Below are 70,669 nucleotides of genomic sequence, written 5' to 3' on the forward strand. Positions count from 1 at the left end.
CAAAGCCCCAAAAACCGAGCCAGAGACCGACTCATCTGAAGAGGAGCGGATCGAGAGAGCTGAAATGGAGAGAACCTTCCACAACGGCGCCAAAGAAGAAATGAGCAACGCGCATGTGCAAAACTACGTAGACGGCCCCGAAAGACTTGAACTGGCCAGAGAACCGCGCAGACTCGTTACAAGCATCCCAATGCCGTTCTGTAATTTCCTGCACTTGAGAGACCACGGACTGCCTCAGGTTGTAAGTAATGGACAAAATAATGTGGGGAACTTACCCAGTGACTTCCCAAAACTTAGAGTTGATGGCATTAATTTACAAGAGTGGTACCAACAGCTTCAGGTTATTTTTATGAAAGAAAATTTACTATTCTTTATAACTAGTCCTCCAAGAAGACCTTGGACTTTAAAAATAGATTGTTTACATCATAGAGCATTTTTCATAATAATTTCTAGCGTGTCTCCTGCAATGTATCATAGTATCAAACCAAACCTAACTGTATCAGAAATAATTCAATGCATGTTTAATCTATTTCACAGCGATAGCGTAGCCACAACCACAAGAATGTCTAAGGATTTCTTTTCTTCTAGAGTGAAACCAGGGGTTTCTATAAGTGAGCATTTGATAAATCTAAACAAAATAAGAGCTGAGCTGCAATTGAGGGGGGAAGTGATTTCAGATCAAACAATGAAAAGTGTTATTATCAATTCACTTGATCCATCATGGGATAGCTTTATGTCACACTTAGATACCATTAATTTGGGATATTTATCAATAGAAAGTCTATCTAACAAATTGATAGCAGAAGACAATTCAAGAAAAAATCGTTTCAGTAACCAAACAGAACACAAATCTTTTAGGAAAGTAGTCTTTCAAGATAAATATAATGAGGCCTTTAGATGCCACAATTGTGGATCCAGGGAACACAGTAGAAGAGACTGTCCCAAAGTCCCAAGGGAGAGACATAGGCCAGAATATAGGAGCAAATACAATTACAGACAATCTTCCACAGATAGACACAAATATAGAAGTCCACCAAATTACAGAGAAAGTAGAGGGGGTAGAGAAAATTCAAAAGAGAGAAAATCTGGGTCACTAAATGGGCTAAATAAACAAGACAGCACCAGAACACAACAAGATGAGAACAATAATTGGCTTATTGATTCTGGTGCAACAAATCACACCACTAACAACAAAAGTATATTATCTTCATTTACAGAAGATAAGTTTGTGATAAAGGTAGCTAATCAAGAAAAGGTTCAAGTATTAGGCAGAGGAAATGTGACCTTGCCTGGTTTAGGGAAAATAGAGGGGGTATTATTAATCCCAGAAATACCTCACAACATACTAAGTGCTATAAAACTAAGCAGAGAATCTGACATCAATATAGTTTTCTCAAAGGGGAAAGCAACTATAGAAAAGAACAAAACAAATGTAGGCACTGTGATGATAAAAGGGGGTCTACCCTATCTGATAACCAAAGAAAGATGGTTACATAACATTGATTCAAATATGGAAGATTGTATTGAAGCAGATGATGAAAATGTCAGTAACAGTGACAATGATGAATGTAAAATAACTCATGATAACAAAAATACACACAATGAGAAGAAACCAAAAATAGGTAAACCAATTCATGATGAGTGTGCTCACATCTTACATAGGAAGTTAGGACATGCAAGCTTTCCTGTAGTACAAAAAATGACTGAACACGCAGAAGGTGTAAAAATAAAAAATTGTGAAAATTATTTGGAATGCTCAGTATGTAAATCCACCAAACTAAAAACCAGTCCCAGACCAAAAAAATCTAACAGATCAACTAACAATATTTTTGATTTGGTACATATGGACTTAGTTGGTCCATTAACTCCATCAATTACCTATAGAAAACGTTACTTCCTAACAATAGTGGATGATTACAGTCGCTATGGTTTTGTTTACACATTAAAGCACAAGGATGAAACCTTTCAGAAATTTAAGGAATTCTACAAACGCATAGAAACACAACATAATATCAGAATAAAACAAATTATGACAGATAGGGGATGTGAATTCATGTCTAAAGAATTCTCCCAATGGTTAAAGGATAGAGGGATGCTACATTTCACGTCCAATCCATTTTCTGCATTTCAAAATGGGATTGCAGAGAGAAAGAATTCCACACTACAAACCATGATTAGATGCACATTAGAGGATGCTGGTTTAGGCAAACAATTTTGGTCAGAAGCCTTACATTATTCAAATTACACTCAAAATAGAACATGGTCCAGTATTGTGAATAAGACACCATATGAGGTGATGTACAATAGAAAACCCAAATTAGCACACATGCACATATTTGGAGTTACTGCAGACGTACACATACCTAAACAATTGAGGAGAAAGGGAGAAAACGTATCCAGGAGATTAAGATTCATGGGATACGAAACTGGAACCAAAGGGTACAGATTCATTGATAATAATAACAAATTTATAGTATCCAGAACAGCTGTGTTCCATGAGCAGGCCAATTGGTCTAAATTGCACCTTAATGAAATATTTCCTAATAAAAGCAAAGATAATATATCTTGCGAGGAAGGAACAACAGAAAATCAAAATATTAACAAAAGTAAGAACAAAACCAAAACTTGGACAAATAGTCAGCATAAAATAAAGACAGACACATTAACAAAAAAGGAAGCCAGATATTTGCATGACAACCATAGCAAACCTGAAAGAAATATTAGAAACAATAGAAACCAAATACCAAATAAATACAAAGATTACATAATGCATATGGATGGAGAACAAATAACACCTAATACATATGAGGAAGTATTGAAACTTCCCCGTGAAGAAAGAGAAAAATGGGAACTAGCTATGGAAAAAGAGATGGAAAGTTTACAAGGATTAAATGTATTCACACCTGCGATCGCACCTAAGGATAAAACAATTATAGGTACCAGGTGGATTTATAAAATTAAGAATTTAGAAGGAGGTAATACCTTATACAAGGCCAGACTAGTTGCACAAGGTTATGCACAAAAATATCCAGAAGACTATACTGACACTTATTCACCAACAGTGAGAACAGAGAGTGTCAAAACAGCTCTTGTAGTAGCATCTGCACTCAATCTGGACGTGTTTCAATATGACATACAGACTGCATACTTACACGCAAAATTAGATAAGGAAATATATGTAAGAGCACCACACAGTCAATACACTAATAAGAACGAAATTTGGTTATTAAATAAGAGTCTGTACGGATTGAAGCAATCTGGCAAAAGATGGTACGATTGTTTGGTAAAAGTACTTAAGACCATGGATTTCAACGCCACCACTGCTGATAACTGTTTCTTTGTAAAAAAGAGTAATGATCATATTGAATTTGTATTAATTTATGTGGATGATATTTTATATATTGGAAAGCATAAAGAGAGCAGGGAAATCTTTGTAAATAAGTTAAACGAACACTTCTCATTGAAATCACTAGGTAGAGTGAATAAATACCTTGGTGTACAAATTAACAAAACTAAAAGGGGATTCAAACTTACTCAGAAAGATAAAATCATTGAACTCCTAAACAAATGTAACTTAAATAATGCCAAAACATGTGACACACCTATGCAAACTGATTTTCTTAGAAACAATGATGAATCTTCCCCTGAGTTTAAAGACAACACATTTTACAGATCAGTTATAGGTTCACTCCTTTATATATCTAATTGGACTAGGCCAGATATTGCATTACCTCTCAATTTATTGTCAAGATATGTTAGCAAACCAACCTTGTATCATTGGGAAGCTGTCAAAAGAATTTTAAGATATCTGAAAAGTACATTAGATTTTTGTTTAATATTGGAACCCAATAATGACAAAGAACCAAAAATTATTTGTTATGCTGATGCAGATTGGGCTGGTGATACATCATGCAGAAAGAGTACCTCTGGTTATGTTTTTCTATTGAACGATTGTCCAGTTTACTGGTATACTGGTAAACAAGAACTGGTAGCCACTTCTACCACAGAAGCGGAATATGTTTGCTTGTCTAAAGCTGCAAATAACCTTGTATGGTTCAATGATTTGATCACAGATGTTTGGAAGAAACCTACTTTACCATTTATTATGCATGAAGACAATAAAGCGGCCATTGAAATATCTAGATCCGATGCAATTGGACAAAGGTCCAGGCATATTGATATAAAATTTAAGCACGTGAGACAACTATCTCAAGACGGATTCATCAAAGCAATACATTGTGATACTTCTGAACAATTAGCTGACATATTAACAAAACCCTTACCTTCTAAACAACACAAATATTTAACTTCTAAATTATATGTATTATATTGTCCTGAATCTGAATGTAACTGGTGTTGTATAACGAACCGGCATTTAGAGGGGGATTTGTCAGATGTAAATGCCTTATTCTCTAATGTGTAAATAATGTATATATGGAACATCAGGGGTTAATTTATTCTTTGGACTTTAATGTATTCATAATTTACCACCCCCATTCCTGGCTCCACCCCTTGTATATATAAGGAGCCATCCTCCCCATTTTCCTTGCTTCTATCTTGAATATTCAGCGAATATAGAATGCCTATTATGATTAAAGAGAAATATATTTAAATCTCTAACTTCTATTATCTTTATTGAGTCTGATCCTGAAAATATTGCAACATGAATGGATCTGCATTTCTAAAAGCTGGCCTCCTCAGTTTCTGCTTAGGGCAGGGAGACTGGGGCTGGTTTTTGTCTCCCTTAAGATTTCCCCCCCCCCATTTCTCCTTTAGGGGAAATATTCTATCCTGCCTTTTTAATATTCCCCACAATATTTCATTATCTAGGAAGATGCATGGGTACTAACTTTCTACATAGCTTGATCATAGCCTGGTTAGACTTGGATGGAGACAGTTAGAACAATTAATCAGTGGAGCAACTTGTCTCCAGAAGTTGTGAATGCTCTAATGGATGATTTTAAAAAGGGATTGGACAGCTATTTGTCTGAAATGGTATAGGGTTTCCTGAGCTATGGAAGAGTAGGTTGCCTGAGCAGGGGATTTCCTGAGCAGGGAGTTGGACTAGAAGACCTCCAAGGTCCCTTCCAACTCTGTTATTCTGCTGGGCATCAGGAAATCCCAGCAGTAAAAGTTAATCTCTGTGTATGTGCCTTCAAGATTTTGATTCCTGGAAACTGCCTACACCAATCCCTGCAGTTTTCTTCACAATATTTTGGTAGTGTTTTCCCTTCCTTCCTTCTTCCTAGGGCTTATATCTAAGGCAAGACTAGAACTCACTGTCTCCTTGTTTCTAGCCTGGTGCGTTAAACCACTACATCAAACTGAGTTTCTCTAGGCTAGTTGAGAAAGTGTAAAATCATCCAAAAAGAAGGCAGTGTTAAATCACGAACCATTTCTATGAACTAAGAAACCAGAACCAAGAAAAATTCTGTCTATGGAAGTGATCTTGGGGGCAACTGTTTTCAGTGGTTTTGCCCCAAACCAGGGGTGAAATCTAAAATTTTTTGCTACCGGTTCTGTGGGCGTGGCTTAATTAGTGGGCGAGGCTTGGTGGTAAGGTGACTGGGATGGTGTGGCTTGTTGGTCGGGTGGGCGTGGCCAAGTTAATGTCACTTTTTTACCCTTTTTTAACCTACAAAACACAGCACAACACAACTGGCTCACCCACAATATAAAAGCAGCTGTGCTAGACCCAAAATGGCCCCTGCAACAAGCAGGAACCTCACACAGCCACAAAAAGCCCAAAAAACCAACTTTCACACTTTACACACACAAAATTCCACATACAGCTTTGTGAGATTTTGTGTGTTTGTGTAGTTAGAGTGAAACACTACAGAAACGCAGTAAATCGCAGAAAGCTGCACAAATATTATTTTATTTTATTTTTATTTTTATATAAAAGCAGCTAAATTTAAAACTTCCTAAAATTTAAATGGCTAGGTCTAAAAAAAGAACAACTAAAAAAACTCCAAGTAACTATTTTTTTAAAGCTCCCAAAGGGGGAAAAACTTACCCAATAGAACAGGAGTCTCCAACCTTGGCAACTTTAAGACTTGTAGACTTCAACTCCCAGAATTCCTCAGCCAGCTATCCTTTGCTGAGGAATTCTGGGAGTTGAAGTCCATAACTCCCTGCCTGCTTGATTGCAGGCAGGGAGATTCAGTTGCATGCTGATGCAATGGATTTGCAGGGATTACAGCAAGGCGTTGCAACCAGAAGCTAAGGTAAGCAAGCTGAGAGGGGGAGGGGGAGGGATTTTTGCTGCCAATTAGCAGGCTGAGATCGTCAGAGCTTGGGGAAAAAAAAACTTTTTTTCTTTTAAATGGGTTTAAGACCAGAGCTTGGCTGGTCAGAGCCATTTAAAAGAAAAAAAAGGCTCTGATGATCGCGCGGCTCAGCTGACATGGGGGGCGGGGGCAGGGATTTTTGCTACCAGTTCTTCGAACTGCCCACCGCCATCGCTACCTACTCGCCCAAGCCAGTCAAAACCGGGAGCATTTCACCCCTGCCCCAAACCCAGTGTTGACATGGGAAATCTCTAAGCTGATTGCTGAAACATCTCCTATTAACATCTCTACCCCATGTTCTGATCCCCATTGAGAAAGTGGGTTCCTGCACTTTCTTACAGTGCACTCAAAGAGCTTAAGGTAAAGTGGACTGTTTGGGTCTGTTGCAATATTTTCAGGATCAGACTCAATAAATTTAGTAAGAGTTAAAGGTTTAAATATTTCTCCTTTTATTTACATTAGGCATTCTATATTCACTGAATATTCACAGATAGAAGCAAGGAAAATGGGTGCATACAGCTCCTTATATATACAATGGGTGGAGCTAGATATGGGAGTGGTGAATTATGAATACATTAAGAAGTGAAGAATAAATTAACCCCTGATACCCCGTTCATATACTATTTACACATTAGAGAATAAGGCATTTACATCTGACAAATCCCCCTCTAAATGCCGATTCGTTATGCTACACCAATTACATTCAGATTCAGGACAGTACAAAACATATAACTTAGAAGTCAAGTATTTATGCTGCTTGGAAGGTAAAGGCTTTGTCAATATGTCAGCTAATTGTTCTGAAGTTTCACAATGCACTGCTTTAATAAATCCATCCTGAGATAATTGTCTCACATGTTTAAATTTTATATCTATGTGTCTGGACCTTTGCCCAATGGCGTCAGATCTAGATATTTCAATAGCTGCTTTATTGTCTTCATGCATAACAAAAGGTAAAGCAGGTTTTTTCCAAACATCTGAAATTAAATCATTAAACCATACAAGGTTATTTGCAGCTTTAGATAAACAAACATATTCTGCTTCTGTCGTTGAAGTGGCCACTAATTCTTGTTTACCAGTGTACCAGTAAACTGGACAGTCATTTAAGAGGAATATATAACCAGATGTACTTTTTCTACATGAGGTGTCTCCAGCCCAATCCGCATCTGCGTAACATGTGAGCTTTGGTTCTTTATTATTGTTAGGTTCTAACATTAAACAAAAGTCTAATGTATTTTTCAGATATCTTAATATTCTTTTTCTTTACGAGGAAGTTTTAACACTTCCTCATATGTATTAGGTGTAGTTGACTCACCATCCATATGCATTATGTAATCTTTGTATTTATTTGGCATCTGATTTCTGGTGTTTCTAATTGTTTTTTCAGGTTTACTATTATTATCATGCAAATATCTTGCTTCCTTTTTTGTTAGTGTATCTGTCTTTATTTTGTGTTGGCTATTTGTCCATGTTTTGGTTTTGTTTCTATGTTTGTTGATATTTTGCTTTTCTATAGTCCCTTTCTCTTGAGATTTTGTATCTTTGTTGTTACTTGGAAATATTTCATTAAGATGTATTTTAGACCAGTTGGCCTGCTCATGGAACACAGCTGTTCTGGAAACTATAAATTTGTTATTATTATCAATGAATCTGTACCCTTTAGTGCCTGTCTCATATCCCATAAATCTGAGTCTTCTGGACACGTTTTCTCCCTTTCTTCTTAATTGCTTAGGTATGTGTACGTCTGCAGTGACTCCAAATATGTGCATGTGTGCCAATTTTGGTTTCCTATTATACATCACTTCATATGGTGTCCTATTTACAATGCTGGACCAGGTTCTATTCTGTGTGTAATTGGAATAATGTAGGGCTTCTGACCAGAATTGTTTGCTTAAGCCAGCATCTTCCAATGTGCATCTAATCATGGTTTGTAATGTTGAGTTCTTCCTCTCTGCAATTCCATTCTGAAACGCAGAAAATGGACTAGATGTGTAATGTAACATTCCTTTGTCCTTCAACCATTGGGAGAATTCTTTAGACATGAATTCACATCCCCTATCTGTCATGATTTGTTTTATTTTGATATTGTGTTGTGTTTCTATGCGTTTATAAAATTCTTTAAATTTCTGAAAGGTTTCATCTTTGTGTTTTAATGTATAAACAAATCCATAGCGACTATAATCGTCCACTATAGTCAAGAAGTAACGTTTTCTATAAGTGATTGATGGAGTCAGTGGACCAACTAAGTCCATGTGTACTAAATCAAAAATTTTGTTGGTTGACCTAGTAGATTTTCTTGGCCTGGGGCTAGTTTTTAGTTTTGTAGATTTACATACTGAGCATTCCAAATAGTTTTCACAATTTTTTATTTTAACACCTTCTGCGTGTTCAGTCATTTTTTGTACTACAGGAAAACTGGCATGTCCTAACTTCCTATGTAAGATGTGAGCACACTCATCATGAATTGGCTTACCTATTTTTGGTTTTTTTTCATTATGTGCATCTTTGTGATCATGAGATATTTTACATTCATCATTGTCACTGTTGCTAATGTTTTCATCATCTACTTCAATACAATCTTCCATATTTGAATCAATGTTGTGCAACCATTTTTCCTTTGTTATTAGATAAGGTAGGCCTCCTTTAATCATCACAGTGCCTATATCTATTTTATTTTTCTCCAAAGTCGCTTTTCCTTTAGAAAAAACAATGTTAATATCAGAATCCCTGCTTAGTTTTATGGCACTTAGTATGTTATGAGGTATTTCAGGTATTAGTAATACCCCCTCTATTTTTCCTAGGCCAGGTAAGGTTACATTCCCTTTACCTAATACTTGAACCTTTTCTTGGTTAGCTACCTTTATTACAAATTTATCTTCTATAAATGAAGATAATATATTTTTGTTATTAGTGGTGTGATTAGTTGCTCCAGAATCAATAAGCCAATTATTGTTCTCATTCTGCTGTATGTTAATGTTGTCTTGTTTATTTAACCCATTCAGTGAACCAGATTTTCTATCCTTTGAATTATCTCTGCCCCCTCTATTCTCTTTGTAATTTGGTGGGCTTCTATATCTATGTCTATCCATGGAAGGTTGTCTATAATTGTATTTGTTTCTATATTCTGACCTATGTCTTTCTTTTGAAATTTTGGGGCAATCTCTTCTATTGTGTTCCCTGGATCCGCAGTTGTGACATCTAAAAGTCTCATTATATTTATCTTGAAAAGCTACTTTTCTATATGGTTTGTGTTCTATGTGATTGTTAGAACGATTCCTTCTTGAATTGTCTTCTGCTATTAACTTATTGGATAGACTTTCTATGGATAAGTATCCTAGATTGATTGTGTCTAAGTGTGACATATAATTATCCCATGATGGGTCAAGTGAGTTGATGATAACACTTTTCATTGTTTGGTCTGAAATCACCTCCCCCCTTAAATGCAGTTCAGCTCTTATTTTGTTTAAAGATATTAAGTGCTCACTTATGGAAACCCCTGGTTTTATCCTAGATGAAAAGAAATCTTTAGACATCCTTGTGGTGGTAGCTACACTGTCACTGTGAAACAAATTGAACATGCATTGAATAATTTCTGAAACAGTCAGATTTTGCTTAATGCTGTGATACATTGCAGGAGATACACTAGAAATTAATAAGAAAAATGCTCTATGGTGTAAACAGTCTAATTTTAGAGTCCAAGGTCTTTTTGGGGGACTAGTGATAAAAAACAGTAAGTTTTCTTTCATAAAGACAACCTGGAGCTGCTGATACCATTCTTGTAAATTAATGCCATCTATCCTCAGCTTTGGGAAGTCACTGGGTAAATTTCCGACATTATTAGGTCCATTACTTACAACCTGAGGTAGTCCGTGGTCTCGTAAATGCTGAAAGTTACAAAACGGCGTGGGGATGCTCGCAACGAGCCTGCACGGTCTTCTCAGCAATTCATGTCTTCCCGGACCGTCTGCGTAGTCTTGCGCATGCGCGTTGTCCATTTCGTCCCTGGAGTCGTCGTGAGAGGTTCTCGCCGTTGCGGCTCGCTCGTTCTGCTCCTCCTCAGACGAATCGGTCTCTGGCTCGATCTTGGGAGTCCTGACGATGGTGGCTGCTCTTCCTCTTCTTTTGAGAGCGTTGGTGCTTGCTTCGGTCTGTGGCGTGGGGCGGTATCGGCAGGGCTCTCTGGGTTCGGGCGTCGGCGCTCTTGTAGTCAGGATGGGAGTGGGTAGGTCTTGAGGCACTGGCTTGCTCGCTCGCTTCTTAGTTAACTTTTTGTTAATTTTTAGTTTTGGCCCAAATGCAGCAAAAAGTGTTTTCATTGCTGATTTTATCTGATTATTTGTTGAATCACCTTCACTTTCCGATTCTGATTCTTCTGAGGTGTTTGAATCTTCTTTTTCATTTTCGTTGTCTGATAATGTTTTTCGCGCCAGAAATTTTGAATTGAGTTTTCTGATTGGCTCTGCTTCGCTCACCCTGGAGGTCTGTTGAAACCAAGATGGCTGCCATTCAAAATTTCGCGCGGGATCACCGTTTTTCTTCTTCACAGTATTTTTTTCTGCAGTCATATCACTCACTATTTTTGGGTCTTTTGGTTTTTCATTAGTGATGTGCTTCTCTCTCGCTGCTCCGCTGTTCTTCAGCATATCTTGGAGGTTCGCGATGAGGCTTTCATCATTCTTCTGGCTCTTTAATAGTTTTAATATCTCTGACCTGAGTTCGTTGTTTTCTATTTTGATTTCCTCCCGATCATCATTTTCATCTATTATTTCTTCGTCTTCAGTGGTATATTCTTCGGATTCTCTCGAAATCGCGTTTGTGGATTCGTCGATTATTTCTTGGTCCGTTTCCATTTCTTTGCTGTATGCCCTGGTGTTGGGCCTATCTCTCTTAGACATTTTTAAATTTTTTATTGAGTCAATTAACCATCCTCTGCTACCAGATTGTTGCAATATTTTCAGGATCAGACTCAATAAATTTAGTAAGAGTTAAAGGTTTAAATATTTCTCCTTTTATTTACATTAGGCATTCTATATTCACTGAATATTCACAGATAGAAGCAAGGAAAATGGGTGCATACAGCTCCTTATATATACAATGGGTGGAGCTAGATATGGGAGTGGTGAATTATGAATACATTAAGAAGTGAAGAATAAATTAACCCCTGATACCCCGTTCATATACTATTTACACATTAGAGAATAAGGCATTTACATCTGACAGGGTCAATATTAAAGGAGGGTGGAATGACATTGCCATAGGTCTATACTATAGGCCACCCAACCAAACAGAGGAAATAAATGAACTTTTTGCTAGTCAGCTAACTAAGGTATGTAGGAAGCACATCACAATAGTAATGGACTTTAAGAGAGCTAATTTCAATAAATTTAGAGAGAGCTTGGGAAGGATTCCATGGATGAGAATCCTCAAGGGGAAAACAACTCAAGAAGCTTGGGAAATTTTGAAAAGTGTGATTATAAAAGCCCAGTCTAGCACAATACCAATGAAGAAGAAAAATAACAGCTCTTAAAAGAAACCAGCATGGCTGCATAAAGAACTCTCTGACAAATTGAAAGACAAAACAGACAAGTATAAAAAGTGAAAAGAGAGACACATAACTAATGCAGAATATCAGCAAATAGCCCGAGCCTGCAAAGATGAAGTGAGGAAAGCTAAGGCTCACAATGAACAAAGGCTTGTGACAAAAGTAAAAAATAACAACAACAAAAAAAGCTTCTTCCAACATGTTAAAAACAAGAAAAAATTCAAGGAAACAATTGGTCCATTGTTGGGAGAAAGAAAGAAGCAACAGGGAGAAAGCAGAACTACTTAACTCATTTTTTGCATCTGTCTTTACACAAAGGGAGAAAATGGTCCAACCTATCAAAAACAGCACCACAAAAAACAAATTAGGAACACAAGTTAAAATAGGGAAGAAAATGGTAAGTGAGCACCTGTCTACCATAGACGAGTTCAAATCACCAGGACCAGATGGATTACACCCCAAGGTTCTGAAGGAACTGGCAGACGAGATCTCAGAACCACTGAACTATATCTTTCAAAGATCCTGGATCACAGAGGAAGTGCCAGACTGGAAATGAACTGACGTAGTTCTCATCTTCAAAAAAGGAAAAAAAAAATAGACCCAGGAAACTACAGACCTATCAGCCTGACCTCAATACCAGGGAAGATTCTGGAAAAGATAATCAAGCAACAAATCAGCCAACACCTAGAAGCAAACAAAGTAATAACCAAAAGCCAACATGGGTTTGTCAAAAACAGATCATGCCAGACTAATCTTATTGAATTTTTTGACAAAATGACAAAATTAGTGCACCAGAGGAATGCTGTCGATATAGTTCACTTGGACTTCAGTAAGGCATTTGATAGACCATAACCTACTACTAGATAAAGTAGAAAAATGTGGGTTAGACAACATCACCAAACACACTCAATGTGTAGTCCTCGGTGGAGCTGCATCTACATGGAGGGAAGTATGCAGTGGGGTACCCCCAAAGCTCGGTTTTGGGCCTAGTACTCTTCAACATCTTCATCAATGATTTGGATGTGGGGATAGATGGGGAACTCATCAAATTTGCAGGTGACAACAAGCTGGCAGGAATAGCCAACATCCCAGAAGATATTCTCAAGATACAGAAGGTTCTTGACAGACTTGAACATTGGGAGCTATCTAACAAAATGAAATTCAACAGTGAAAAAAGTAAGGTTCTACATTTAGGCAAGAAAAACAAAATGCACAGGTATAGTATATGTGGTACCTTGCTCAATAGTAGTAACTGTGAGAGGGATCTTGGAGTCCTGGTGGACAACCATTTAAATATGAGCCAGCAGTGTGCAGCAGCTGCCAAAAAAGCCAACACAGTTCAAGGCTGCATAAACAGAGGGATAGAATCAAGATCACGGGAAGTGTTAATACCACTTCACATGATCTTGGTAAGGCCACACTTGGAATACTGCATCCAGTTTTGGTTGCCATGATGTAAAAAAGATGTGGAGACTCTAGAAAGAGTGCAGAGAAGAGCAACAAAGATGATTAGCGGACTGGAGGCTAAAACAGGAACTGGGTATATCTAGTTTAATGAAAAGAAGGACTAGGGGAGACATGATAGCAGTGTTCCAATATCTCAGGGGCTGCCACAAAGAAGAGGGACTCAAGATATTCTCCAAAGCACCTGAGGATAGGACAAGAAGCAATGGGTGGAAACTAATCAAGCAACTTAGAATCAAGGAGAAATTCCCTGACAACATAATTAATCAGTGGATGTTGTGAATGCTCCAACACTGGAAGTTTTAAAGAAGAGATTAGATAATCATTTGTCTGAAGTGGTGTAGGGTTTCTTGCCTAAGCAGGGGGTTGGACTAGAAGACCTCCAAAGTCCCTTCCAACTCTGTTATTCTGTATAGGAATAGGAATATTCTTTATTAGCCAAGTCTGATTGAACACACAAGGAATTTGTCTCTGGTACACAAGTGTTCAGTGTACATACAACAAAGTGGTAAGCCATCGATCATAAATCATAAGCTACAAACAACAAGTGATAAATCATAAGATACCATTGGAGAAGAGAGCAGGAAAGATGAGAAGATGAGAAAGACAAGATGAGAAAGATGAGAAGATGAGAAAGATGAAAAGATGAGACGTTGAGAAGGATAATAGCAACAAAGCCCTACTACAAGGGTGTTATGCTACATGGGTATATATCATTCTGATAGCCCTACTTGAAATAGAACAAATGTTGAATCCAAACCTACTCAAAGGTTAAAGGAAGAGTAATTTTGCAAGAAAATCCATTCATGCAAAATAGATTGGGAACCCTTATTTTATATTTGAACTTGGAGGCCACTTGCTACCTACATTTTCCTAGGAAATTCTACAAAGCAGTTTGCTCTATGACACCAATAATAACAAGGTCAAATGTATAGATCAGTGATGGCTAACCTTTTTGCCATTGCGTGCCAGGAAGGGGGGGCAGGGGAGATTTGTGCGTACGTGTGCCCACACCCATAATTCTATGTGCCCCGCCACATGCATGTGAGCGTGACCCCCTTTCCCCCCCCCAGCATGCGATGGCCTGGTAGGCCCGTTTTACTTTCTCATCTGGCTCCAGATCCTCTCTATGCATCTTGGGAGGGCGAAAACAGCCTTCCCCACCCCCTCGGAGGCCAGAAGTTGGGAAATGGGCTGTTTCGGGCATCCGAGGGGGTGGGGAAGGCTATTTTTGCCCTTCCCAGATGCATAGAGAGGATCTGGAGCCAGGGAGAAAGAAAAACGGGACTTCCCCCCCCCCCCACAGACCCTCTTCTGGTGGGCCCAAAAGGGCCGAAAATCAGCTGACGGAGCTGAGGTGGCGTGCCAGGCAACATGGCTCTGTATGCCACCTGTGGCACGCATGCCATAGGTTTGCCATTACGGGTATAGACCTTTTCTGGCTGAATTAGGAACAGCTATCTACAAATTAGAGAGGACTTTCTCACCCTCTCCTGTTTGTCATTGGGATTTTTGCATGTCTTGTTTGCATATAGTTTACTGGTGAAGCAAGTGCTGTTGTCAGAAAGGTATAGAAGTGGGGCTCTCAAGAGCCAAGAAAATCCTTCCTTCGTGTTTCCTGAATGTTGATGACAAGTCCGGGAAAATTTATAAAACCTGAATCATATTTCTTTAACCATGTTACACTTCTGTCTTTGTGGTTTATTATGTCATTCTTGTCTGGGAGAATTACTTCTTAATTCAAGGGCACAGTATTCTCCCATTTCACAATGCCCTATTCACTGTTATGCAAAGAGACTATGTGGTATTAATCCATTGATTCTCAACCATGGTGACTTTGAGATGTCTGGATCAGAGGTGGGATTCAGCCGGTTCGCACCAGTTCACCCGAACTGGTAGCGGAAATCGTGGGTGGGCCCACCCCCGCCCACCTGTCCTCCTGCCCACCTGTCCTCCCCACCTGTCCTCCCACCCACCTGTCCTCCCGCCCTGGCTGTATGCCATCCTATTTAGGCACATTTTTGGGGTGGGTGCATACGTGGAATGGGCGTGTGGGAGCAAAGCGCATGCGCAGAAGGCAGGTGCATGCATGAACCAGGCATGCGCACAAACCAGGCGTGCGTACGAATTGAGCGTGGGTACACGCTGCGAACTGGTAGTAACATAATGTGAAATCCACCGCTGGTCTTTATTCAACTCCCAGAATTCCCCAGCCAGCATGCTGGACTGGGGAATTCTGGAACTTGAAGTCTAGACACCTTAAAATTGTCGAAGTTGAGAAACATTGATGTAGTCATTGTGGTAGACTCTGTTAAGTCTACCCTCAGCCATAGAGATTTAGTGACTTCAGTCTCTTTCACCCTAACCATTTTCAGGGTTTTTTTTTTAATGTGTATGTGCGGGAAAATAATCATAAAATTGGAAGGAATCTTGGTGATCTAATTCAACCCCATGCACAGGGCAAGAATCTTCATAACATCGCTAGACCAGTGGTGGATTGCTACCGGTTTTCCCCGGTTCTTGCGAACCAGTAGTGGAAATTTTGAGTAGTTTGGAGAACCGATAAATACCACCTCTTCCTGGCCCCGCCCCCAATCTATTCGCTGCCTCCCGAGTCCCAGCTGATCGGCTAGAAGGAAAAAATCAGGGCTCACTTGACAAAGAAGAGAGAGAGAAAAAAAGACACCGTAGCTTTAAATTGAGAAGACAAGAAGCCTCCCAACTGATCGGCTAGAACCGATCCGCTCCTTGTAAACCGCTTGGTGGTGGTAGATTGGCAATTGAGGCCAAGCTGCCTGAAAGCGGTTTCCGATGCTCTCGGAGGTGGCAGAGCGGCAAAAAACTGTTTAAACTCTTGCTGCGGTGCTTCAAAGGGCTGCCCTACAGCTGATCAGCGTTAAAAGCAGTGTTGGGATTCAGCCAGTTCGCACCACTTCGGGAGAACCGGTTGTTAACTTTCTGAGCAGTTTGGCAAACTGGTTGTTGGAAGAAATCATTAAGGCAGAGAACCGATTGTTAAATTACTTGAATCCCACCACTGGTTAAAAGGCAGTGTGGTGGTAGACCAGTGTGCTCCAAAACAAATAGGTAGACTGGTATGCTCCAAAAACAAATGGTACGGCTGGTACGGCTCTGCAAGCAGTTAAAAGCCTGGTAGACCAGTCCCTCTGCTAAATCCTAAATAATTGTTTGTCCCAGGACCATCAAACCACGCCCACAAAATAAGCCACGCCCACAGAACCGGTAGTAAAAAAATTTAGAACCCATCTCTGCCCTAGACAAATTCAGGTGCCGCCATTGCTTGAAACCCACCCGTAGTACATACAATTCGAAGAGACAGCCCCCTCCCTTGCTTAATAGTATTCATAGTCAAGAAATTCCTCCTTATTCTAAGTTTAGATCTTTCTGTGAAGATCTTATCTGTGACCTTCTGTGAAAGTTCTAAACTCCTAAACTGGTTGTGCTCCTACCTTCAGGAGTTATGGAAAATAAATCTACACCTTCTTCCTTGTGATAGCCTTTCAAATTAATTAAACAATTAATCAGTGGAGCAACTTGCCTCCATAAGTTGTAAATGCTCCAACACTGGAAGTTTTTAAGAAGAGATTGGATAACCATTTGTCCGCAATATAGGGTTTCCTGCCTAAGCAGGGGATTGGACTAGAAGACCTCCAAGGTCCCTTCCAACTTCTATTCTGTTCTATTATATTATATTATAATGCCTTGGTAAGGCCACACTTGGAATATTGCATTCAGTTTTGGTCGCCACGATGTAAAAAAGATGTGGAGACTCTAGAAAGAGTGCAGAGAAGAGCAACAAAGATGATTAGGGGACTGGAGGCTAAAACATATGAAGAACGGTTGCAGGAACTGGGCATGGCTAGTTTAATGAAGAGAAGGACCAGGGGAGACATGATAGCAGTGTTCCAATATCTCAGGGGTTGCCACAAAGAAGAGGGAGTCAAACTATTCTTCAAAGCACCTGAGGGTAGAATAAGAAGCAATGGGTGGAAACTAATCAAGGAGAGAAGCAATTTAGAACTAAGGAGAAATTTCCTGACAGTTAGAACAATTCATAAGGGAAACAACTTGCCTGTAGAAGTTGTGAATGCCCCAACACTGGAAATTTTTAAGAAGATGTTGGATAACTATTTGTCTGAAGTGGTGTAGGGTTTCCTGCCTGGGCAGGAGGTTGGACTAGAAGACCTCCAAGGTCCCTTCCAACTTTGTTATTATTCTATTCTATTCTATTCTATTCTATTCTATTCTATTCTATTCTATTCTGTTCTGTTCTGTTCTGTTCTGTTCTGTTCTGTTCTGTTCTGTTCTGTTCTGTTCCATTCCATTCCATTCCATTCCACTCCACTCCACTCCACTCCACTCCACTCCACTCCACTCCACTCCACTCCATTCCATTCTAGTCCACTCCACTCCACTCCACTCCACTCCATTCCATTCCATTCTAGTCCACTCCAGTCCACTCCAGTCCAGTCCACTCCACTTCACTCCATTCCATTCCATTCTAGTCCACTCCACTCCACTCCATTCCATTCCATTCTAGTCCACTCCATTCCAGCCCAGTCCACTCCATTCCATTCCATTCTAGTCCACTCCAGTCCACTCCACTCCACTCCACTCCACTCCATTCCATTCCATTCTAGTCCACTCCAGTCCACTCCACTCCATTCCATTCCATTCTAGTCCACTCCACTCCATTCCATTCCATTCCATTCCATTCCATTCCATTCCGTTCTATCTTTCTATATATTTATTTATTTATTTATGTAATTTATATGCCGCCCTTCTCCCGTAGGACTCAGGGCGGCTTACAAAACAAAACAAAGAATTACATAAACAGATTAAAATCAATTTAAAATTAAATTAAAATCAATTAAAAATTATTTAAAAATTATTTGAAGTCACCCCTACGGATTCAGCCCATTGAGAGACCAAGTCTGCCTAAAGCCTTCTCTTCTTTCATACATTTTGTTTCATTCTTAGCATTTCCCTAAGAGGAGGGAAAAGTTAAGGCTTGAGCTCCTCCAGGAAAAACTGGACCTACAGTAAATCTGACAACGTCAGCCAACGTATGAGGCAGCTGCAACCATCTGAATTGGCTCCACGTGGAACAGATACTGTTATGGATAGTAAACATGAACCTTAATAAACTGGTAGCCTCCTCACTAGAATTCCCCTAAATTTTACCAAAGCATTCAGCAAAGTCATCCATGAGGACTAATAGGGAAGATGGCAAAATGTGAGTTGGCTATTATGCGATCATAGATGAATCAAGCATGGAACATCCTCTCCTCAGAGGTTCAACCTAAACCTGGAAGGAAGTTCAGAATATCAAATAGCTCTGGCTAATTTCTGTGGTGTTCAACAGTTATTGAGTCGTGCCCCATTTTACAACCCTTTTGCCACGGCAGTTCAGCAAATCACTGAAGGTGTTAAGTGAATCATGCGGTTGTTAAGCAAATCTGGCTTCCCCCATTGACTTTGCTTGTCAGAAGCTTCCTAAGAAGTTTGCAAATGACAAACCCCTGAGCTCCAGGATGCTGCAACTATTATCAATGTTATAAATTTGTTTGCCAAGCATACCAAATTGTGGGGGTGCTGCTGCAGTCGTAACTTTGGAAGCCGTTAAACGAATGGTTGTAAATTGAGAATTGCCCATAATTCCTTCTAGCTGTCCCTTGTGTAGGGGCCCCATCAAATTATAGCTCAGGATTTGAAACAGGGATGGGTTCTAATTTTTTTTACTACCGGTTCTGTGGGCGTGGCTTATTTTGTGGGTGTGGCTTGGAGGTCATATGACTAGGTGGGCGTGGCTAGCTGGTCAGAGTCATTTCTGGAAGGTCCCCGCACTTACGACCAGTCCTTGCACTTACGACCCAACTCATTTGTTTGCTTTTAACACTGATCAGCTGTAGGACGGCCCTTTGAAGCCCCGCGGCAAGAGTTTAAATAGTTTTTTTTCCCTCTAGTCCTCAGCTGGGACTCAGGAAGCAGCAATAGATTGGGGGTGGGACCAAATAAAAGGTAAGAATAACGTACGTGGGGGGTTGGGGGGGTGGGAGGGCGGGGGGGGAGAACCGGTTTGGTGATGTCATATCGTCACCGCTACCGACTCGGCCGAACCGGACCAAACCGGGAGGAACCCACCACTGGTTTTAAATGATCAAATGGCTTCTCACACTTCACCTTTATGATACTTAAATTAATCAGCTAAACGCAATCCCAAAGGTCAACGTAGTTGGGATTTCCCTCCACACAAACTGCCAGTTTAGACTTTAGAAGACTTTAGACTTTAGAATAACTTTATTGTCACTTTAAATGTACACTAATCAGTATACGTTAAAATGAAATTTCGTTGCATACAGATCTCAAAAGGTCACCACCTCCAATATACACTACATAAACATGACTAAATAAATAAATAAATACAAAATTATGTACATACCCACATATATTATATGACACAGAGAAACAACACCGTCTTGTCTGGATGTATACATGTACATGGCGAGAAAAACTGAATCTTGCGAGTTTACCAGACAGATGGCATAGGAAACAAAGCTGTTACAGAATCTTGGTAGTCCTGCTAGAAATACTTCGAAACCTCCTCCCAGAGGGCAGCAACAGAAACAGACCATAAAATGAGTGTGTGGGGTCTCTAACAGTGCTTTGAGCTCTAAACACATAGCGCTTATAAGTAGCATCCTGAATAACGGGAAGTGAGCTTCCTATAATCTTCTCGGCTGTCCTCACCACTCTCTGTATGGACTTTCTATCTGAGGCACTGCTGCCACTGAATCAAACAGGGATGCAGTTTGTTAAAACCCTCTCAACCGTGCCTCTGTAAAAAGTGGCCAGGACAGAAGGAGAAAGATGTGCTCTCCTCATCTGATGCAGGAAATGCAGATGCTGGTTTGCAAGCTTCACTAAGGATGAGGTGTGGAGAGGCCAATTCAGATTGTTAGTTATCTGCATCCACAGATACTTAATACCGTTGACCACCTCTACAGCTGCACCCTTGGTATTGAGTGGAGTATGACCATGCCGGCTCTACTAAAATCTAAAATGATCTCCTTGGTTTTATTAACATTTAGAAGCAGGTTACTTTTATTGCACCAATTCACCAGAGCGTTTACCTCATCCCTATAAGCTGGGGTGGGCTTCAAAAATTTTAGCAAGGGGTTCTCTGCACGGTTGCTGGGTGGGTGTGGCCATGGTGGGTGTGGCCTAGTCGGCCTCCAGCACCATGGCAGGGGGGGCACATTTTTCCCCTCCCTGGGCTCCAGAGGCTTCCTTGAGCCTCTGCGAGGGCGAAAACAGCCGCCCCAGGCTCCGGAGGCCCTCTGGAGGCTGGAAACAGGCCCATTTCCAGCCTTCACGAACTTCCGGTAGGCCCGTTTTTTGCTCTCCCCGAGCCTCCACATGCGCCCTTCACTTACCTCCATCCAAAATGGGCTGCATGGGGACTTCTGGGAGGGTTGGGGTGGGGTGGGCGGGGCCAACCAGGAGTGGGATTTGGGGGTTCTCTGAACTGCACAGAACCTTAGCTAGAAGTTCTCCCGAATCCCTGCGAACCCCCAGCAGCCCACCCCTGCCTATAAGCATCTTCATGGTCGTCCCAGATAAGACCCATCACTGCCGTGTCATCCGCATACTTCCCAACATGATTCGTAGCAGATTTGGCACAGCAGTCAATGGTCATCAAAGTGAACAGTAGCGGATTAAAAACACAGCGCTGTGGGGAACCCGTACTCAAGGAAATGGTGTTGGAAACTTTTCTTCCATCTCGCACAAACTGGGGCCTGACAAGAAGGAAATCGAGTATCCAATTACATAAAAGCTTTGTGTGAAGGGATTGTGAGGGAAATGTCAGAATTTTTTCCCCCTCTCTCAACGTAGAGAGAAAAATAATGCCTGACATCTCCCCCGCAATCCCGCCTTCTGAGGGCCTTATACTGTAAGTGCTTGGCCACGATAGTGCACATGAATCCGGAAGGCGAAATGGCTTTGCTAAAAGCTTTCCTGGAATTTGAACTCTTGGTTAGAAGCAACATTAAAGAGATAAACACTTCCATCATGTTTTCTTGTTCTCGAAAGGATGAGTCCAGTCAGCAGTTTCCTTCCTTCCGGAAGGCCCCATGAGAGATCAATATCATTTCTCGGAGGATTGTGAAATGGAGGAATTACTTATGGCTTGCAATCAGAGAATTTTTTTTTTTTAGATTCCAGAGATACTACAACTTGCCGCAGTCCTAGAGAATGTCAGCTATTTGACAGTTTCCACCAGCATCCCTAGTAATCCCTCCACCCCCCCCCTTTGAATCGTAACCAGAGTGGACAATTGCTCTTTTGCATTCAATCGTCTCCTCTGTGGTTTTCTCCAGATATCTATGGAGATTCTCAGTCATTCAGGCCATGGTTGTCCCAAAGGTGTTTTTTTCAAAAGGCAACTGGACTTTCTTGCTTTTTCTAGAAGATGTTTTGCTTCTCATCCAAGAAGCTTCTTCGGTTCTGACAGAATGGTGGTGAATGGAAGAATTTATATCCCTTGCAGTCCTGTGGTCGTTAGCCCTCTTTCTGAGAGTTGTTGAGGTCAGTTGTTGGTTTACCAGTGCCCTCAGCGTCACCTGAATTCAGCTGTTTTTCTCCAGATGTTCTGAACCAGTGTTTCTTCAATTTTGGCAACTTGAAGATGCGGGAACTTCAACTCCCAGAATTCTGGAAGTTGAGGTCCACATACCTTCAAGTTCCCAAGGTTGAGAAATACTGTTGTGGACAAGACTCCTGTCAATCTGCTCACTATGTACGTGTGAGTGAGTGGCGGAGGACAACTTTCTTGGCCAACCCCAACAAAAGATCATCATGAGAAGTTGCCACCAATTAAGTTGAACCTCTTGATCTCTCCAGCAGGAGAATTCTTGGGCTTTTAACCTATCCAGGACGTTTCCCTTTAGCTCACATCCAGGAGGAGGATGGGCTTAATCATCCAATCATCCAAAAGCCAAAATCCAGAACTCGACATATGAACACCATGTTTGGAGCAACCCTCTGAAGAAGGAAATATTTACATCTGCTGAATACCAAGTGTTTCTTTAAATGTGCTGCATGGAAAATTTTAAGAGGAATATGTATGTAGCATGGCTTAGAGCAGTGTTTCTCAACCTGGGCACGTTTAAGATGTCTGGACTTGAACTCCAAGAATTCCCCAGCCAGCTATGCCCAGGTTGAGAAACATTGACTTAGAGAAAGGGGGACGATTGACTTACTATATATGGTAAAAAAAAATATAAGCTGTAAAAATAGTAGTACACATCAGCATGCAAAGTATATAAAAACATCCCAAACTCTTTGATGCAAAGAGTTCTAATTTGGAACCATGCCCATTCAGCTGATTGTAATAAAACTCCTGTTGGAAAGTGATCCTGACTCCAAGTGCTATTCCCAAAAAGAAATCCAGAGCAAATTTCTGTCCAACTCCAGAATAACCTTGTCAATCGATTCCAGCAAAATGAGACCCACTGAACCTGAAGGAAATATTTCACCTGCATCTACATACGGTCCTACATACATATGGCTTGCTACGGGCCAGTTTTGCTAAAAACTGGATGGAAATGTCAGGTTTGGGCAAAAACATGGTAAAGTGAGCAGAACTGGGTCATAAATACTGCCAGGGAAATCCATTATAATTTCAACCGGTCAGTTAAGTGATTGGTCATAGGTTGAGGACTACCTGTGGATTCTCAAAGAAGCACGGTGGATATCAAAGTCCCCGTGCAGGAAAATATTGCTTTAGGGAATAACCCCAGTACCGTCAAAAACCTGTTGGTTAATTTTTATTTTTTTTTAAATTTTGATTTATATGCCGCCCTTCTCCGGAGACTCAGGGCGGCTTACAATGCGCTAAGCAATAGCCTTCATTCTTTTGTATATTTATACAAAGTCAGCTTATAGCCCCCACAACTGGGCCCTCAATTTACCTACCTTAGAAAGGATGGAAGGCTGAGTCAACCTTGAGCCTTGGCGAGATTCGAACCTGCAGAAATTGCAGGCAGCTGTTCTTAATAACAGGGTGCTTTAGACCACTGTACTACCAAGGCTACCAATGTCCAGCAATCTTAGCCTATGGATCAACATCTGAACGTCTCCAAACACATGTAACAATTTTAGGCAACTGTTGGTTTCTTTCCATTGGGAGCAATGTCTCTCCAATGGTCAGTCATATAATTTCCCAACCAGCTGCCAAGTGGTTGTGCGGATGGCTGGGTTGTTAACCCTTATGGATTTCAAACTGAGCCGAAGCTGATGGACAGGAGGCTCAGAACAAGGATTTTGCTTCACATGCTCTGGAAGGCTGAAGTTAAAACTCCATAAAGCCTTAGTAAGACCACACCTAGAGTACTGCATCCAGTTTTGGTCACCACATTATAAAAAAAAGATGTTGAGACTCTAAAAAGAGTGCAGAGAAGAGCAACAAAGATGATTAGGGAGGCTAAAACACATGGAGAATGGTTGCAAGAACTGGGCATGGCTAGTCTAGTGAAGAGAAGGACCAGGGGTTACATGAAAGCAGTCTTCCAATATTTGAGGGGCTGCCACAGAGAGGAGGGGGTCAAGCTATTCTCCAAAGCACGTGAAGGCCAGACAAGGCACAATGGATGGAAACTGATCAAGGAGAGATTTCAACCTAGAAATAAGGAGGGATTTTCTGATAATGAGAACAATCAACCCATGGTAGAGCCTGCCTTCAGAAGTTGTGGGTGCTTCATCACTAGAAGCTTTCAAGAAGAGACTTCACAGCCACTTGTCAGAAATGAATAGGGTCTCCTGCTTGAGTAGGGGGTTGGACCAGAATCACTAGATGATCTACAAGGTTATTCTATTATTATTGTCTATAAAACACCGATTCCTTTTTTTTTTTTGGCTTGGGATATCTGTTTTATAATTTTCCCCACCTCAAAAGCAAATACCGGTAACCGTTTGGATTTAATGACTGGAACACTGCCACTTGGAATCTCCCGATTGCAAAAAGATTCTTAAGAAGTTGGGAGGTGATTTCCTTTTGTGTGTGTGTGTGTGTGTGTGTGTGTGTGTGTGTGTGTGTGTGACCTCCTCTCAGAGGTTTCCTTCCTTGGACCTGCAGCAGAAATGTTACTCTGTGTGTTACTTGTGCTGCCCTGACAAAGTCTGTGGTGGGCGCATCTTGACATCTTCTTCACGCAAAGCTAGAACATAGATGAAAAGGTGATTATTCTACCACTCCTACAACAGGAGAAAGTTTTGTAGCGGTGACAATTGACATTCTTTTTTCATCTAACACCTTTGAGATCAAAAATGTTCGAAACAGACCCTCATCTGACCAAAAGTCACAAAGGCATGGATTTCGCCCCCCCCGCCCCCCGCCAAAACAGAGGTGGGTTTCAGCAGGTTCTGACCAGTTCTGGAGAACTGGTAGCAGAAATTTTGAGTAGTTCGGAGAACCAGTAGTAAAAATTCTGACTGGCCCGGCCCCCATCTATTCTCTGCCTCCCAAGTCCCAGCAGATTGGGAGGAAATGGGGATTTTGCAGCAACCTTCCCCTGGATTGGGGAGGGAATGGAGATTTTACAGTATCCTTCCCCTGCCATGCCCACCAAACCACACCCACCAAGCCATACCACGCCCACCAAGCCACACCCACAGAACTGGTAGTAAAAAATTTTTGAAACCCACCACTGCCCCAAAGCCTTGAAGTTCCTACTGCTTATTATTTTTGCAATTAATCCAAAGTGAATTCTGATTCTGGTTTCATCAAGACCAACGTGTTTTCTTGTGAATCCTGTGAATCTACTCTATTTCTGAACACTTTTTCAAATCCCTCATATCAGTGGTGGGTTTCCAAATTTTTAACTACCGGTTCTGTGGGCATGGCTTGGTGGGCGTGGCTTGGTAGGCGTCGCAGGGGAAGGATACTGCAAAATCCCCATTTCCTCCTGATCAGTTGGAACTCAGGAGGCAGAGAATAGATGGGGGCGGAGCCGGTGTTATTTATCGGTTCTCCGAACTACTCAAAATTTCCGCTACTAGTTCTCCAGAACTGGTCAGATGTTGTAAATCAGAGGTCCAGGCTTTTGCTCTGATCAAAGATGTCTCTCCCGCTCTTGCAGAGCTTTATTTTTTATACAGTTTTTACAGGCAGACAAAAAGGCAGGACAGTAACAGCGTTCTAATTGGTAGAAATTATTCACCCCCCTCTCAAGATGCCATCCTCTCTGAAGGTGAGATAATACAGATCAAAGCCAAAATGAGATCATAGGCATGAGCTAAGGCAGTGTGCTGCTCTTAGCCTGGCATTACGACCTTTGACCTACCTCTACAGTCAGAACCTGCTGAAACCCACCTCTGCTTCATATGATAACAATGTGCTGCATTCCAAGGGCTTTTTTCTATAAAGTATAGCTAGTCCTCGACTTACAACAGTTTGCTTAGTGACCGTTCAGAGTCAACAATGGCATTGAAAAAAGTGACTTATGACCATTTTTCACACTTAATGACTGTTGCAGCATCCCCATGGTCATGGGATCAAAATTTGGACGCTTGGCAATTGCCTCACATTTATGACGGTTGCAGTGTCCCAGGGGTCGTGTGATCCCCTTTTGCGACCTTCTGACAAGCAAAGTCAATGGGGAAGCCAGATTCACTTAACAGCCGTGTTACTACCTTAACAACTGCAGCGATTCACTTAACAATGGTGGCAAGAAAGGTCATAAAATGGGGCAAAACTCACTTAACAAATGTTTCACTGAGCCACAGAAATTTTGGGCTCAAATGTGGTCGTAAGTTGACAAATATAGTCCATACTCCTATTAATTCTAATGAAGATGCAGCCCATTGCCTAATTAACCAGCTGAATGATTTTTTAAAGTCTGGAAATATCCAGGTAATGTTCAGAAGTGGCTCAGATACCTCCTTAACAGGGGTGAAATTCAACAACTTCTGATAGGTTCTGGAGAACCGGTAGAGGAAATTTTAAGCAGTTCGGAGAACTGGCAAATACCACCTCTTGTTGGCCCCAGTGAGGTGGGAATGGAGATTTTGCAATATTCTTCCCCTGGAGTGGGGTGGGAATGGAAATTTTGCAGTATCCTTTCCCTGCCATGCCCACTAAGCCGCACCCACAGAACCGGTAGTAAAAAAAAAAATCGAATTTCACCACTGCTCCTTAATTCTCTGATATAAGAATTCTGTTATTACAGGTAGTCCTTAACATATGGCGAGTTATACGTTGAGGACTCTCTTGTACTTGTAGATTCGGATGAACGATATGAAAAATATATATGTGTGTGTCAGGGGTGGGTTCTAAATATTTTTACTACGGGTTCTGTGGGCGTGGCTTATTTTGTGGGTGTTGCTAGGAGGTCATGTGACTAGGTGGGTGTGGCTAGCTGGTCAGTCATTTCTGGAAGGTCCTCGCACTTACGACCGGACTCATTTGTTTGCTTTTAACACTGATCAGCTGTAGGACGGCCCTTTGAAGCCCTGCGGCAAGAGTTTAAACAGTTTTTTTCTCTCTAGTCATCAGCTGGGACTCAGGAGGCAGCAATAGATTGGGGGTGGGACCAAATAAAAGGTCAGAATAACGTGGGGGGGGGGGTGGGAGGGCGAGGGGGGGGAGAACCGGTTCGGTGACGTCATATCGTCACCGCTACCGGCTCGGCTGAACCGGACTGAACCGGGAGGAACCCACCACTGGTGAGTGTATAAAATTGAAAAGGTACCTGGGCTTTACAACTGACATCTCCCTCCATTGTTGGCTATCTGGAGGTTCTTCCAGGAAATGTACCCTTTCTTTACTCTCTCTCGCATCCTTCTTCATTCTCTTTTCTTTCTCTTTTTTCTCTCTCTCCCCCACTTCCTTCATCTTTATTCTCTTTTCTGTCACTGGATTCCTGGGCAGAATTCTGCTATTTTCAGATTCTATTCAAAAGTTGGACCACAACATGCATCCATTTCTTGCTTCCTTCATTGCTATTTCCTATCCCTCATTAAAGCCAATAGAAATAACAATGACCCCAAATTAGTAACAGCCGGAAACTCTTCCTGAATTTCAGTTTTCCAAAAGCTCCTTCTGAGAACTTGCTTTTAATCATTTTTTCCCCCTTTGGATTTTCTTGGGGAAATTCTTCAAAGCATGTCTCATCTTTCGTCAACCAATTGTTCCCAAACTTCCTCTTCTTCTAAGAATTCTCAGTAAACGATATTTATGGACTGTTATCATTTAGGCTGAATCTTCAAATACTTCTACGATGCTGAGAATTATATGCCCTTCTATTTACTGAGGACTTTTGAGTTTTAGGGTGAGATTTTATGCCTGCACAGAGCTTCAGCTGCTGTACTGATTTGTACTGCGCCTGTATACACAAAATGTCCTAACTGTGATGTAAGCAGTGAAGAAGTAAAGAGTTCTCCAGAGGAGGCATATTTTCTCAAGAAGGCACGGTTTGACCTCTTCACTGTACAGTTCAAAGCAGTTTCCTTTTTCCTCATCTGGAAATATTCTTCGCTGACTCATGAAGGATGGTTAAATGCCATTGACTGTCACAAAGAAATTGGCTACTATATAGGAGGGCCGTAAAAATTCAGGGAAAATAATCTAATTACCCCACATTCGGATATGAAAAATATCCTTCCATCTTTTTGTTCAAAATGGCATTTAACTTATGGTTATGCTGCAAAATCACACCCACAGTGAACCACTGGTTCAATTAACAACTGCAGTTTTGCTTAAAGACCATCCTGATTTGTTTAACCACTGCCTCAAAAAAAGGTGGTAAAACTGGGCCACCAACCAGTTTCACAACCATCACGAGTTACAACTGTGGTAGGCAGGCTCCATTATGATCATAACTCGAGAACTATCTGGATAGCCAGTTGGGACAAATGAAGTTTTAGCCTGGTTTCCTGGCCTGGACTAATCAATTGGGGCTCTCATCGAGTGAGGAAACTGAACTATTGGACTTTAAATTCTAATCTCTAACTCAGATCTCTCATGGAAGATAAGGAACTTGGCAAGTGTGGTTTGTAAGATCAAATGACAACACAGCTAGTGGGCATCATATTTTCACTGGCTGAGGTTCAAATCAAGATATCGATGTGGAGAAGACTGGGGCAGGCCATATTTTTAAAATGATTTTTTAACAAAGCCATATTGATCTGGCTTACATATGAAACTCAACCACGGGGTATGCATGTGTTCACACATAATTGCCCTCAAGAAAGAATCTCTTTTTAAAAAATCTACTGAAGTTACTCAGTCTGCCCTAAGACATTCAAAAGCAAGAGTTTATAGTTTTGTTTATAGTTTTGTTTTATAAACAGGGCAAGAAAACAGGACATCTTCTCTCTGTTCAAGTATCCTAACACATTTCAGTCATGCAGACCAGTGTTTCTCAGCCTAAGATGTGTGAACTTCAACTCCCAGAATCCCCCAGCTGACATGCCGAATGGAATTCTGGGAGTTGAAGTCCACACATCTTGAAGTACCGGAGGCCGAGAAATACTGATGTCGACAAGCAGCAAGGTTTATTTGGCTGCTTCAGCTAAGCGGTTGAAAGCTTGGGACAACGCTGTGACAGTGTCCAAGATCTGACGGCGATCCTGTTCAGCCAAACGTGTGCCGCAACGTTGTGCAAACTTATCCGGATGCCACAAAGCCTGCTGACGCCGAAGGAAGCGCCGATAAGCGCTTTTGTCTGAAGGATCTACGCCACGAAGGGCTGCGGCGGCCATTTCCTCAGGAGTCCCAGTCGAGCTTGGCCAGGGAATGTCCTTGTAACACAATGGACGTGAACTGTCTGAGGAGAAGACATGGCTGCAGCCTTCCTCGTAACGTCTTCTCTTGGCTGCTTGAACCTCTTCCTCCTTGGCTTGGGCACGTTTTAGGTACTCCAGATGCTCTTGTTCCAGGAAGCGCTGGAGTTGAACGGAAGACTTTGGAGGTTCTTTTTTAGGCCTCCGGTGACGCTGTTCCTCTTCTCGCCTACGTTTTTGCCCATATTCTCGGTGTATGCGATCAGTCCATTCCTCGAACGTTTCTGAGTTGGGACCAGTGGAGAAATCTTCTGTGAAAGAACGAGGAAATAAGTCAGGGGGTGCATCATGCTCCATGAAGGTCCCTTTCAAATCTAGTTGATGTCACAAAACTCTTACTTTCTAAGATGGTAGAACAAGGGAACTTCCAAAGCCCCAAATGCTGCAAATTGCTTAAATAACAGTAAAAAGGTGCTTCAGAAAATGAAAACAAGACAGAATCTCTGGTCAAACTGATTGAGGGAATTGTTTAATTTTTGTTGTGGCCCGTCAGTGGTCTGTGCAGCTAGTAGCTGATTCAGACAGCGAGGAGGCTGGTGTGCTGCTGCGCCAGCAGCCTGGGCAGCTGGCACTCGAGTCAGACAATGAGGAGGCTGTAGAAGATGTGGTGCCAGAGGTAGGGATTCAGCCAGGGCCTTCAGAACCTCCAGAAGCTCCCTTAAGTGAAGAGGATGAGCCTCTTCTCGATGCACGGGCGCACAGAGCTGCCAAAAGGCAGGAGTGGCTCCTCAGGAGGAGGTCTCCTTGAGAGTAAGGCTTGAGGCTAATTGGCCACTCCCTTAGCCTATTTAAGGAGGAACGCCGACTGAAGCAATTTGCAGGGAACAACTCCGTTCACATACCTTCGTGTCTTGTCTTGCTTATCTTATCAGCTTCCTGCAAATTGCTTCTGGGCATTCTGCCAACCACAGTAAGCTTTCAGTATTATTCTTTGAATTCTTGGCGGCTGTTAATGCAGTTAATTAACAGCCGTTGTTGTAAAAAAACTGGTTTATTTAATAAACTAAGGTTTGAACGGACTTTGTGTGTGCTGCATGCTTTGGGGTCCGTAGCTGGGGCAGAACAATTTTTTTAAAAAGTCTAGGGGGCTTGACAACTTGGTCTAAGTGGAGATAGCAATAGCACTTACACTTATATATCACTTCATAGTCTTTACCACCCTCTCTAAGTGGTTTACAAAGTCAGCATATTGCCCCCCCCCCCCGAACAATCTGGGTCCCCATTTTACCCACCTCAGAAGGATGGAAGGCTGAGTCAACCTTAAACCGGTCAGGATCGAACTCCTGGCTATGGGCAGAATTAGCCTGAAATACTGCATTCTAACCACTGCATTAACCCTTCTTAGTGGCAACTCCATGAACTCATCTGTCAGGATCATGGCTCAGGCCTCCACAGGAGAGACCACCTTATGGACTGTGAGATCTTTACTTCTAAGGAAAGTCTAGCTTTACCTTCATGCTGCCATGGGGTCTCTTGAAACTCATCCTCGTATTCATTGAGAAGCTTGCGTCTCCACTCTCTCTCAGCCTCACATTCAGCCTCATTTTCCTCAAGTGTTTCCTCAGGGCACTGTGGGGAATTAAAATATATCACTCTTTGTCTGGGAGAAGAGAAGAAAACCAAAACAGTTGATGATCCTTCCTTCTTCCTTTCCTTTCACTTTCCTCTCCTCACCCCTCTTTCCTTTCCTCTCCTCTCCTCTCTTTCCTTTCCTCTCCTCTCTTTCCTTTCCTTTTCTGTCTCTCCTTCCCTTTCCTTTTCCCTTTCCCTTTCCTCCTTCTTCAACCAATAAGAAACACATAAGGTTATACAACAATGATGATCCTAAAATATTATTACAAAACATAAAAGTAATAACAAATAAAATAAATGATATGGATCTTTTTCTCTTTCTTTTCTCTCTCCCCCCCACTCTCCATTAAGTTTTCATTCCTTTCAAGTTTCGACCATCCCTGCCTACTGATACCCTTACTGATGGATTACTGATACCCATTTCTCTTCTGCTGCTGTGTTCAAGAGATCTCCCGGGGTCTTCCCAGCTCTATTCTTGATGCTCATGGCAGATGGACAGTGGATTCGCAAAGGTATGAACAGATTTTCATACACTGAAAAGAAAAATCAACGTTAACGATTAGCGCCACTTAGTGGCTTCTGAGTAAATTGCAGCAAGTTGTGTTTGAATTTATTTATTTAAGTTACTTCCCGGTTGGACTATTGTAATTCTCTCTATATGGGGCTCCCCTTGAAGAGCACTCGGAGGCTCCAACTGGTCCAGAATGCGGCCGCGCGGGTGGTTATGGGCGCAACTCGTTGTGCCCATGTGACACCCCTCCTGCGCGAGCTGCACTGGCTCCCAGTGGTCTTCCGGGTGCGATTCAAGGTGTTGGTTAGCACCTTTAAAGCGCTCCATGGCATAGGACCCGGGTACTTCCAAGACCGTCTTCTGCCACCAATAGCCTCCCACCGACCAGTTCGCTCCCACAGGGAGGGTCTCCTCCGGGTGCCATCGGCCAAGTTATGTCGGCTGGCGACACCCAGGGGGAGGGCCTTCTCTGTGGGAGCCCCAGCCCTGTGGAATGAACTGCCCCGGAAATACGTAAGATCTCCGACCTCCGGGTGTTTCGCTGCGCACTGAAGACCCTGTTGTTCCGCCAGGCCAGATTATCAACATAATAGTTTTAAATTGGGGTATTTAAATTTTTTGGGGTTTTAAATCTGAGCCAATTTATTTAATTATTTTAAATTTTAAATTGCTGTTTTGTCTGTGTTTTTAAATAGGCTGTACACCGCCCTGAGTCCTTTGGGAGAAGGGCGGTATAGAAATAAAATAATAATAATTTATTTATTTATTTATTTATTTATTAAATTTATATACCGCCCTTTTCCTTTCGGACTCAGGGCGGTGAACAGCCAAAATAAAAACATTTGTACACAAAAGTTAAAATAATTATTAAAACTAATTAAATGAAATTTGGCCCATAATTTAAAACAAATCAATTAAAATCAATATCAACTGTTAAAACCAACATGGAATCAGGCCAGCCCGGCTAGCTGAAAAAAGTAAGTTTGTAGGGCCCGACGAAAAGTCCGGAGGTCTGAGATCACTCGTATTCATATGAATACGAGTGATCTCAGACCTCCGGACTTTTCGTCGGGCCCTAAAAACTTACTTTTGCTACACTCACTATAAATACTGTAGTAAAACAGGCTTCTCTTACAAAAACCAGCATATTAACACTATTGAGCAAAGTGCCTCACAAACCTTTAAAGTCTAATAATATAACTGCATAATTAGTATAACTCTAGTAAACCACAAACTCCTTCATTAGATGTACAGAGCATTATATAATTTTTGGTTGCCCCCTTAATGAATCTAATGAATTGGAGTGTGGTCTATGAAAGCTTATGCCATAGTACAGCAGTTTATTTTAAAAGTGTCAAAAACATTCGTTCACCAATTCATGTTCACGAGCATTTATTACTTTCTCTTCTGTGACACAGGAACAAAAAAAATGATATAAATAAGGAGAAAACGTAACCAGAATTTGTGTTCCTCTCCGAATCTTTTCCTATACCTCCACTTTTTCTGGAAGAAGACAAATGCTAGATAATGGGAACTAGGGAAAAATACCCTTGAGAACAGATGGAATACCTAAAGCTATGTTTTGGCTCCTAATCTTGTAAAGATTTCTATGATTGTTTTCCTAGTTACCATATTTTTCGGAGTATAAGACACACCTACCTTTTTTGGGGAGGAAAACAAGGAAAAAAAATCTGCCTCTGCCTCCCAGCAATTTGCCTCGTTGCAGCAAACAGCAAACAGCCTGCTTTAGTTTCATTTTTATTTTCAGCACAGCCCGATTAGCACAAGAAAAAAAATCCCGGCAATGGGCAACGGCAATCCCTGCAGCCTGAAACAGCTGAGGGTCGGGAGGCCGATAATCAACTGCTTGTGCTAATCAGGCTGTGCTGAAGCTGAAATGGGCTGTTTGCTGCAAGGAGGTAAATTGCTGGGAGGCAGAGGCCAAAGGGTGGGCGCGGCTACATTTGGTGTATATGACGCACCCAAATTTTCTCCCTCTTTTAGGGGGGGAAAAGTGCATCTTATACTCGAAAAATACGGTAATTGTATTTGCTACACTTATACAGATAGTCCTCGACTTACAATCACAATTGGGTCAGAACTTCCTTCGCTAAGCAATTCCGTCATTAAATGAGCCATGCTTGATTTTATTACCTTTTTGACACAGCTGTTAAGCAAATTACCGTGGCTGTCAAATCCCGCTTCCCCCATTAAACTTTGCTTGTTGGAAGGATCCTGGGAAGGTTGCAAGTGATGATCACATGACCCAGGGATGCTACATATGTCTTAAATATGTGAAAGTCTGTAGGGATTCTCAGTCATCCAGGTCATGGTTGTCCCAAAGGTGCTTTTTTTTTTTTTTCAGGAGGCAACTGGAGTTTCTTGTTTTTTGTTTTGAAGACATTTTGCTTCTCATCCAAGAAGCTTCTTCAGCTCTTCAGCTCTGACAACCTTCCATTCTCCACTGTCCTGTCAGAGCTGAAGAAGCTTCTTGGATGAGAAGCGAAACGCCTTCAAAAGAAAAAAAACAGGAAAGTCCAGTTGCCCCTTGAAAAAAAGAACCTTTGGGTCTTAAATATTTGCTGGTTGCCTAAATATTAATCATGTGACTGTATGGACATTGTTAACAGTTATAACTGTGAGGAATGGTCATAAGCCACTTTTTCCACTGCTGTGGTAACTTCAAACAGTCACTAAACAAATGGCTGTAAATTACAGACTATCAGTAGCCCTCTTTAGTGCTTCAAGACACTTCATGGGGGGGAGGGGGAGGAGGTGTTTCCTCCAATCATGTTATCATTATTTATTTATTTATTTATTTATTTATTTATTTATTTATTGGTTCGATTTATATGCCGCCCTTCTCCGGAGACTCAGGGCGGCTTACAATGCGTTAAGCAATAGCCTTCATACTTTTGTATATACCTGCTTAGTAGGGCTTTCGGGGGCCCCCAAGCGGTGTTTTTTTTTTATACGAAGTAAGCTTATTGCCCCCACAAACCGGGTCCTCATTTTACCTACCTCAAAAGGATGGAAGGCTGAGTCAACCTTGAGCCTGGTGAGATTTGAACTTGCAGAAATTGCAGGCAGCTGGTGTTATTTAACAGCGCTTTAGTCTGCTGTGCCACCAAGGCTCTTATCACTCCAATAACAACCTTGCAAGGAATGTTTGGCTAGGTTAGGCATGATAGACCATAACTCACCCGGTGAGTATCTACAGCTGAAGAGGGACTGGAATCTGGATCAGGTGGAGGCATAATAAAAGATTGTTGTTCGAGGAAAAAAAAAATGTGAAAAAAGCGCTGTGTGCTTTGAGTTTGAGTTCCTAAGTGAAATGTAATTCTGTATGTACTTTTAACAAATAATCTAATGCTCCAAATGAAGCTTCTACCATTGATTCCAGTGAGGGCCTCGTGGTTTCCACCCAACGCTGGAAGTTCTTAAGAAGATGTTGGATAACCATTTGTCTGAAGTGGTGTAGGTCTGAAGTTTCCTGCCTAAGCAGGGGGTTGGACTATAAGACCTCCAAGGTCCCTTCCAACTCTGTTATTCTATTCTATTCTATTCTATTCTATTCTATTCTATTCTATTCTATTCTATTCTATTCTATTCTATTCTATTCTATTCTATTCTATTCTATTCTATTCTATTCTATTCTATTCTATTCTATTCTATTAACACAATTGAGCAAAAAATAGGAATGGTTCCCAGATGAATCCTTTACACCTAAGGGGCATCTCCAAGGCTCCTTCCAACTCTGTTGTTCTATTCTAGTCTATCTCGGAACAATACAGAACATTAATTTTTGCAACAGACAATCTGTCCTATTGGTATTTACTATCTCCCTATAGCACAGTAGATGAGAGATCTCCATTTCTTGGAAGCAGATGTCCTTGTATTTTAACTAAGCCGCAAAACAAAGTTTTAAAGCTTCGTCTCACCACGATCTCTTCCACGTGCTACGTGCCGGGCAGCCAAATGCAGAGCTGTGTCCCCACGGTGGTCTGGAAGAGAGGGGTCTGCCCCGTACTTCAACAAAAGGACGGCAGCTTTGTGGTCCAGGAGGGCACAGCATCGGTGCAAGGGTGTCTGGTTTTTGTGCCCCTTCGTTTCGCCCAGGTCCAAGACTTCTCTGTGATGCCTCAGGAGCCTGTGCAACTTGTGACGGCGGCCGCGTTCCACGTAGCGCCATAAGCGGCGCTGGTACCTCAGTGTCATGGAACCAGACGGGCAACAGAAGGAGATGTTCACCAATGAGCCTGAGGAAAATACAATATCAATCTCTCTGTCTCAGCCCAAACCACCTTACGAAAACAAGCAGCAGCAATATTAGACATGTCTCCTGTCTTAAGTTTGTGTGTGTGTGTGTGACTGTGTGTGTGTGAGAGAGAGAGAGAGAGGGAGGGAGGGGGGGAAGGAGGGAGAGGAAGAGGGAGAGAGAAAGGATTGAGGTTGGAATTAGGAAAGTTTGTTAAAGGAATTGCTGAGGCAGAAAATTGCAGCTGTGATGTGTGTAACAAATGGTGGAATACTATTGCCTAGCACAAGAAAGTGACAAGTTAAATAATGGAATAAAGACTTAATGAGTATTATATGAAGTAATAAATAAATGTAAGGAAGTTTTGGAAATGGAAATAATTTTGAAATACAAATGTATTTGAACTGTATTGTTAATAGTAAGGATTTAGGGTAAGAATTGTGAAATGTATTATGAGGAAATAATTGAATTAAGATTTAAGGTGGGTTAATAGAAGGGTAATTGCTTTAATTAGGTAAATATGAGTAAACTTTTTTTTTATAAGATGGTATTAGTTGTAATATGTGATTTAAGATTAAGAAATGAAGTGTTATGGCAAAATAGAATATATAATTTTTTTTGTTAAAGATGACAAAAAATTGTACAAATTGATGACCGGATCAGGGCTCTGTTCCGAAAAGATGTAATTTGTGTGTTTGGAAAAAAATAAAAAAACTTTTTGCAAAAAAAAAGAAGAAGAAGAAAGTGACAAGTTAGAAGGACATGCTAGAAGGATGCTATAGCTAAGGCACGTAGATATATGTAAACTTTGATAACCTAGATTATTATAATAGTAAAGCACTTTTGATAAGGCAGCTTATTAACATAGACATGCGATGTATGGAGGGTAGAATTGAAGAATCCAATAAAAAGAAATGTGTATCAAGGAACCAATAAGTGAATTTTAGGGCATTAACTTCCTTACTCATAACAGTATAAAATTTATGTTTGTGCATTGATTGAGGCCTTGGCTCCTTTAGCTGCTGAGACCCTTTGGCTGGACTACTCCAATAAAAGAAGCTGGAAATGTCATTCCTCATGTCTGGTGATTTTTATTGGGTTTGGCGCCAGGCTAGGACCCATTTTGGGTACAGTATCTGTGTATGTGTATATAGTAAAAATATAAAATAAAATATAAATATTTTCTGCTGAAATGTTCATACCGTAGATATGCTAGTCAGAATGGAATATATATACTTTATAAAAAAATAAAATAACAATAAATAGTTCTGCAAGTCATAAAAAGCACCCACTGGGTTAGCAGAGACTTCCAACTCCATTACCTCTCCATGCAGAATGCCAAAATTCCTTCTCCGGGCTCAGTAATGGGAGAAAGGAGAGTGAGTGATTATGGGGGAAAAGGCCACCTAGAACTGATGAACCCCCAAATTAATCAAAACATCCTTGATCTTCCTAGACCAGCTACAAGGAGGGTATCATTCACCCTTTAAAAGAAACACCATCCTAACTCCTGCTGTTTTGGGAATTGCCTTCAGGCACCTTCACCCATGCATCCCTGTTTTACTCACCCTTCTTCTGCCTTTGAAGCAGAAGCCTCAACTCTTATCATTCCACCATTCTTAATATAAAATGAGACCCTGAACCTCATTGAGAGGGAATTGACTCTATTATTGGTACAAGGATTCAGTTATAGCACCAAAGACTTGGCCAGGGTAGAACAGGCCACGAACTGCTCATATACCAAGTACCAAGTTAAGCTAAAGCAGCAGCAGAAGAAAGCCAACCAGGATCTTGAGCACACAACTGCCATTTTCAAAAACATCAGGAATTGCATTGAGGTCTTGAACTTCATTGATAGGGAACTAGAGGAACCGCGGAATGAAATCAAAGAAGTTAAGGAGGAATGTGTAAAGAGAGACTGCCAAAGATCAAGAATTAGGGAAAGGAACCCAAAACATGGACAACTGCCAGCCTTAGCAATAACAATGAAGGCACTGAAGTGATACATAGCTAGGACTTCATTTTTCACATCTGTGTGCATCAGCGCGAACAGGGCCCGGGGAGAGAATAGCTGGCACGGAAGGGAAATGGAGGCAAAGCCCCCTAGGCTTCTGGGTTGCCTTCCTGCCCTATTTGTAAAAGGGTTGAAAAAGTACATTGAGTTATACTTTTGAACCGACGTTTAATTCGAATCACTTCCTTGCTCATGAGTGATTGCCAATTTATGATCTAAACCACCCCTTCCTTCCCCGTGTTAATTCAATTACGATTCCCAAAATGGTTATGACACACTTACCTCTGCAAGTGAGTTTTGATCAAACATTCATGTTATTTTTCTGCAAGTCCGGGTGCTCAAACTGCCCAAGGAGCTGCTAATACAGTTCTACAGAGGAATTACTGAGTCTGTCATCTGCACCTCTATAACTGTCTGGTTTGGTTCTGCAACCCAACAAGACAGACACAGATTTCAGAGGATAATTAGAACTGCAGAAAAAAAAATTGCTACCAACTTGCCTTCCATTGAGGACTTGTATACTGTATGAGTCAAAAAGAGGGCTGTGAAAATATTTACAGATCCCTTGCATCCTGGACATAAACTGTTTCAACTCCTACCTTCAAAATGACGCTATAGAGCACTTCACACCAGAACAACTAGACACAAGAACAGTTTTTTCCCTAACGCCATCACTCTGCTAAACAAATAATTCCCTCAACACTGTCAAACTAGTTACTAAGTCTGCACTACTATTAATCTTCTCATTGTTCCCACCACCCATCTCCTCCTACTTATGACTGTATGACTGTAACTTTGTTGCTTGTATCCTTACGATTTATATTGATAATGTTTCTGATTGCTTATTTGTAACCTATGACTATCATTAAGTGTTGCACCTTATGATTCTTGATGAACGTATCTTTTCTTTTATGCACACCGAGAGCATATGCACCAAGACAAATTCCTTGTGTGTCCAATCACACTTGGCCAATAAGAGATTCAATTCTTTTGAACAGATGTCCAATTGGAATTGCTTCCTTGCTCACGAGTGATAATCCAATTTATGATCTAAATCAGGGGTCTCCAACCTTGGCAACTTTTAAGCCTGGTGGACTTCAACTCCCAGAATTCCCCAGCCAGCAAACCAAATCTGGCTGGGGAATTCTGGGAGTTGAAGTCCTCCAGGGTTAAAATTGCCAAGGTTGGAGATCCCTGATCTAAACCACCCCTTCCTCCCTCCCTTCCTCGTGTTAATCCGATTACGATTCCCGAAACGGTTATGACACACTTACCTATGCAAGTGAGTTTTGATCAAACATTCATGCTATTTTTCTGCAAGTCCGGATGCTCCTTAAAAGCACAGCATTATTTGTGCTGTATTTAGTTCGTTGAAATGCACCTTTTCTTTATTTTCATACTGGATTCCCGGGCAGTTAATTTCTTCCCCTTCCTTTTCCTCCCACCCCAATCCAGAGCACCCCTCTCTTTTAACACATCCTCCCTTCTTCCATAAATCGAGATTACCTTAGCAAATTTCTAGTTGATACACAAAAGCGCCCGGCTTTCATACAGGAAATGGAATAAATAAGAGGCAAGTAAGGGCGGAAGTGGCTTCAAGCAGTTCTTTAAAACATCAGCGACGGTGGTTGTTCGTGCCCGTACTTGGTGTTCGGCGTTTTAAGAGTCCGACTAGGAAACCAGAGCTGGAAGCAGAAAGCAGGCGGTTGGGGAGGGAAGAAAAGCAGCAGCGAGGTAATGTTGGTAACCCTAAACTTTCTCGAATCGTATGGCCTCCAGATGTGTTAAAAGTGCAGTCTCCACCCTTCCCAGAAAGCGAACGTATTGTGAGATGAAAGGAATGGGAATTAGAAACTTCCTGTGTGTTTGAATCACTGAGCTCAGAAAGATCGGCAGTTCGGCAGTTCGAATCCCTAGTACAGGTCTCCTGCGTGAGCAGGGGGTTGGACTAGATGACCTCCAAGGTCCCTTCCAACTCTGTTAACTGTTACTATAGCTGCAAAATGAGATGCTTCTGCAAACAGGAGCAAATGGATAGGAAAAAATAAATTTTCATACTGATGCCATCTATTGGTTACCCAGGGTTTTTTTTTTTAAACCCAAATATGGTAGTCCTTAAAGACATGGGTTTGAGATTATCTCACTATATCTGCTTATCTGCCAAAACGAAATGTGAAAATTAGGAGTAGAATAAGATGGGGATTCATGCTGAAGATGCCTTCCAAGCCACTGTTGTTTGAAATAGCAGATTTGTGTGTGTGTTTGTGGTTCAAGCAGACAAAAACACAAATCAAGGTACTATTTCCTTTTGGACAGGCAGGATAGTGTAGAACACAGAAAAGAAACAGTAAACCCAAGAAACTACATGCCTGAAAGAAGAAAGGGAGGAGAAAGAAAATAGAAAATATAACTAAAAGTGCTTTACAGCAATACAATTCACTGTATCTCTACTTTTCTATCCTTTCAAATAGCTTTAGAATGGAATGTCCTTTCCTTCCTGGCAACCAAGAACATGTAGTCCATTTTCTACACTGGAATGTCTTGAACTTTCTCATTCTTCCATTTACTCTATTTTCTTTTTGCCATTTATATTAATTAGCAGAGATATCTTCCATTTCCCATATCACCTCAATTTACCTTGCTATTTGAAATGATAATTTTCAGATTCATACTTTTTATTTTATACAATCTGAAATATATAGAACTTTAAAGTTCTTATCAAACAGTGTAAAAAAAAACATTTGGATGTCTATAGGATGCACTAAAGAGCCTTGGTGGCGTAGCAGACTAAAGCACTGTTAAGTAACACCAGCTGCCTGCAATTACTGCAAGTTCAAATCTCACCAGGCTCAAGGTTGACTCAGCCTTCCATCCTTCCGAGGTAGGTAAAATGAGGACCCGGTTTGTGGGGGCAATAAGCTGACTTTGTATAAAAAAGAACACCGCTTGGGGGGGGGCGCCAAAGCCCTACTAAGCAGGTATATACAAAAGTATGAAGGCTATTGCTTAACGCCCTGAGTCTCCAGAAAAGGGTGGCATATAAATCGAACCAATGAATAAATAAATAAACAAATAAATGTTATCAAAAGGTACTGCATATATTATCTACTCTTCTAGTTCTAAGTGGTTTATAACCTATGAGTTTCAGGTTAAAAGAATATATTTCCAAGTAGCTGAAGTAACATGCAGTGGGTCAACCCATTATTTTCATCCCCAATTCCACAAAATAGTTCAGATTGTGAAGTTTATTGTTTATTCATTTTTAAGGCATGTAAAGCATGCGTTAAGCTGTATAAAGTCAAAGAACCAGTCGTTTCTTCTTTCCCCCTGCCTATGGATTTCTTCCCTGTTTCATTCTGTTCTCTGCTACATAGCAGTCCAGTGCTTCTCGACCTTGGCAACTTTTAAGATGTATGGACTTCAACTCCCAGAATTCCCCAGCCAGCATGGAAATTCTGGGAGTTGAAGTCCACACATTTCAAAGTTGAGAAAGGCTGAATTAGACTGAAAAGAGAACAAGGACTCAGTGGCTGGTCACACCATATGTTAAATAACAAAGTGGCCAAGACTCTTACAGTACCCAGAGCCAATGTCAATATATTCAATAAACCATGATTAATTAAGATATGCTTTATTATGATGCATAATAACTCATAGCTGGGTATGCCCTTATCAGGATCACCAACTGTCCCAAAACGGTTCAAAGATCAAAGTTCATGTAAGTACGGAGGTTGCGTTCCCAAGCTGCGGCCTTGGCCTCCCTCCGGCGGGCCTCCCGTTTTCCCACTGTTGCTGCTCGTTCTTTTCTGGATTGTCGCTTCATAGGTTCCTCTATAGCGCAACGGTCATTAGGTCTGAAGTGGGTAACCTTGGGTTTGAGGTTACTGCAGAAGCCGAGGCCCTTCTGATCTCTCTTGAGGACAGTCTTAATAGGGAACTTGCGGCCTGCACCGCTTGGCCCCAGTCCTGTTTCTTTATCCCAGCCGCCTTTCACCATCAATTGGAAGCCCACGTTATTCTCAGGGATGCAGTACCGGGTGGAGGGCAACGGGTCACGTCGATTGAAAAGGTGGGCGGTGGAATGCTCGTGGAGAGCCACAGTGTCCTCGGTGTAGTGGGCCTGGCACACTTCGCAGTATTTCCTCTCAGCTGGTAAACTGCAGAAAGAAGGGAAATGATTTGAAACAAGGCAAGCCGCGTTCACACATACCGTAACTCGAGTCGAGCTGAAATATGGTAATGGGCGAGCGAAGCAAGGCTGTAATTTTTTTTTTTCCCTTGAGAAAAGTTCAGCCTTCCATCCTTTCTAAGGTGGGTAAAATGGGACCCGGTTTGTGGGGGCAATAAACTGACTTTGTATAAAATATACAAAAGTATGAAGGCTATTGCTTAACGCATTATAAGCCGCCCTGAGTCTCTAGAGAAGGGTGGCATGCATGCATGCATGCATGCATGCATAAATAAATAAATATATATATATCTTTTCTGAGAACTCCATGGCTTAGGGCTGGGGTACTTACGGGACCGCCTTCTGCCACCAATTGCCTCCCACCGGCCAGTTCGCTCCCACAGAGAGGGCCTCCTCAGGGTGCCATCAGCCAGACAATGTCGGCTGGCGACCCCCAGGGGGAGAGCCTTCTCTGTGATGGCGCCTACCCTATCGAACAATCTACCCCCAGAGATACGAAGGATCCCAGACCTCCGGACTTTTCGTCGGGCCCTTAAAACCTATTTCTTTCAGTTAGCCGGGCTGGCCTGATTTTATATTGGTTTTTAAAATTGATACTGATTTTAATTGAAATATTTTAAATTATGGGCCAAACTTTATTTCATTATTTTAAAACTATTTTAACTTTTGTGTACAAATGTTTTATTTTTGGCTGTTCACCGCCCTGAGTCCGAAAGGAGAAGGGCGGTATAGAAATTTAAATAATAAATAAAACAAATAAACTCTGAGAATAGAACTCTTTTCTATTCATTTTATCTATGAATAGCATTAGATCAGGGGTGTCAAATTTGATTTCATTGAGGGCCGCATCAAGGTTGTGTTTGACCTTGGGGGGGGGCATGGCTGTGGTGGGCATGGCCAGCTCGACGTCACTCATGTTGGGGACACCTGTGGAGGCCCAGGCGGGGCTTGGGGGATCCACTGTCTCCAGCGAAGGAAGGCGAGACCAGGGAGAACACCAAACCTGTCATGCCCCTGTTGGAGTCTGAATCCGAAGGGGAAGAGGAACAGCTGACAGAGAGAGAGTAGATCCGTTGGCTGTGGAAGAAACTGGGGAAATGCAAAGTCAGGCTGGGCAGAGCAGGAGAGAGGTAGAACAAGGGCAGCACAGGGAGGAATGGAGAAGAGAGCAACATGGGTTGCCTGGCTTACGAGGGAGGAAAGGGACCCGATCCTCTTTACAAGGCACAGGTGCTGATGGAATTTAAAAGTAGAGGCTAATGGGAGGGGCGTTGGTCAGGAACAAACGCTGAGTTTATCTGGTGTTTCTTGGAATCCTGGCATCCTCCCATCTGGTCTGATTTATTGCCGTTCTACTTTACTTGTGGAATTCCTTATTGTGCTTGCCCTGCCGGATTAATTATCTTGTCTTGCCTTTGGATTTTTTTGTTAAGAGGTTTTCTGCTTACAACGTTTGGGACTGAAGTATTGCCAGCCAAAGACTATTACAGGTTGGTGGAAGAGTTCTCTCCAGGCCGGAGAGTTGAAAGGGACATTGGGGGCACAGTTGGTGATAATAAAGGGAGTCGTATCGGTTCTCTGGCTGTGTTGCCTTTGTGTCATGCCCTGGGTCATCCACAAAACCCTTCTCCTCCAGAGGAGCCTAGCCATTCCTCTCAGGCCACGTGGAGGACCCTTGGACAGCGGCACAGGCTGTCCACTGCCCTAGGCAGAGGAGGACAAGCAAGTTTGTTTTGCTAGCACTCTGCCAGTGAAAATGGAGCTGGGGAGGGGTGCTCCGTTTTCAGCTGCGACGGCCTCCTGCAGCACTCTGCCAACGAAAATGGCTGCCGCCAGATTGTAGATCAGTCGGCCTGAGCTGGGCTGAGGCACCGCGGACCAGTCCTTTGCTGTTTCCAGGGTGGCCCGCTGGGCCAGATTTAAGCACCCCGCGGGCTGGATCTGTCCTCCAGGCCTTGAGTTTGACACCCCTGAATTAGACCATGGCAATATTTTTCAAATTAACCCTGTTTAGGCCAGAGGACTCTGTTCTCATCACAGATTTTCATTGGTAAAAATTATACAGCACAGCAAGAGTCACCCTTCAGAATAAACTCCAGGGGAGGAATTAAATGTTACCTACTTTTATCTAGCCAAACACTGCCCCAAATTCAATAATAAAAATGTAACTAATCTTCATTGATATAGTAGATGCAGCTGAGGGTTACAGGAAGGGCCATATAGTCTTCTATCTGCTGGCACCTGGGAAGAACTACTTATAATTTGGAATGTTCAGTGATGGGTCTTCGCAGACCAGTAACCTGAATTAGTTTAAAACAACCTTACACATATTTAGAGTGATAAAATTTTCATCTATGAACTTGTAAAGGTTACTGAGGGAAGTGATGGAAGAAACAGATTTTTCTAAAGGTCTGGCTACAGTTGGTCACTGGTTATTTGAGTTATCTAAAGCTACTTACATTGTACTTGATCATTTTTTTCCTGTGGCATATTTTATTTTGTTTATTCACTTTATTTAAATTTATTGGCCACCCAATTCCAGAGGACTCTGGGCAGCGTGCAAAATCAAAATAAGAAAAGCAAAAAACATTAAATCAACAAGCACTATGAAACAGTATGTGTCTAAGTGCTATTGCTATAACAGCATATTAAGGCCTGAAAGAGAAGAAAAACTGTTCATGGCATAGAATGGATTGAATGGTCTTTGCTTTGCTATACCTGTACCCATTAGTGCAATAACTGTAACTAAATATTAGGGTAAACTTTTTAATATTTTCACAATTTTTGACTTGCTTTTGGCCTACCTCAGTGGCCAAAATGTTGCATAGCAACATTCAGAAGTAAAGCAAATGCACTCAAGAGCATTTCCTCCTTCAGGAAAATTGGATGAACACGGAAACAGGAGAACTCACCTAGACAATTCATTCTTCACTGGAGGCCTTTCGCTCTCCCGAAGGATGCTGACCACCTCTTCGTGTCCAGCTTCTTCAGCCAGATCCATAGCATCCCGGCCTTGTGATTCACAAACTCCCACCCAAGCAGCCTCGTGTCTCAAAAGATAACGTACCACTTCCTCTCGTCCAGCATAGGCTGCACACATGATGGCTGTCCAATCAAATCCATCTTTATAATTCACATCACACCCTTCTTTCTCCACAAGCTTTTGGAGAGACTTCACGTTGCCATCTTGAGCAGCTTTCAAGAGCTGATTCCCTTTGCGGGTGTCGGTTTGTTCTGGGTAGCTTGGGGTGCAAGGAGACACCTGCACTGGCCGACGGAGTACATAAGCTACCCTTGGTTTCCTCTGTAACACTCTTTTAGAACTACTTGTAAGTGCCAGGCTCTCGTAAAAGTTACGCACTGCTTCGCCAGATGAATTCTCTTCTTCCTGGTTGATGCTGCCATAACTTCTGTTTTTTTTCTGAATGTGTCCATCTCTCCAAAGATCCGATTCTTCCCGGGCACGAGTGAAGGCGATCAGTTGATCACCATGGTTCATGTTGAAGCAGAATTGTTCTGGCTGGAAAACTGTAAACCTAGAAACTGTTGGAAGAGAAAAACAAGATACATACATAAAAAACACCAATTGTTTACCACAGAAAAACATGTACTGTCTTTACATTTCGTAGCAGTGTACAAGGTGGCATCAAGCCCAGAAACTTCCTGAAGATTGTTTCTTTCTTTCTCGCATTAAAAGTTAAGAAATCTAGCTATTGTGGTTAGCTGGATTTGGTGAGAATTCAAACCGAACATTTCTAGAGGGTACCGCATAGGCATAGTTATATAGTCTATATACTGATCAATTTCAAGAATCATGCAAGAAAACTAAACATTTAATTTCTCTTATCCTTTTTGGGTTTCCAAACAGATGCCATCCAAAAAAGGGTCCACACACTACTCTAGAGGACTGGACACGGATGAAGCAGTGGTGGGTTTCAAATTTTTTTTACTACCGGTTCTGTGAGTGCGGCTTGGTGGGCGTGGCAGGGGAAGGATACTGTAAAATCTCTATTTCCACCTCACTCCAAGGGAAAGATACTGTAAAATCTCCATTCCCCCGCAATCCCCAGGGGAAGGTCACTGCAAAATCCCCATTTCCTCCCAATCAGCTGGGACTTGGGAGGCAGAGAATAGATGGGGGTGGGGCTAGTCAGAATTTTTACTACCGGTTCTCCAAACGACTCAAAATTTCCACTATCGATTCTCCAGAACTGGTCAGAATCTGCTGAAACCCACCTCTGGCATGAAGTAAGTAAAGAAAACCTAGAAAAGAAAACAACCTAGTCTGTTATTTTGCCATCCCTAACATTGTTTTTGTTTTTATTTTCACTTTTAAAGCACGGGAGTCAATATTATTATTAACGTTAATAATATCAAGATGGAGTCAATAATATTAATAATCATCATGTGTCTGAACTGCACCATTTTGTTGAAAGATACCCTAAGGCAGGGATGTCAAATCATGGCAATTTTAAGATTTGTGGACTTCAACTCCCAGAATTCCCCAGCCAGCATGGCTGATTGGGTAATTCTGGGAGTTGAAGTCCACAGGTCTTAAAATTGCCAAGATTTGACATCCTTGCCCTAGAACAATATTTCTCAACCTTGGTAACTTTAACACAACTCTCAGAATTCCCCAGACATATCTTAAAAGTTGTCAAAAAGTTAAGAAACTCAGGCCTAAAGAAAAAAATACTTGCAAACCCCCTTCAATAGTAAAAGAACAATGGGTAATATTTTCTACACCATAAAATATCAGCACTTTTCTTGCACAGCAGGAAGTAAGTGTTATGAAAAGTGGAAGAATCAAACAGATTCCGCATTATTACCCTGGTGAATCTGACAAATTTTATTGGAGGGGAGGGAAAAAAACCCTGTCTCTTTAACCCTGAAGTTTACTGTCGCGTGTCACTTTAACTGTGTATCTCTAAGGCTCCTCTTAAGACGTCAGAGCAACACGCGACTCCCGGAGAGGATTTTTTTTTTCAAACGGAAGTGCCCGTTCGGTTGCCTGGCAACGGGCGGGAATGCTACGCAGGCGCGGCGGAGGCTCAACTTTACACGCAAGCTCGGCTTATCCTCCAGTATTTTTTGAAACGGGGTGGGTGGATTAAAAGCACAGAGTAGTACAAAGAGTACGAATGTAAAGGGAGCCTTCCACATTACAGAGGAAAGGGTTTGAAATAGCGGAGGTAAGGGATCCTTGGGCGCCGTTGACGTTGTGAAGCATGCGCAGTCCTCACGCGTGCTCTCCATGCGCATGCTCACTTTGGCCCGCAAAGGGTCCTGCTTTTTTCCCGCCTTTTCCCACCAGCCCTCTTTGAAGGTTTTGCCTTAATTCGCACCGTTAGGCCCAATTCTCCAATACTATGCCTTCTTTTCAAGCACAGCCTTTCTAAATGGATATTTTAAGAGAGCAATTGCTCTAAAAAGTCGACACTGTGCCACCTTTCACTTGTAAGAAAATAGGTTTCCACAAGTTTTAAAGCTTGTTTACCCTCTGCATTATTCATTCCTCAGTTAATAGATTTTATGGAAGGAAAAAAAGGGAAAACCAGAAAAAGGGATGAATCTGACAAAGATTCATGAGGATTAAAATATATATATATTTATGTTTATAGCTTTGGTTTACAAAGGAAAATCCAAGAGCAAAAGCCCCCCAAATAAAGTGACATCTTTATGAAATAAAGCACTGTTCTATATAACAATAATAAAAGACATATCACCACTGTAACCACAAACCACAATTGGTTACTAATGTTTTGAATCTAATATTTTTTTTTAAAAAAGTCCTGTCAAAAGCTAAAATCTAGAACAGTTACAGTTTTTAATTTCCTGATTTTCAGGATGAGGAATCCAAGCAACTTTCAATGTAAGCAATTTAAATAAAAATATACTATAAGTAGCTAGAATCCATCTCAGAGGGCAGTTGGTTAAAAAAAATGCCCCAAGTAACCCAAACATTATTTATATCTGATTATTGTACTTTACTGTACATGGTGGTGATGGATGTTTTTCCCCATTTTCCCATTAAACAGGGATGGCTAATTAATACAGAAAACATGACAGCCATTTTGAGAAGTACTACTGCAGACAGGATGAGCCGGCGAAGCAGCACCAGCATCCGGGATGGTAATTTATTGGGGAAGGGAGGACAGCGTTGAATTCGGGGAAGTGGATTTGCTTCCTTCTTACATGTCTATGGAGATTCTCAGTCATCCAGGTCATGATTGTCCCAAAGGTGCTATTTTCAAGAGGCAACTAGACTTTCTGGTTTTTCTTTGTTTCGCTTCTCATCCAAGAAGCTTCTTCAGCTTCCCCACCATCCAGTCAGAGCTGAAGAAGCTTCTTGGATGAGAAGCGAAACATCTTCAGAGAAAAACCAGAAAGTCCAGTTGCCTCTTGAAAAAAGCACCTTTGGGACTTCCTTCTTATATAGCCGTGATGGCGAACCTATGGCACACATGCCCGAAGTGGCACGCAGAGCCATGTTGCCTGGCATGCACAGCATCGCCTGTTCCTCTTCCGGGTTTCTGGCACACATGTGTATGCGCCGATCAGCTGGCCTTTGTGCATGCGGCAGTGCTGGAAACAAGAAGAACTGATCTTCCATTTTCCGGTGTGAGCATGTGCACTAGCTAGCTGATCAGCACGTGTGCATGAATGGCAGTAACTGGAAGGCTAGCTGGGCAGCACGCCTACCGGAAACCGGAACTATGTTATCCGGCACATGCATGGGCAGCTCCTCTTCCTCGTTGCGGCCCTGACGAGCGTGCACGCTCGAAGTGCTGTTATATGCTATATTTTTCGGAGTATAAGGCACATCTTTCCCCCCAAAATAGGGTAAAAATATGGGTGCGTCTTATACTCCAAAATGTAGCCCCGCCCAGCTTCTCAAACGGAGGTTTCAGAGGCTGAAAACAGCATCAGAAACGAAGCTTCAGAAAAGAAGCCCCCAAACAGAGCTTCAGAAAAGAAGCCCCCAAACAGAGCTTCAGAGGCTTTTTTTCTGAAACTCTGTTTTGGAGGCTTTCAGAGGCAGGAAAAAAATTGTTTTCTGAAAGAGTTTCAGAGGCAGAAATAAAAGCAAGGCACAGAGCTCACAACCAAGGAACCTGTTGCTAAAATTCAACTCTGGGAACAGCTGATTGGGGGTATTCCGGGAGGCCAATCCACCCACCAATTGGCTTTTTTCTTATTTTCCTCCCCAAAAACTAAGGTGCACCTTATACTCCGAAAAATACGGTAGTCTTTGAATTAAAACTGGGACAACTCTGATTTTTGTTATCCCTCTTAGCTACTGTATTCTTATATGTATATAAGTATATATGTATTCTTATATGTATTCTTAAAAATAATGGTTTGTGAATTCAATAAAGGAGAATATTTGTAGCTCAGGGTTGAAATGAGGGGTCCTTGGTGCTCTCTGAGCTTGCTTGTTTTCTTCCAGACATTTCATTACCCAAACTAGGTAACATCATCATGCTAGTAAGGAGGACAGTTTGCTGTCGGTTTATATTATATTGTAGAATATAAACCTCACAGCAAACCGCCCTCCTTACTAGCACTGATGATGTTACCTAGTTTGGGTAATGAAATGTCTGGAAGAAAACCCCCAAGCAAGCTCAGGTTTGTGATTTGCTTAATTTTGCACTGTAGGGGAGGGAATTCTGAATTTAATTCAAGGCACCATAATTCAAGGACTGTTCATTCAGGCATGGTATCCTTGTATGGACCACTTCTGTTTTGACCCACACAGATACAATGTTGATGATAGAATCATGGTTAAAAAGGAATGTGCAAAGAAATGGAAATAAACAGCAAGGGGAGCTAGCACTGCAATGTTTGGTTTTGCTTTGTAAAATAGTGCGAATCCTTCAAAAGCTAACTATTTTGAAAACAGCACGCCCCGGCTTGCATCTCTACCTCATTGCACTTTTTCTGTCACATTTTTGGAACTAGGCAATATAGGTAATTCTCGACTTACAACAGTTCGTTTAGTAACTCTTCAAAATTACAACGGCACTAAAAATGTGACTTATGACCACAAGTCCACGCTTACAACTGTTGCGTTATCCGCATGGTCGCATGATCAAAATTCAGACATTTGCCCCAACGGGTTCATATTTAAGACTGTTGCAGTGTCCCCGGGGTCATGTGATTTCCCCTTTTGTGACCTTCTGACAAAGTCAATGGGGAAGCCAGATTCACTTAACAACCTTATTGCTAACTTAACAACTGCAGTGATTCACTGAACAGCTGTAACAAGAAAGGGCATAAAATGAGGCAGATCTCACTTAACTGTCTTGCTTAGCAACAGAAATTTTGGACTCAAATGTGGTCGTAAGTCAAGGACGACGTGTATCCCATATTCACTGCTATTCACTGCTTTCGCTCATCTTGATATAACACCGAAGTATGATCATGTACCTCCTTTTTCGGTCCTATATGTAATATGGTGGGTTAGTGGGAGCAGTATCCAATTGTATTGGGCTACCGGTGGGCACCCATCGCCCCACAAATCCTGCTATACTGTATCATCATCAGTGAGGTGAGGCTGGGAGAGCTGAGCGAAGAATGCCTGAGGAGCCTAAGCCAGAATATAAGATCCCATCAGGATTACCAGAAGTGCCAAGGTGATCCCTGCTGACCAGTTAAAGCTGCCAGGCACTTACAATCAAGAGAAGTGATATAAGAAGATCCTGGAGGCAGATGAACCATTTAATGACAACTAAATTGACCAACAACCAAAATAATATCTCTATACATGGACATCACCACAATGGAGTCCTCGATTTACCACCGCTCATTTCGTGACCGAAGTTACGACAGCACTGAAAAAAAGTGACTTATGACCATTTTTCACACTTACGACCATTGCGGCATCCCCATGGTCACGTGATCAAAATTCAGATGCTTGGCAACTGGCTCATATTTACGACGGCTGCAGTGTCCCCTTTTGCGACTTTCTGACAAGCAAAGTCAATGGGGGGAAGCCAGATTCACTTGACAACCGTGTGATTCAGCTTAACCAACTTGCAGCGATTCACTTAACTGTGTCCAGAAAGGTCGTAAAACAAGACAATGTCAGGATTCCGTTATAACACCAGAGACTTGGCTAAGGGCTGACTGTGAAACGGGCCACGAACTGCTCATATACCAAGTGCCAAGTTAAGCTAAAGCAGCAGCAGAAGAAAGCCAGCCATGACCTTGAGCACACAACTGCCATTTTCAAAAACATCGGGAATCGCGTTGAGGTCCTGAAGCTCATTGACAAGGGAACTAGAGGAACCGCGGAACGAAATCAAAGAAGTCCAAAGATCAAGAATTAGGGAAAGGAACCCAAAACACGGACAACAGCCAGCCTTAGCAAGGACAGTGAAGGCACTGAAGTGATACATAGCTAGGTCTTCATTCAGCTCACATCCGCGTGCATCAGCGCGAACAGGGACCGGGGAGAGAATAGCTGGCACGGAAGGAAAACGGTAGTAAAACCCCCTAAGCTTCTGGGCTGCCCTCCCGCCCTCCTATTTGTAAAAGGGTTGGAAAAAGCACATTGAGTTATACTTTCGAACCGATGTCCAATTCGAATCGCTTCCTTGCTCGCGAGTCATAATCCAGTTTATGACCTAAACCATCCCTTCCTTCCTTCCTTCCCTTCCCTTCCCTTCCTTCCTTCCTTCCCCGTGTTAATCCGATTACGATTCCGAAACAGTGATGACACACTTACCTCCCCAAGCGAGTTTCGATCAAACGTTTATGTTATTTTTCTGCAAGTCCGGCGGGTGCTCTTTAAAAGCACGGCATTATTTGTGCTGCATTTAGTTCGCTGCGCAGAGCAATATTATCATGCAAAGTCACTTTTTTTTCCCTATAATCACCGAGAGGTTTATCGGGAAGGGTACTTAGTTTACAAATGGGTTCTGGGAAAAACAGCTGCGATTGAAAGGAAGTTAGGGCTAAATTCCCACCGCTCTGCTAGCGTCCATTTCCTGCTCCGTTGCACTCTGGGACTAGTAGTTTCCCGTTTCCTGTTTGTCCATTCTCGCCTTATTCTGAAGTACTGCAATCCCGTGATGCCGTTTCATCGGCGAATGTAGCGCGTGCGCCGTTGAAGCTGACAAGAGGCCTTACTGGTCCAAAGCTTGCTTGCACCCCGCGTCCCTCTCCTTGAGGCAGTCGTGCCTTTTGGGGTGAGTTATTGGGCTGTAGATTTAGGGACTTGTTGGCCAAAACGTAGTGGGGAGGCATGGCCAGGTAATGGAGTTCTCCAGTTAATATTCAGGGAAGAGCGGAGGTGGAGGCGAGGGCGGCAGCGAAGATGTGTGCCGGGCGCTAAAAAAATAAAAAAAAAACGAAAAAAGGAAGGAAGAGAGTCGATTGCATGTTTCTTGCAAAATGGTGAGGTAACGGGGAGATATTACCACTCTGAAAAAAAACATTTTTTTTCAGTAATAAGTCGGAAGTGGGTTTCTATTTGCAAAGAAGAAACAGCTTATGGGATTCTTATGTAGCATTGGTTCCCATGCACAGATGCAAGACGGTAGTTTATCGGCCAGCCTAAAAGCAAGGGTTGGGGAACATGACCTGAAAAATCCTATGTCTGTAGATTGTTTTGTGTAGGGAGTTTTTCCACAAAGAATTTATTTGTGAGTGATCGCTGTTAACGCTGAGGATGCTTCTGTTCCTCTCTTTCTCTTAGAGGACGGGAAGATGAGTAGCTCTGAGGAGGTATCTTGGATTTCCTGGTTTTGTGGTTTGCGTGGCAATGAGTTCTTCTGTGAGGTGAGTTGGGAAGCATTGTCCACTAAATGTGTATTGGGGGTTGGAAAATAGGAGTGTCCCTTTTTTTAAAAAAGATTTGATATGAACAACATATTGAGAGAGATGACAGAGCTGCGGGCAATTTCAGAAATGTGTTGACTTGGGTCTTAATGTACCTTGAGAAAGTATAGTACAGACACTTGAGAAGTCAAGATCAATTGATCCCAGTTTCTATTTGTTTTCAGGTGGATGAAGACTACATCCAAGACAAGTTCAATTTAACTGGCCTCAATGAACAAGTTCCCCACTATCGTCAGGCTTTGGATATGATCCTTGATTTGGAACCAGGTGGGAAATAATCTAAATCTGTTTGTATCATGGATTACTTGACATTACAGGGACTGAGGGGCCCTTGGTGCTTTCAAAGCTTGCTTGTTTTCTTGTAGACTTTGCATTACCTTTAACAAAGTAACATCATCATTGCTAGTAAAGGGTGCTGTTTGCTGTCAGTTTATATTCTGGTATTACAGGGACTTTTGAAAATGTGATTAGGGGGTTGTAATCTCTTGACCCTGCTATGCTTCTCTATTTGATGTTGGGTACACATGCTGACAACATGCACTTGACATGTGCATGCAATAGCCATTACTCGGACACTTTGGTGAAACTAAACAAGGCTCATTGGATATGCCACTGGAAACTCTTCATATATATCTAGCCAGGATCAGAAACATGATGAATTTTCACAGGTTGATCATATGGGAAGCTTTTGCTAACCAAGGTAGATAATATTGGGATTCATAATCTTCAGACATCCTTTTCCTTTCCAATTTTTCAAAATAGGTGGTCCTTGACTTACAATCACAATTGAGCCCAAAAGTTCCATTGATAAGGAAGGCACGGAGTTGTGTCCCGTTTTACAACCTTGTTGCCACAGTTAAGGGAAACATTGTAGTTGTTAAGTGAATCAATGCGGTCATTAAGCAAATTTGGCTTCCCCCATTGATTTTTCTAGTTTGAAGCTGGCTGGGAAGGTTACAAATAATAATTACATGACCCCAGGACAGTGCAACTATCCTAAATACATACCAGGTACCCAAATTTTGATCACATGACCATGGGAATGCTACAATGGTCATTAAGTGTGAAAACTGGTCATAAATCACTTTTTTCAGTGTCTGTAATTTTGAACAGTCACTAAACGAATAGTTGTAAATTGAGTATTACGTGTACAACATTTGGAATTCTATTTTGTTTCACTATCTATCACCAGAATCATTTTCTGAAAACACAACAGAATGGGTCCAAATTTGGTGTATAGGAGTCCAGGGCAGAAAGCCAATAAAAGGAAATTGAACTTGAAAATGGGTTGGATTCAATTTAAGGTTTTGGAGGAAAATATTCCTCCAATTTTGGAAGAGACAGCAGCATGGAATGCTGTTGACTGCTTCCTTCTAGGCCTCCATCTTTCCTACTCCCAGTCACATGACTGACAGCAAAGTGTGTAGCCTGGGCCTCATGTCGCAGCGAACATATACAGATGCAGTATGGGGAGAAAGCAGAAAACTATGGCAACAGCTGGCAAAGGGTTTGGAAAGAATTTCAGGAACCACACTTTGCGTACTTTTTCCTGTTTCATGTCATAAGAATAGAAACCACAGTTTATACAACATGCTATTACTAACCACCATATCCCTTTGTTTAACTGTCTTCATAAATATTAATTCTCCGAGGGCCTGGTAATCTAAAGTGAATCCTGATTCAGTCCCCAAAAGCAGGATTTTTTAATTATTTGATTTTCCAGTTTTCTATTAAAATTCTGCCGGGCACTCAAAATATAAAATATTGTCTCTTGTTTTCCTCTCTGTTTTGTTTTGTGCCATCAAGTAAGTCTTGATTCCTGGCAACTACGTGGACCATTTCTTGCAGTTTTCTTGGCAATGTTTCTGGCATTGGTTTGCCATTGCCTTCTTTCTAGGGCTAAGAGAAAGGGCCTGACCCTAAATTGTCAAACTGTTTTTGTGCTTAAGGTTCTACTCAGTTTCTAGCCTGGTGCCTTTTAACTAGTGCAACAGCTCACTCTCACTCTTGCTGATCTTAATGTGTACAAAAATAAAGGCTTGCTAAGAATAACGGCAAGTATGTAAAAGGAGTGGGAGAAATACCCACTTAAAAGTTCGTTGATTTGAAACATCTGAGAAATGACATAGGCACCTATCATGTTTGAGAAATAGATAACAGTAATTTATAAGTTTCTGATCTAAGTAAACTGATTAAAATATTTTGCCAGTTGTATTACATTGTGAGTTACAATTACAATTTAGTGTGGCAGGAATAGAGTGGAAGACAACAGTGGTTAAGAAAATACTAGCTAAATGCAGAAGTGAGCTAACAATGTAGAATCAATATCCGATAACGCTTCAGTATGAAAGTACAACTTTCTCCCTCTTCCTCAATGTCACAGTGCATTGCAGCAGAGCACTTCCTTCCCTTTCTCTTGCAGATGAAGAGCTGGAGGATAATCCTAACCAGAGTGACTTGATCGAACAGGCAGCTGAAATGCTCTATGGACTTATTCACGCCCGCTATATCCTCACAAACCGTGGTATTGCCCAGATGGTAATTATCCATGCTATTTAGTAAGCGGGTACTCTATAAAATCTTTTTTTCTATGTTCCTGAGGAGAGGTTCCCAGTCAGAGATTATAAAAACTAAAAGAGAGTAAAATTTTAATGTATACTGCAGGTTCATCTAGATGAGTGGTCCCCAAGCTTTCTGGCTTTGTGGACCGGGGTGGGGCGGGGAAGAAGGGGATGGTTCTACATGAGCAGTGGGTGAGTGTCTGCATTTATACAGCTCCATTTGCACAAGCAACTGGCACACGTGCCCGCTGCTCGCACTAAAGGAGCTTTGCACATAGGCACATGCTCATCTGCCACTTCCGGGGGTTGGGGACCCCTGATCTAGATGATTGAGTTAATTGGCAAGTGCAGCTTCCTTAAAAGATTTGCCTTAAAGATTTTTCTGCCCGGAGCTAGCAAATCAGTTCCTTTTCAATTTATGGAAAGATTGTATTTTCTATACTTTTTCTCCTTCTCTATTTCTAGCTTGAGAAATACCAGCAGGGAGACTTTGGATACTGCCCTCGAGTTTATTGTGAGAATCAGCCTATGCTGCCCATTGGTGAGTATATTATATTATGGAAGAAATGATTTGAAGCTAATGTAAGGGGCCTATTTTATAAGAGGAGATGAAGAAGAAAAAACTGGGCTACAGAATCAGGGTGAAATAGTGGGCAGATTCAATCATAGGATGCTTTCAGTTCAGGCTCTTTTAGAACTAAATTCTTGAATCGTCCATTTTGGAAACCTGCAAACTGTAGATCTGGGGACTGTGGATGGAAGTCAGGTTGGTAAGTGTGTTTTAGAAGCCATATCAAGTAACTTCTTTAAACTGATTTAATTTCTGAATTCTGTCTTACTGTGCTTTGTCTTCGCTACTAGGTTTATCTGATATCCCAGGGGAAGCTATGGTCAAACTGTACTGCCCCAAATGTATGGATGTCTATACTCCCAAATCTTCCCGCCATCATCACACAGATGGTGCCTATTTTGGAACTGGTTTTCCTCACATGTTATTCATGGTGCATCCTGAATATCGGCCGAAGCGACCAGCCAATCAGTTTGTGCCCAGGTAAGGCCCCATCAAATGTGTAGTAGAATATACTGAATAAAAGTTTGGTCATCTCTAATGTTATTGCTGAGAAAGAAAGAAAGAAAAAAAGGAAAGAAAGAAAGAAAGAAAGAGAAAGAAAGAAGCTGTTCCCTAAATGAATGAAGGATCATTTCATTATTATTAAGGATAGAGTTGCCCTAGAGACTTATCAGAAAAAGAGGACACCTCTATGCTGCTGAAAAAGAAGACTTGAACACAGGTCTGGTTTTTGTGTTGTCAGTGCTTACTTGCCACTGATCTCGGAGCTCATAAATTCTCATTTCAACACTAGCCAGAGCCTGGGATGTTATTGTTATGGTTGTTTTCAGAGACTCAGTGAATGTTGAAACATAGCAATGTTAAGCAATACTGTTAGGCTCTCTCTAAGGGCTGACTGTGCTGCTTCCCAATATTTTGCTCAAGAAGAGCAAAGAGTTCAAATCATTGTTAAGTGTGATGAAATAATGGAATGGAAGTAAAGGGTTAATAGGGCACTTCCCTATAAAGAAGGCAGGCAGGCCAGCAACTAAGAGAATAGACAGACACAGAGTATAAGAGAAGCAGTTGACAATGTGATTGAGTTAAAAGAGAGGAAGGAAATGGAAAGAAACAGTATATACAGAGGTGGGCATCACATACCATAACAACCGGTTCGCCCAGAACCGAAAATGTGAGTGTGCACGGCATTGAAAAACCGGTGATTATATAGTACATGATAGCGCCAGGATGGGTGGGCGGGCCCAGCTGCTGGTCGGAACTACCGGTTCGCCCGAATCGGTTTGAACCAGCAGCAGCCCACCACTGAGTATATATAAAACAAAGGCAGATACTGGTAGTTCTTATGACAATTTAAACAACTATTCTGTAAATAATAATGGAAATATATTCTGTAATATATAAAAGAGTATGCTATTGTTAGATCAAATTTTAACTGCTTATAAACAACTGATCCTCTGAATAAATGAGGTATGGTAACATAATAATTCTCTTCCTACTCCAAATCCAGTTTGAGATACTATGCTGCCAGAAAAAGAGAAGAATCTCAGTAGAGAAACTTATTATTATGGGGCAAGATTTTAAAATATATTTTTTTTCCCTCAAAATAAACCAGGAAAACCAATACATCTGAATTGAGAACTGTAATAAGACTTTATCCAGAGAAAATATTTTCTTCTAAACCACACTCTGTGGAAACCTTGATTTTACTGTGCTTTTTGTATCCTTGGGAAGTTAATTAAATTTAAGCCAAAGTTACTTTCCAGAGGCTTGTAGGTATAACATTGGGCCAATTCCCACTTCTATCAGATTTCACAGTTAAAAAAAAAATCTTTGATTCCTTATTTGAACCAAGTATTCATAGTGAAACCTGACAGAGTCTATACTTTAACTGAAAATACTGTATATGTTGGTTATTTGGGCCAGACTTTTACATCTTCCTTCCTTTCCACCCCACTTTATTTTAACTCCTTTATTGCTTTCAGACTTTATGGATTCAAGATCCATCCTATGGCTTATCAGCTGCAGCTTCAGGCCGCCAGCAATTTCAAGAGCCCAGTCAAAACTATCCGTTGATCTTCTGTATCCAGGTGCCCAGGATCCTTCCCTGAAAACTTCCTTTACTCCATTCAGGGCTGCTCATACTTTGATTTTTGGTGAAGTCCCCTATGGACTGTTTGTCACTTTCGGCCTGATTTTTAGTCTCATTTCTGGTGCGTGGTTAAAATGAATAATAAAACAATTTCTGTTAATTCCCAGAAACACAGACTGTGACAGATGCATTTGGTAGCCAACTTGAATATCATAATTTTGAGGGGGCTTTTTTTTTCTTTTTTAAAAATAAAAAAAAATGTAAAGGGTGAGAATTAAGGGTCCTTTTTTGTCCAAGAGAAAGGACTAAATTTTGGCAAGGAATGCTATAGAATAAAGTAAAGATACATACGATTATACCAGAAAAATAAACCTGAAAGTACTGAATTATTTTGGTAGAATCCCAGATTCTAAATTGTAAATGTAATATAAAGTACCACTCATGCATTTTTATTTCAAATAATTGTCCACTTGAGTATGTTTATAAGGAGTGAAGGAAGATGAACTATTTGCGTAAGTAGAGTTTTAAATAAATAATTAAATAATTTTGATTGAGTTAGAATTATATTCAAATAACTTCATTGTAGTCATTAATCAGCAAAAAGGAACGTGGTGACTCACATTGTTCGGATGTTGGGTTGGAGGTTGGCAAGCCTGCGTTCAAGACCCAAGTGCTGGTGTGTGGCAGGGTGAGTCCCATCTTTCGCTCCAGTTCCTTGACGGGGACATGAAAGGAACACCCCACCCCTGTCGGCTAATCCAGGGTTCTGCAGCTTTAAACACTCAAAGAGCCATTTGGACCTGTTTCCCACAGAAAAAAAATAATACCGGGAGCCACAAAACCTGGGTGGGGCGTGGCCAACTCGACGTCACTCACTCCCAGTCACATGACCCCCTAGCCATGCCTACCCAGCCAGTCATTAGGACAAAGAACCAGGAATCACAAAACCCTTTTCTCTCCCTCCCCCCCTGTATCTGTCTCTCTCCCTCTCCCTGTATCTCTCTCTGTAACTCTCTTTCCCTGTCTTCCCCTCTCCCCCCTCTCTGTATCTCTCCCTCCCCCCGTATCTCTTCCTCTCTGTCTCTCTCCCCTCCCCCACTCTATCTTCCCCTCTCCCTCCTCTGTATCTGTCTCCCTCTCCCTGTATCTCTGTATCTGTCTCTCCCCCATCTCTCTCCCTATCCTCCCCTTTCCCCCTCTGTATCTCTGTCTCTCTCCCCCTTTCCCTCTCTCATCCCCTCTCTCTGTATGTATCTCTGTGTCTCTTTATGTCTGTGTGTATCTCTTTGTCTGTGTCTCTTCTCACTCTCAGAAAGCCCAGCGAGCTCTCATTGGGGCTCTTCGCTACTGCTTTTCTTTCTTGTTTTTGGAAATCTGGCCTGGCTGAGGAACGAGTGCAAAGCGCAGCGGAGGCTTCCCTTCAGGCAACCCTCCTCCTCTCGTGACGCCCTGGCCGGCTGTGGCGGGGCCAGGAGTGTGCGCATGAGCAGGGAGACTCTCCTCAAGCAAGCCGGCAGGCTCGGCCAAAGTGCAGCAAAGGATGGATGGATTGACAGATAATTTTCAGCAACAAAGTGTCAGCGACAGCATCTTTCTGTCCAATTTTAGTGAACTGAAACGATGTGACAAGGAAGGCTCCTGGCGTGACTACAACTCTCAACATTCCCTGCGATTAGATTTAAGAGCCTTGTCACTTTCAACACAGATAAAGGGAGAGGGAGTACGAATCTCAGCAACCTGATCCATTTCTCTTGGGGTTCGTGGCGGATCGTACGGTATCACTGCGCTTCAGTTGCTCGGATGCTCAGAGGAGGTGGAATCACGTGGACTGGGGAAACCCGTGAAGAGAACGGGGCAACGTGGACCCGGGATTTCCCCACCGGCAGCAGGGAAGGGCCCTATGCAGCATTTGGATCTGACTGAAGCTTAAAAGCCTTTCATACTGGTGTATGTCGGTTCTCCTGCTTGAGCAGTGGGTGGATTAGAAAGACCTCCAAGGTCCCTTCCAGGTCTATTCTATTCTATTTGGCTTTCAGGCAATGATGGATTGAGTGTTGAAGAAGATAACGTTTCTCGAGACCTTTATTTAAGTCACCTCTCTTTAAGCTGTTGGCCTTGAAAGTTGTGAGATCAGCACTAAATACCGGATTGTGCCTTCAGTTCAAGCGGAGGCAGTTCTAGCAGAGCGGAGCAATAAGGGGGAGGGGCAGGGCCATCTTAACAGCATTATGGGCCCCGGGCAAAGCAGTGTACTGGGTCCCCTACGAAAACTACTCAGGAAGAAAAATGTAAATGGTCGATAAAATTAAACATTTTTATTTTATTGGCACTTCCAATAAAATCGGTGTTGAAACATTAAAATCATGCTGTGCAGCAACAACTAATAAACACGATAAAATATTTGAACAATACACAAGGCTTGAAAAACACAATAATATTCCGTAAGCCATACAGTTGCTGTATTTATATGATACAAGGTGCATTGAAAGGTTAACATGAAGGGTGAAATTCAGCAGGTTCTGACAGGTTCTGGTAACCGGTAGTGGAAATTTTGAGTAATTTCGGAGAACTGGCAAATACTACCTCTGGCTGGCCCCAGAATGGGGAGGGAATGGAGATTTTGCAACATCCTTCTCCCTGGAGTGGGGAGGGAATGAAGATTTTGCAACATCCTTCCCCCAGGAGTGGGGAGGGAATGGAGATTTTGCAACATCCTTCTCCCAGGAGTGCGGAGGGAATGAAGATTTTGCAACATCCTTCCCCCAGGAGTGGGGTGGGAATGGAGATTTTGCAATATCCTTCGCCCAGGAGTGTGGAGGGAATGGAGATTTTGCAGTATCCTACCTCCAGGAGTGGGGAGGGAATGAAGATTTTGCAGTATCCTTCCCCTGCCACGCCCACAGAACCAGTAGTAAAAAAAATTGGATTTTATCACTGGTTAACATACACAGATTAGTATGGGGCCCCTATGCTCGTGGGGCCCACGGGCAAGTTCCTGTCAAGCCCATGTGTTAAGATGGCCCGGGGGGGGGGGGGTTGGCAACTAGGAAGAAAGGGGGCTGTGATGGAAGAGCAGCGTTATGCGAAGGGAGAGATTGTGGCGGGGGGGGGGGGGAGAGAGGAATTTCCCTGAGTGGGATTGTGGTGCCTTTTTCACACACAGGAAAAGATCTGTGGATTAAATGATCACACTCTCAATAAATTATGCTAGCAGGAGGCAGGAGTTTCGAAAGGCACTTTGCATTTGAAACACTGGGGAGAAATTCCCAAAGGTGCGGAAAGTGCCCAGGATTCCTGGCTTAAACCAACACGTCCGCTGACCCCAAGTAATCTAACCGTTCTGAACCAAGTTTTGGTTCCCCTAGACTTTTTCTTTTGTCCATAACTATTATGCAAAACCTTGTTTGTGTGTGGTGGACAAAACCCTCCACTATTTCTTGCTCGGTGTGTATTTCTGTGACATTTTCTTTGGCCAACGATAGGTCAAATATGGCTCCTAGGTACAGGCCTCGGTGTGCTAGGCCCCAATTAAGCAAACGAGAATAATTTAATTCACGATTTAGTTGAAACATTGCAATTTAAAAGGTATTCTCTTTAGACTGAGGAAGGAACCTGGAATAAAGGCTTACATTTGCAAAAAAAGAAAAAAACTTAAAAGAAAATGTTGATTGGTTTAGGAAAAGTCATCTGTCCACTTACATCATGAAAAATTAGACATCCCATAATATGTAAACATAAGAATTGAAAGGAGCATTGTATTCTGAATAAAAGCAAAAGAAACAGGCTTGGGAACAGCTGAAAAGAAAATTGTTTTATTATGTATCAAGAACTTTGGCAAGGTCCTGGTTTCTAAAAGGAAATCTTTTTACAATATTCTTTTTAGGTTAGACTTATGGCCATTTATGAACAATACATTTTAAAAAAGAGAGAAAGAAACAAGGCCAATTAAAATATAAGAAAACTCATGTTATTTAGCCGGTGCAACAGTACTACAAAACCCAACAGCAAGTATTACAAAGTCCATTCTATGTGGCCCTCACCAAGGACAGGCTCCCAACGCAAGAGATTTTATCTTGGAAAATATCCACTTTACAGTATGTTGGGATTTCAGACTGCTTTATTCTAACCATTATTCTACCATTATAAACTATTCTAAGCCAGTCTTTCAGTGGTGTTGCCTTCCAATGCCAGAATCCTTATCACAATTTAGGCCTGGCCTAAATCTTTTCCCCTGTTAAATGTAAATTTTAATTTGTTTTTTAAATTATTGGGTATTTTAATTTGTCTCAGCCAAATTATTTAATTTGTTTTTATTCTATTTTAAATTTTTGTATTTATGTGTTTTATTCTGTGGCTGTTCACCGCCCTGAGTCCTTCGGGAGTAGGGCGGTATACATATCCAATACAAACAAAACAAAAACAAAACAATTGCTGGATGTTTTGTGTGTGTGTGAGTGCCTTTGAGTCAGTGTGTTTTAACTTATGGAAACTACTTGAAATGGTTTGCCATTACCTGCTTCCTAGGACTGAGAGTGAATGGCTGGCCCAAGATCTCCCAGCCGACTTTGTGCCTATGGTGGATCTCCCAGTCCCCTGGTCTCTAGGCTGGTTCCTTAGCCATTAGGAACCAGGGCCTGGTGGCTCAGCAGACTGATAGCATTGTGATTAACACAAGCTGTCTGCAATTACTGTAAGTTCGAATCTCACCAGGCTCAAGGTTGACTCAGCCTTCCATCCTTTCTAAGGTAGGTAAATTGAGGACCCAGTTTGTGGGGGAAATAAGCTGACTTTGTATTAATATACAAAAGAATGAAGGCTATTGCTTAACGCATTGTAAGCCACCCTGAGTCTCCGGAGAAGGGCGGCATATAAATCAAATTAAAAAAAAAAAATTAGACCAAAGTGCCTCTCCCTGGTTGCTTTAAACCATGGGGAAAAAAATCTATTCTGTTACAGTCCCCTTTAGAGAATAGCTGACTCCCCACTCAAATGTACACATTGCTTGAAAGGTTTTTAAAGAGTGGGCAGAAAAACGCTTCAAATAAATAAGGATGCATATGGACTGGCATCTCTTTCTCTCTATAGCAGGGGTCAAATCCAGCAGGTTCTGGAGAACCGGTAGCGGAAATTTTGAGCAGTTCAGAGAACCGGCAAATACCACCTCTGGCTGGCCCCAGAGTGGGGTGGGAATGGAGATTTTGCAACATCCTTCCCCCAGGAGTGGGGAGGGAATGAAGATATTGCAACATCCTTCCCCCAGGAGTGAATATCCTTCCCCCAGGAGTGGGGAGGGAATGGGGATTTTGCAGTATCCTTCCCCTGCCACACCCACAGAATCGGTAGTAAAAAAAAAATGATTTCACCACTGCTCTATAGCCAGCCATTTTTTATACACCTGGGCAAAAAAGGAATCTGTAAGGGAATCACTTCCAAAATTGTTCCAATGCCCGTGTATAAATCCCATTTATTCTAAGCCTGTCTCAGTGATTCAGCAGATAAATAGGAATGGGTTACTTTATAGTTTAAATCTGCCAGTCTGGATTTAAAGCTGTTTACTTGCCTTGTGAGAAATCTTAAAATGATGGCACTAATATTTTGAGGGGAATTACAAAACGGAGACTAATTTTTTAAAGAAATACTGGCTGCTTTCCTTTTTGCCTTTCTTTTCCTATCCGCGGCTAAACACTTTAGTTGAAGTTTTCAATTTTGGGGGGGCTACAACCACATAGATAGACTCTCCTGCAATACCTACGCTTGCAATTCTGGCTGCAGTCTCTGCACAGGTTTTCCCCTTGTAATTCTTTCATTTAACAGGAATAATCAATGTTTCCACCTGAGATCCGCGGTAAAACCAGGTGCCCTTTGCAAAAAAACCGCATCTCCTCTCCTTAAGACAGTGTTTCTCAACCTTGGAAGCTTGAAGATGGGTGGACTTCAACTCCCAGAATCCCCCAGCCAGCAGCGCTGGCTGGGGGATTCTGGGAGTTGAAGTCCACCCATCTTCAAGCTACCAAGGTTGAGAAACACTGCCTTAAGAGGTCCTCCTTGTGCAAATCTAGTGCCGCCCCCCAATGCAGCCAATCCGCCACACGCCACTCATTGTCCACAAATCAGAATTGCAGCGTGGGGTAGCCGTGCTCCGAAAGGCTGCTGGGAACTGTAGTCACACGGCTCTCCTTTTGCCCCCCCCAGCCATAAAAATACATTCCTGGGTAGGATCAAGGGGAATTCTGGGAAGCTAAATAGTCTAAATAGACTTTTCTCTGCATACCTTCAAAAAGATAAGATTTCTGTCCAAGCCAAGAATAGATAGATCGTGGAGATTGCAAACATTTTTTATTATTATTATTTCTATTTTTTTTTTTTTTTGAATGTCTATTTAACGCACACGTACGCACCCGCCCTCTCAGGGCTCAGATGACGAACGCTCGTAATCCCACCTGGAAAACGTCACGAGATCCGTTTCTCCACCTAGTAGTTAATTGGTGCTCGGCGATTCACTCCTGATTGGCTGGTAGTAAAAAAAAGCACCTGCAGCTGAAAGCTATTTCAAGATTGCTGGGAAAAGAGCCTGGGACAATTAAAGGAATCGGTTTGGTTTGCAGGTTGTGCTACGACTTCTCCGAGAAATCGAAAAAATGATGGCAACGGTGAGTAGAAAAGTCAATGTATACATATATATATTTTCCTGGGATACAGAAGTGCTGATGTTGCGCAGCCGGGAAGAGATGAGAGTAACAGTTTTGCGGCTCGGCAACTTGAAAACGGGTGGAGAGTCCAACTCCTAGCATCTCCTAGCCAGCATGGGAGTTGGAGTCCACCCATCTTCGAGTTTGCGAAGTTGAAAAAAAAAAAAAACCCATTGGTTTAGAAGTTTGGTGTAAAACAAGTTTAAGCATTTTGTCAGAAGTGCAAAAGTTATACTGACGCTCGTATTAAAATACACTAAAGGGAACATTTATTGGATGTTGGTCAGATATCAATCAGAATAGAGCTGGAAGGAACCTTGGAGGTCATCTAGTCCAACCCCCTGCTCAAACAGGAGACCCTGCCTACACCATTTCAGAAAGGTGCCTGTCCAGTCTTTTCTTAAAAACCTCCAGTGATGAAGCACCTATAACTTCTGAAGGCAAAGCTGTTCCATTAGTTAATTGTTCTCACTGTTAGGAAGTTTCTCCTTAATTCCAGGTTGCTTCTCTCTTTGATTAGTTTCCATCCATTGTTTCTTTGTCTTGCCTTCTGATGCTTTGGAAAGTAAGTTGACCGCCTCTTCTTTGTGGCAGCCCCTCAAATACTGGAAGACTGCTATCATGTCACCCCCTAATTCTTCTTTTCTCTAGAATAGCCATACCCAATTCCTGCAAACATTCTTCATATGTGTTAGTCTCCAGGCCCTTAATTATCTTAGTTGCTCTTCTCTGCGCTTTTCCCAAAGTCTCAACAACTTTTTGGTAACGTAACCAAAACTGGATGCAATACTCCAAGTGTGCCTCACTAAGACTTGATCCAAGCTGGAAACAATTTTGGGTGGGAGACCCTTTGTGCTTTACAAGCTGGAGAAAGATACGCTAAGGTAGCCTCCTCCCTCTTCGACAGCCCTGGTGGGAGAGTCTATAGTACAGCGTTTTTTCAATTTTGGCAAGTTTAAAATGGGTGGACTTTGACTCTCAGAATTCTGGGAATTGAAGTCCACCCATCTTAAACTAACCACGGTTAAGAAACACGGCTATAGTATATGAGACACTGAGGGCAATTAACCCAGCCTGTCAGGTTGCTTTTCCACATTTTGATCCAATCCATTTTTAAAGTGTTGTGAATTGAATATTATCCTTATGTGTGTAATAGGATTATGGAATGAACAAAGATATTTATTTTCCACTGCTTTCACTAATTTCCTTAGCAAAACTTGGCTCCTCACTGTGAGAAAATATTGTCTCTTTTCTCTGCAGTGTGCACAAACTTTGTACTACGTGCCTTTGCATCAATGCTTTGTGTCAGATGTAAATGCCTTATTCTCTAATGTGTAAATAATGTATATATATGGAACATCAGGGGTTAACTTATTACTTGAGCTTTAATGTATTCATAATTTACCACTCCCATTCCTGGCTCCGCCCCTTGTATATAAAAGGAGCCATCCTCCCCATTTTCCTTGCTTCTATCTTGAATATTCAGCGAATATAGAATACCTATTATGATTAAAGAGAATTATATTTAAACCTATAACTTCTATTATCTTTATTGAGTCTGATCCTGAAAATATTGCAACAAGCTGGTAGCAGAGGATGGTTAATTGACTCAATAAGTAATTAAAAATGTCCAAGAAAGATAGGCCCAACACCAGGGCCTACAGCAAAGAAATAGAAACTGATCAAGAGATGATCAACGAATCCACTAATGCGATTTCGAGAGAATCCGAAGAATACACCACTGAAGAAGAAGAACTGATGAGTGAAAATAACGACCAGGAAGAAATCGAGATAGAAAATAACGAACTCAGGTCAGAAATATTAAAAATACTAAAAAGCCAAAAGAATGATGAAAGCCTCATCGCGGACCTCCAAGAGATGCTGAGGAACAGCGGAGCAGCGAGAGAGAAAAACATCATTAAAGAAAAACCCAAAGATCAAAAAACTGTGAGTGAAATGACTACTGAGAAAATAGTTGTAAAAAAGAAAAGATGTGACCCCGCGCGAAATTTTGAACGGCAGCCATCTTGGTTTCAACGAACTTCAAAAGAGAGTGAAGCAGAGCCAATCAAAACGCTCAGTTCAAAATTTCTGGCGCGAAAAACGCTATCAGACGAAGAAAGTGAAAAAGAAGTCTCAAACTCTTCAGATGAACCAAAATCAGAAAGTGAAGACGATTTAACAAAGTCTCAAGTAGAGTCAGCAATGAAAACACTTTTTGCTGCTTTTGGGCCAAGATTGAAAATTTCTAAGACATCAACGAAGAAGCAAGCAATCAAACCGACAACTCAAGACCTGCACGCTCCCATCCTGACTTCGAAAACGACGACACCCGAGCCCAGAGAGCCATGCCGATTCCGTCCTACACAGCAGACAGAATCGAGTGCCAGCACACACAAGAGAAAGAGAAGAACCGCCGCCATCACCAAAGCCCCAAAAACCGAGCCAGAGACCGACTCATCTGAAGAGGAGCGGATCGAGAGAGCTGAAATGGAGAGAACCTTCCACAACGGCGCCAAAGAAGAAATGAGCAACGCGCATGTGCAAAACTACGTAGACGGCCCCGAAAGACTTGAACTGGCCAGAGAACCGCGCAGACTCGTTACAAGCATCCCAATGCCGTTCTGTAATTTCCTGCACTTGAGAGACCACGGACTGCCTCAGGTTGTAAGTAATGGACAGAATAATGTGGGGAACTTACCCAGTGACTTCCCAAAACTTAGAGTTGATGGCATTAATTTACAAGAGTGGTACCAACAGCTTCAGGTTATTTTTATGAAAGAAAATTTACTATTCTTTATAACTAGTCCTCCAAGAAGACCTTGGACTTTAAAAATAGACTGTTTACATCATAGAGCATTTTTCATAATAATTTCTAGCGTGTCTCCTGCAATGTATCATAGCATCAAACCAAACCTAACTGTATCAGAAATAATTCAATGCATGTTTAATCTATTTCACAGCGATAGCGTAGCCACAACCACAAGAATGTCTAAGGATTTCTTTTCTTCTAGAGTGAAACCAGGGGTTTCTATAAGTGAACATTTGATAAATCTAAACAAAATAAGAGCTGAGCTGCAATTGAGGGGGGAAGTGATTTCAGATCAAACTATGAAAAGTGTTATTATCAATTCACTTGATCCATCATGGGATAGCTTTATGTCACACTTAGATACCATTAATTTGGGATATTTATCAATAGAAAGTCTATCTAACAAATTGATAGCAGAAGACAATTCAAGAAAAAATCGTTCCGATAACCAAACAGAACACAAATCTTTTAGGAAAGTAGTCTTTCAAGATAAATATAATGAGGCCTTTAGATGCCACAATTGTGGATCCAGGGAACACAGTAAAAGAGACTGTCCCAAAGTCCCAAGGGAGAGACATAGGCCAGAATATAGGAGCAAATACAATTACAGACAATCTTCCACAGATAGACACAAATATAGAAGCCCACCAAACTACAGAGAAAGTAGAGGGGGTAGAGAAAATTCAAAAGAGAGAAAATCTGGGTCACTAAATGGGCTAAATAAACAAGACAGCACCAAAACACAACAAGATGAGAACAATAATTGGCTTATTGATTCTGGTGCAACAAATCACACCACTAATAACAAAAGTATATTATCTTCATTTACAGAAGATAAGTTTGTGATAAAGGTAGCTAATCAAGAAAAGGTTCAAGTATTAGGCAGAGGAAATGTGACCTTGCCTGGTTTAGGGAAAATAGAGGGGGTATTATTAATCCCAGAAATACCTCACAACATACTAAGTGCTATAAAACTAAGCAGAGAATCTGACATCAATATAGTTTTCTCAAAGGGGAAAGCAACTATAGAAAAGAACAAAACAAATATAGGCACTGTGATGATAAAAGGGGGTCTACCCTATCTGATAACCAAAGAAAGATGGTTACATAACATTGATTCAAATATGGAAGATTGTATTGAAGCAGATGATGAAAATGTCAATAACAGTGACAATGATGAATGTAAAATAACTCATGATAACAAAAATACACACAATGAGAAGAAACCAAAAATAGGTAAACCAATTCATGATGAGTGTGCTCATATCTTACACAGGAAGTTAGGACATGCAAGCTTTCCTGTAGTACAAAAAATGACTGAACACGCAGAAGATGTAAAAATAAAAAATTGTGAAAATTATTTAGAATGCTCAGTATGTAAATCCACCAAACTAAAAACCAGTCCTAGACCAAAAAAATCTAACAGATCAACTAACAATATTTTTGATTTGGTACATATGGACTTAGTTGGTCCATTAACTCCATCAATTACCTATAGAAAACGTTACTTCCTAACAATAGTGGATGATTACAGTCGCTATGGTTTTGTTTACACATTAAAGCACAAGGATGAAACCTTTCAGAAATTTAAGGAATTCTACAAACGCATAGAAACACAACATAATATCAGAATAAAACAAATTATGACAGATAGGGGATGTGAATTCATGTCTAAAGAATTCTCCCAATGGTTAAAGGATAGAGGGATGCTACATTTCACGTCCAATCCATTTTCTGCCTTTCAAAATGGGATTGCAGAGAGAAAGAACTCCACACTACAAACCATGATTAGATGCACATTAGAGGATGCTGGTTTAGGCAAACAATTTTGGTCAGAAGCCTTACATTATTCAAATTACACTCAAAATAGAACATGGTCCAGTATTGTGAATAAGACACCATATGAGGTGATGTACAATAGAAAACCTAAATTAGCACACATGCACATATTTGGAGTTACTGCAGACGTGCACATACCTAAACAATTGAGGAGAAAGGGAGAAAACGTATCCAGGAGATTAAGATTCATGGGATACGAAACTGGAACCAAAGGGTACAGATTCATCGATAATAATAACAAATTTATAGTATCCAGAACAGCTGTGTTTCATGAGCAGGCCAATTGGTCTAAGTTGCACCTTAATGAAATTTTTCCTAATAAAAGCAAAGATAATATACCTTGCGAGGAAGGAACAACAGAAAATCAAAATATTAGCAAAAGTAAGAACAAAACCAAAACTTGGACAAATAGTCAGCATAAAATAAAGACAGACACATTAACTAAAAAGGAAGCCAGATATTTGCATGACAACCATAGCAAACCTGAAAGAAATATTAGAAATAATAGAAACCAAATACCAAATAAATACAAAGATTATATTATGCATATGGATGGGGAACAAATAACACCTAATACATATGAGGAAGTATTGAAACTTCCCCGTGAAGAAAGAGAAAAATGGGAACTAGCTATGGAAAAAGAAATGAAAAGTTTACAAGGATTAAATGTATTCACACCTGCGATCGCACCTAAGGATAAAACAATTATAGGTACCAGGTGGATTTATAAAATTAAGAATTTAGAAGGAGGTAATACCTTATACAAGGCCAGACTAGTTGCACAAGGTTATGCACAAAAATATCCAGAAGACTATACTGACACATATTCACCCACAGTGAGAACAGAGAGTGTCAAAACAGCTCTTGTAGTAGCATCTGCACTCAATCTAGACGTGTTTCAATATGACATACAGACTGCATACTTACATGCAAAATTAGATAAGGAAATATATGTAAGAGCACCACACAGTCAATACACTAATAAGAACGAAATTTGGTTACTAAATAAGAGTCTGTACGGATTGAAGCAATCTGGCAAAAGATGGTACGATTGTTTGGTAAAAGTACTAAAGACCATGGATTTCAACGCCACCACTGCTGATAACTGTTTCTTTGTAAAAAAGAGTAATGATCATATTGAATTTGTATTAATTTATGTGGATGATATTTTATATATTGGAAAGCATAAAGAGAGCAGGGAAATCTTTGTAAATAAATTAAACGAACACTTCTCATTGAAATCACTAGGTAGAGTGAATAAATACCTTGGTGTACAAATTAACAAAACAAAAAGGGGATTCAAACTTACTCAGAAAGATAAAATCATTGAACTCCTAAACAAATGTAACTTAAATAATGCCAAAACATGTGACACACCTATGCAAACTGATTTTCTTAGAAACAATGATGAATCTTCCCCTGAGTTTAAAGACAACACATTTTACAGATCAATTATAGGTTCACTCCTTTATATATCTAATTGGACTAGGCCAGATATTGCATTACCTCTCAATTTATTGTCAAGATATGTTAGCAAACCAACCTTGTATCATTGGGAAGCT

At 41.4% G+C, this 70,669-nt stretch overlaps 4 protein-coding genes and 1 long non-coding RNA gene across 10 annotated transcripts in view; 3 read left to right on the top strand and 2 right to left on the bottom strand.

Moving 5' to 3' along the window:
* Positions 1-28,810: 28,810 nt before the first annotated feature.
* On the bottom strand, positions 28,811-38,963 carry NFKBIL1 (NFKB inhibitor like 1). Of its 3 annotated transcripts, none has more exons than XM_070933407.1 (5): positions 38,787-38,963; positions 35,182-35,499; positions 31,147-31,262; positions 30,609-30,726; positions 28,811-29,405 (listed from the first exon to the last, which is right to left on the bottom strand). In XM_070933407.1, exons 2-5 carry the CDS (start codon positions 35,456-35,458, stop codon positions 28,870-28,872), a joined length of 1,047 nt encoding a protein of 348 aa, XP_070789508.1. In that variant the 5' UTR covers positions 35,459-35,499; positions 38,787-38,963; the 3' UTR covers positions 28,811-28,869. The 3 variants fall into 3 exon arrangements, with proteins under 3 accessions (XP_070789508.1, XP_070789506.1, XP_070789507.1); XM_070933405.1 differs by having other exon boundaries at positions 28,811-29,408; XM_070933406.1 differs by lacking the exon at positions 38,787-38,963 and adding an exon at positions 37,795-37,855 and having other exon boundaries at positions 28,811-29,408.
* A 233-nt stretch (positions 38,964-39,196) lies between these two features.
* LOC139312113 (uncharacterized) lies at positions 39,197-47,827 on the top strand. The gene is made up of 3 exons (XR_011599970.1): positions 39,197-39,246; positions 45,570-45,629; positions 47,740-47,827. It is a non-coding gene; the product is annotated as an uncharacterized lncRNA (long non-coding RNA).
* Positions 41,128-51,634, bottom strand: GPANK1 (G-patch domain and ankyrin repeats 1). Of its 3 annotated transcripts, XM_070936652.1 has the most exons (4): positions 51,432-51,634; positions 45,868-45,964; positions 44,614-45,244; positions 41,128-41,669 (listed from the first exon to the last, which is right to left on the bottom strand). In XM_070936652.1, the coding sequence occupies exons 3-4, from the start codon at positions 45,198-45,200 to the stop codon at positions 41,213-41,215; spliced, it is 1,044 nt and encodes a 347-aa protein (XP_070792753.1). In that variant the 5' UTR covers positions 45,201-45,244; positions 45,868-45,964; positions 51,432-51,634; the 3' UTR covers positions 41,128-41,212. The 3 variants fall into 3 exon arrangements, with proteins under 3 accessions (XP_070792753.1, XP_070792752.1, XP_070792751.1); XM_070936651.1 differs by lacking the exon at positions 45,868-45,964 and having other exon boundaries at positions 44,614-45,237; XM_070936650.1 differs by lacking the exon at positions 45,868-45,964.
* A 149-nt stretch (positions 51,635-51,783) lies between these two features.
* On the top strand, positions 51,784-58,313 carry CSNK2B (casein kinase 2 beta). 2 transcript variants are annotated; one of them, XM_070936653.1, is made up of 7 exons: positions 51,784-51,894; positions 52,404-52,486; positions 52,711-52,813; positions 54,930-55,084; positions 55,573-55,648; positions 55,969-56,158; positions 57,661-58,313. In XM_070936653.1, exons 2-7 carry the CDS (start codon positions 52,415-52,417, stop codon positions 57,749-57,751), a joined length of 687 nt encoding a protein of 228 aa, XP_070792754.1. In that variant the 5' UTR covers positions 51,784-51,894; positions 52,404-52,414; the 3' UTR covers positions 57,752-58,313. The 2 variants fall into 2 exon arrangements, with proteins under 2 accessions (XP_070792754.1, XP_070792755.1); XM_070936654.1 differs by having other exon boundaries at positions 51,790-51,894; positions 54,969-55,084.
* A 5,918-nt stretch (positions 58,314-64,231) lies between these two features.
* LOC139309348 (galectin-1-like) overlaps positions 64,232-70,669 on the top strand; it is a 10,647-nt gene continuing 4,209 nt past the window's right edge. Inside the window, exon 1 of the mRNA XM_070933408.1 lies at positions 64,232-64,417. Coding sequence (XP_070789509.1) covers positions 64,406-64,417 — 12 coding nt within the window. The 5' untranslated portion in view covers positions 64,232-64,405. The remainder of the gene's footprint in view (positions 64,418-70,669) is intronic.

The sequence above is a fragment of the Pituophis catenifer genome, unplaced genomic scaffold, assembly GCF_029215685.1.
Source record: "Pituophis catenifer annectens isolate HBS135680 unplaced genomic scaffold, rPitCat1.0.hap2 SCAF_2, whole genome shotgun sequence".
Classification (NCBI taxonomy): domain Eukaryota; kingdom Metazoa; phylum Chordata; class Lepidosauria; order Squamata; family Colubridae; genus Pituophis; species Pituophis catenifer.

Excerpts from the sequence above, each read along its gene's own strand:
- CSNK2B (XM_070936653.1), top strand. The coding sequence starts at position 52,415 with ATGAGTAGCTCTGAGGAGGTATCTTGGATTTCCTGGTTTTGTGGTTTG. Across the intron at positions 52,487-52,710 it reads GCAATGAGTTCTTCTGTGAG|GTGGATGAAGACTACATCCA; the intron begins GTGAGTTGGGAA and ends ATTTGTTTTCAG. Across the intron at positions 56,159-57,660 it reads GCCAATCAGTTTGTGCCCAG|ACTTTATGGATTCAAGATCC; the intron begins GTAAGGCCCCAT and ends TATTGCTTTCAG.
- GPANK1 (XM_070936651.1), bottom strand. The coding sequence starts at position 45,200 with ATGAACCATGGTGATCAACTGATCGCCTTCACTCGTGCCCGGGAAGAA. Across the intron at positions 41,670-44,613 it reads GTGAAGAATGAATTGTCTAG|TTTACCAGCTGAGAGGAAAT; the intron begins GTGAGTTCTCCT and ends TTCTTTCTGCAG.
- NFKBIL1 (XM_070933405.1), bottom strand. The coding sequence starts at position 35,458 with ATGACACTGAGGTACCAGCGCCGCTTATGGCGCTACGTGGAACGCGGC. Across the intron at positions 31,263-35,181 it reads AGCACGTGGAAGAGATCGTG|TGTATGAAAATCTGTTCATA; the intron begins GTGAGACGAAGC and ends TTTTCTTTTCAG. Across the intron at positions 29,409-30,608 it reads GACCCCATGGCAGCATGAAG|AAGATTTCTCCACTGGTCCC; the intron begins GTAAAGCTAGAC and ends GTTCTTTCACAG.